The sequence below is a fragment of the Abrus precatorius genome, unplaced genomic scaffold, assembly GCF_003935025.1.
Source record: "Abrus precatorius isolate BTA unplaced genomic scaffold, Abrus_2018 Scaffold8, whole genome shotgun sequence".
NCBI lineage: Eukaryota > Viridiplantae > Streptophyta > Magnoliopsida > Fabales > Fabaceae > Abrus > Abrus precatorius.
This window is the reverse complement of record NW_020874428.1, coordinates 2174490-2245809: the sequence shown is the minus strand read 5'-3', so window position 1 is coordinate 2245809 and position 71320 is coordinate 2174490. Positions and strand designations below refer to the sequence as shown.

Genomic DNA, 71320 nt, shown 5'->3' with positions numbered 1-71320 from the left:
TAAAACTGATGGTAAATGGACACTTATACTGCTTTCTAATATCAATACAATATACACTATTGTGACTGTTAGAATGTATAAAAATATTAGATAATATATATCTTGTTTATATTTTAAAATATAGTTTATAACTAGTCTTTTTTTAATTCATTGGTTTTCTTATATTCTTATCACTTTATAATGTATTTTTATTTAATTAGTATTGTCAATATAAATAAAAGATTGAAGCTTCTGTTTCATCATCAGACATGTATATTTCATAATAATATATTTCAGTTAATGTCAATTTAAAGATCCATTCTTTTTTACAATCTCGTCTTCCTTTACGTAAAAAAATTTCATTATTTCAACATAGTATCAAAGTTTATGATAAATAAATAAAAATTAAATTACATCCAAGACAAATCATGCTGCATTTAGAGACATTTAAAAAAAATAATCATAAAAAATAATTTCAGATATTTTAAAGGATTTTAACAAAGAAAAATGGTTTTTATAATCATTAAGAGAAGATACCTTTAGATATTTTAATTTTAAAAATATATAATAAAAATTAAAAAATAAATTTAACAATATTATAAATGATGTTAAATTTTAATATTTTAAATAATTAATGATTTGATTAATCCCTGTGTATTTTAATTTTGTTCACGAATTGGCGGAGCAACTAGTGGAAAACCACAAACCGCGTCCCAGCCAACGGTTACTTTAATCTTTGACTTTTTTTGTTTGGTCTGCACTCTACACAGACGTTGACCTGACAGGTAAATTCTCAATAACATATTGGCCAGGCACAGACCCAATTTAACGTAAAATCAAAATTGAATTGAAACTTAAAGAATTAAATAATTCAAAATTATCAAATATTTAAAATTGAAATTTTTTTATGAAATTGATAATTTTTACTATATATATATACATATCAATTTATTTATTAAATTGCCATCGTTAAAAAATTTAATGTTATTTTGAATGATAATTTATAATTTAGATTCATGGTTTATCATCTATAGGAAACAATTCTTTGTACTATAATTTTTTTTACATACATATTTATGAATTTAGAAAGTTCATAAATATTTTTAATATTTTTTTACCTTATAAATGTAAATAAAAAATAAAAAATGCATAGTGATTATTTTTTATTTTTTTCATCGGTACCTTTAATGTACATAGTTAATATTTTTCATCGGTACCTTTCATGAATTGGAATTAGATATTTAACTTGAGATAAATGTTATATATAATAATATTAATAACACACTTTTTATAAGACTATTTATTGAAAATTACTTGCATGCAAAACTAAACTAAACTAAACAAGAAAAGCAGTGGTTGGTAATGAATAAATGGGAAGATGCAGTTACTATCTACATTTACTCATTTTCTTTATTATTGTGGAAATCAAATATGCAAGTCTTTCTCTGTGCCCTTTCATGCAAAAGTCAACTCTTTTAGTTTATTGCATTATTTGTTTTACACATTAATTAAGTTGGTGCCCTACCATGGACTCAAGCTTTCCTCAATCCTTAATAAATTCTCTCCATTGTATACGTATTGTTAAGTTGAAATAAATAATATATTATATCGTAAATTATTTTTAAATTTGACAAATTAAAAAAATATATGTATTACATGATAAGATTAAAATAAATAAATAAATAATGATAATTCAAAATTTAAACTCAATTAAATTTAAATAAGTATTTATTAAAATAATAATGATCTTACAAATTCAATTTATCTAAACAGAGATGTGTTTATTTTGATATAATTCATCCGTATTTAAAATTTATTTTTTAATATTAAATTAAAATAAATAAAATATATTTAAAAACAAAAAAATTTAAATACTCAATATATGAGAATTCATGAGACGTAATAAAGGTGAAAAATACATTTAACATTTTTTTTTAATTTATAAACAAAGTTACTCTTAAAGGGTGTTTGAATGGAAAAGTTTTTAATTTTTGTGGGAGTGTAAAATTTTGTGTGTTAAAATACTTTCTTCGGGAATACTTTTAAGAAATTTAAAATATTAAAAATTTATATAATTTAAAATTTAAAAATTACAAATTCTATTAAAAGAATAAAAAATTATTAATATATATATATATATTATTACTTTTATTCTTTTTCACTTTTTTTAACTTCTTTATTTTTAATTCAATCCTCTCTTCATTTTTTTAAGAGTCAAAGGTGATAATATTTGCAAACTTATAGTCAGAGATAAAAATAAAAAATTTTCAATAACTCAATCCAAATAAATATATTTTAGAAGAATAAAATTTTAAATGATATAATTTAAATGTCTCAAAATTATTTTTTATTTTTAATTGAATAACAAATTCAAAAAAAATTGTATCAAAAAGTAATTCTTTCAAGATAATGTTAAATTTAATTTTTTTATAAAATAAATCAAGTTTATAAAGCTTTATATAATTCAAAAATTAATTAATACTTCATCATTTTGTAATATTTAAACATATAATATTTTATTTAAAATATAAACAAATAACTATAAATAAAAGTATCATTTTATGACATTTAATAATTAGTGTCAGTTAATCTTGACTATACTCACATTATTATTTGTTTCTATAAATAATATGATGTATTATTATAATATTTGATGTTTTAATTGGTATAGTATATGGTTTTATAGTGTAAATTTAAAATATTTATATTAATAATTTAATTTTTGTTAAATAAAAGTTATATCACCAAAAATCGATTAAAATAAACTAATTTAAAATCCAATCGTTAAAATATGACTTTTTTATAGTGATTATTGGCGACAATTTTATACAAAACGAAGAACAGCCACACACATCGAACTATTTCCGAAGGAAGTGAGAAACCCAACAACATTTGTACTTGTGCTCGTGACTTGATCCTAAATATGTGGCTGTTGTTCTCTGTTTTCCTTTTGCAAGACAATGGGACAGGCCTCGAAATATTAATGAACTCATTGTCATTATTAATTAGTCCACAAAAAGAATATATAACTTTTTTCTGTTTTTTTAAAGAGAAATATTAATAATGGATATTCTTTTAAATATTTTTATTATTAATTAAAAATTATTTGAGTTTTGCTATTAATTAATAAAGTTAATATATTTTAATTAAAATTTAAATTATGTTAACATTTTTTAACTAATACAAGTAAATAAAAAATATTAAGATAAAACAGTCACACAGCATCAACGATTGCTAAAAACTGTTTAAAGTGATATATATATATATATATATATATATATGTATATATATATAATTTTAAAATCTTTTAAACAACATTATTAAAAAATTTTAATTAATAAAATTAATAAAATTTAATTTTTTTACTCGTGTAAGTTATATAACCAACTTTTCACAGAATAAATATTTATTGTTGCTGTATAAATGTATTCATTTTCTAAAGTATCTCACCTCTAAAAATTGGGAAATTGATGCGCGTAGAGTACGGTTAGATGTTAACCAGATCACTTTTTTTCATGCACAGAATAATTATATAAATTTTTATGTGACTAGTTTCATATTTAAAAAATATAAAATAATGTATTATTTTATGTATACTTTAATTTACATAGCACCATTACTTTGTTGCAACTCTTGGGTACAACAAGGTGGATTTGTATAAAAGATTGGTTAGTTAAAATGAAAGTTGAACTTAGATTATCATGTTTATCTCTTTATTTTTTTCTTTTATATACAATGTGTTACAATATTGTTTGAGTCCCCATTTGGTGAAGTGTTGGGTAGCTGCAGAAACATTCTAATGCCTTGTGAATTCGTATAGTAGAATGGTCCATACCTAGGTATATTGGTTATTGCCCTTTTGTAGGTCATGCGTTTGTTGTTATTTCTTATTCAATGGCTTCTCAATTTGTGAGTGAAATGGCCCAAGGATCAAGGAATCTTGTTTATTCTTAGACATGACAATTATGGCTTCTCAATTGTTGCTTTCGGTCGTGATGGCTTCTTAATTGATGAGACCATTGTGGAGTTGTTGGGCTTGTGTGTGGTGTTGGACCAATCCCATTGAGGGTTTTCTTGTAAATACGATCAATTATACACATGCGTGTTTTCTTGTAAATATGATCAAATATATTTTTATTTGGCCCAATTAATATTATTAATTGGGTTTAATTTTTATATTCTAGTTGAATTTTATCCGGTTGAGTCAATTAGATTTTATTGCAAAACGTAATTTATTTTTGAATTATAATATACTTTGACTTTTCTAATTTTTCGTTTAGGGCACACTTATTGGATTGGGTTTTTTTCAATCTTTATTATTATCATCGTTGTTGTTTTCTCTCCTAAAGAATCTCGTATGATTAATAATTTCAAATATATATTTCAACATAACTATTAGTTTAATCAGTTTTTAACACTGATATTTTATTACTTACTTTTTAATTCTTTCATAAAGTTATTTTCATTAGTATGTTTAGTAAAATAATTCACCCTTTACTATAAAAGTAAATAAAGGTTTATCTTACATTATACTAAGCAAGAAGATATTTATTTACGACGATATATGGTTATAAAAATTTGAAATACATTAATTTAAAAGGTTCAAACTACAAAAGTTTTGGAAACATCTACTAGAAAATACCATGTGACAATTCTAATTAAAAAAGTTTAGTATTATATGCTGATTATTTCAAACAAATTATTATAGATACGTTAAAAACTTATTTTTCAAAAGTAAAATTGTTACCAAACATTAATTACTTTATCCATGTAAACATTATTGGCTAAAGTGTTTATGGTAGATATATTTCCAACCAATGTCATTCTTTTAGTGAGGGTAACTTCTTAACAATTAATACCACAATGCATTATATACATAATCAAATGAAGAAGGTCAAATATATGCTGGCCAATCTTGTAAATGACAATGCTTTTCTATATTAGAAGCAAGCAAGCAAGGGTAGCTTTTTAACAATTAGTATCAGAATGTAATTTACATGACCAACCAAACAAGATAAACCATACGTTGGCCAACTACAAATACAAACACCAATAAGGTATGATATATAACAAAAAGTAAATATTCTATTTTAATTATTTTAGCTTATAAAATCCCCACTAGATAGAGGGTCTTCATGTCACCATTTGAAGTTTCATTTTTCCTTAAACACTAATAGCTTGTTTCATCACAAGTAACATGTCCTTAATAGCAGAAGCACCTGATTTTCTTCAAGTTTACTCTGATGGTTCAGTGAAACGCTTTAACCCTGAAATTACCTTGGCCTCTTTAGAATCATCCAATGGATACAAGTCCAAGGATGTGATTATTGACCCATCAAAACCCATCACTGGAAGACTCTTTATTCCAAATTCTTCCTTAGAGAAACTTCCTCTATTGGTTTATTTCCACGGTGGTGGTTTTTGCATTGGCTCCACAACATGGCTTGGTTACCATAACTTTCTTGGTGACTTTTCTGTCACATCACAATCCATTGTTCTTTCAGTTGATTATCGTTTGGCTCCAGAACATCGCCTTCCTATTGCTTATGAAGATTGTTACACTTCACTTGAATGGCTTGGTGATCAAGTAAGCAATGAACCCTTATTGAAACAAGCAGACACATCACGAGTTTTTCTTTCTGGGGATAGTGCTGGGGGTAATATTGCACACCATGTTGCTATTAAGGCTATTCAAAATAATGGGTGCCCTTTGAAAATTAAAGGGTTAATGCCGATACACCCTTACTTTGGTAGTGAAAAAAGGACTAAAAAAGAGATGGATGATGAAAGTATAGAGGATGTGACTATGAATGATATGTTTTGGAGACTAAGCATTCCTGAAGGATTAAATCGGGACTATTTTGGTTGTAATTTTGAGAAAGCCAACTTGTCTACAAGTGTTTGGTCTAAATTTCCCGCAGTTGAGGTTTATGTTGCTGGTAAGGATTTTTTGATGGAAAGAGGAGTTATGTATGCGGAATTTTTAAAGAAGAAAGGGGTGAAAGAGGTGAAGCTTGTGGAGGCCAAGGAAGAGCCACATATATTTCATGTATTCTATCCTGAATCTAGTGCAACTCGGTTACTCCAGAGCCAAATGAGTCAGTTCATGGGAAAATATTAGTATCAAACTATGGATATAACATGAATATATTTCTTAAATATCAATAAAAGTTTCATATTAAGATAGTTTGAAATTGTTTTAAGCGTGTATTAGAATGCTTTTTATAATCTTGAGATAATAAATATTTTTCTTCTTGGGAGATTCAAGGGATCTGCATCCAGCACTGATTTCGTTTTTGATTAAATTGGCCAAGCTGGAAGATTCGTCCCCTAAGCCCTTGCAATCACATTAGTTTCAACAAATGTTGTTGTTATGAAACTTGATTTTTCTTTTATTTTCTTGTCACTATTTATTTGATGTTGGACACTGCCGTAAAGCTAGAAAGCAGCCACAATAGTGCTGTGGTGTAATGGAAATTACTTATAACGCCATAAAAGATTCACGGCATGGTGGATCAACGATGGTGGTGCCTTGGCAAATGGTTACCTCTTTTAAAATTATTTTGGAAGATTCAATTCTTAAATTGTTTTGAAATTGAATTCAGCCTTAAAAATTGTTTGAGAGGAAAGAGAAGATGGTAAAATTTTGTTTTAAAATTTAATATATAATTTAAAATAAATAAATAAATAAAGTATATTTTCTAATTCAGTTGTTTAGAAAATCGAAGTAAAAAATATTTTTTACATTAGTTTTAAAAACAAGAGATATAGAAAATACTTTTCACATCAGTTATTTTTAAAATCAATATAAAGTCAATTTAAAATCAAATATTTTAAAGATGTTTGTTAGTGAAATAACATAATTTAGAGACGATGAATATAGCACTACGTCAGAATAGAGATCTAAAAGCGGTTTTATTTTAAATTAGAGAGTATTTAGAACTACTCAAAAATCTTACGTTATCTGATGTCTTATATTTAAGAGAGCGGTTAAACAATCCTCTCAAAAGTGAAGATTGGAGAGCAGTTTCACGCAGAACCGCTCTCCAAAATATGTGTAAGATTAGAGAGCGGTTTCACATGAAACTGCTCTCCAAAGTATAAATGCACATTGCGAATCCGAAATTTGAAATTGATTTCTTTTTGAGTTTTCGATTTGTTGTAAAGTAAAATTAATTTATTATTATGTTTAAATTAAAATCTAGAATTGATTTCTTTATAAGTTTTCTTCATTTTTATCACAAATCAAAATTGAATCTTGAGTTTATACATTTGATTTTAACTAAAAATAATCCATATAAGCATGAACAAATAAAAAAAAAAGGAACAAATTAGTAAGATGATTTTTAACGTTAATAGGGAGAAAAAAAGAAAAAAAAAAGAATGAATGATTCACTGTTAACAAAGAGAAGAAGAAAGAAAGAGAGAATGAAGAAGTACCTACAAATGTGGAAAAAAAAATATGTTAGCGCAGAAATATGAAGAGAATAATAGAGAATGAAGAGGTAATTACAGATATGGAAAAAAAACTAATTGTTAACACAAAGAAGATGAAGAAGTACCTACAGATGTGAAAAAAAAAATCAACTTGTTACTGAGAGAAGACAAAGAGAGCAGGCTAACAGGAAAAATGAAAAGAACATAAGAGAGCAAAGAAGACAAATAGAACTTACAGTAAACGAGACAAACTTTGTTAGGTAAGAAGAAGAAATGCGTTGAGCGTGTTTCATTTATAAACGACTTTAATGACTTTAGAGAGCGATTCTTTATTAATCGCTCTCCAAGAATGACTTTAGAGAGCAGTTAATAGAGAACTGCTCTCAAAAGTATAGATTTGAGAGTGGTTCTTTGTTAACCGCTCTCAGAAATATAGATTTGAGAGCAGTTAATAGAGAATCGCTCTCTAAATATATAATTACAAAGCGATTTTTATTAACTGCTGTCTAAGTTAGCGCTTCAAAAACTCATTTTTGGCATAGTGTAGACTTTTATTTACATTTTCAAGTTTGTGGTCACAATGATTTTATCTTATTTCATTTTTTATTTTCTTTTTAATTAACCTATTGTACATGAAATTGACAAATATTGCATGTTTTTCATTTATAGACTCAACAAAGATTGGTGATGTGATGAACACTATATATTGATGAATATTAACAATGAATACTATATTTTTTTTTATTAATGACACAATGAAGACTAAACCATGAGTGAATATTAATGAACATTGACACTATTAAAAAATTGTTAGTTATTAATAAATAAGAATATTTTATAGGTTGATACTATTAATGAACAAGAATACTTTCTAATTCAATTATTCATAAATGACATACAAAGTTAGAATGTTTTACATTGAATATACAACTGATTTACAAAGTACTTTTTACATCAACTATAATTGATGTTAAATATCATTTTTAATGAATGTTAAAAACTTGTTTTTGTATTAGGGGTTGGAGGCTTATTGTTAGAAATTGATATTTTTTTAAATACTTTGGATCTTATTAGATATTTTGTTTTTTTATTCATCCTTTTATATATATTTTATATTACTCATAGTAATGAAATTGAGATTAATTTATTTTCCTTCATTTAATCACCTATATCAGAAAACTCACTCCTCTATTTAGGTTTATGTTTTTAGTCACATATTTATTGGTTTTATATCATTTATGATGATAAGAATGGGTTTTTCAGATAAATAGAGGGAATGGATGTTAGAATGTATACATACTTTTATCATTTATATCTTGGTAAATGGAAGTCCAATAGAGGAGCTTGATATTGATAGAGTTTTAGGCTAGGGAGATCCATTGTCTCTTTTCTTATTCCTTATTATTGTAAAAGGTATGAAGAGCGAGTATTGGGTTTGTTCAAGGAGATTGAAAAAGGAATGAGTAATTTAATGATTCATCATCTTCAATATGCATTGAATATGCATATGATACTTTAATTTTTAAGAGGTAGTGTCGTCAAACTTGTTGGTTTTAAAGGTATTGCTGCAACTATTAGAATTGGTTTCAAGTTTTGAAAGTGAATTTTTATAAAAGTTAGATCATATGTTTAAATGTAGAGCCACATTGATTACGAATAGCAACATTGTTTTGAAAATTTCTGATTGAGAATTTCTCAATTAATTATCTTAGGACTTCTATTGGGAAAAATTATAGGAGGATATCAACTTGGTAGACAATGATTGATAAAATTGAGAATTTAGGATGGTAAGGAATTTAATTTGGGAGGGTTATGTGTTAGGGGGATAAATAATTTAATTTGGCATTGTACAGGAATCGAAGATTCTTAAGGAAAGAAAGATGTGTAATTTAGAAAGGATACATTATATAAATGCAAAAAGTTTTAGATAGGAATGGCAAAACAAGTCAACCCACTTTGTTTCGCATGACCCCATCTTAGATTCAACTTGCCCTATATCTCAAGTGACTAAAAATAAGACCTATCTTACTTTTGAGATGCGTTGATAGATTGACATATTTAAGGAAAAAAAACTAATATAATAAAAATAAAATAGGTATAATTAAATTTTAATCTAAATAATTTATTAATTTTATTAATATTAACAAAATTGACTTTTTATATTTATTAAATTTAAATATATAAAAATAAAATATATAAGAAAAATTGTAATTTTTTTTTAAAGAAAAATGTATGGAGTATATTTTTTTTTATGTCCAAAAGCTGTTTTGATTTGAAATAGTACTTTTAAATGGTTTGATTATAATTTTGTCATAACAAATATAAGTAAAAATCATTGCTTGCAATTTGCAAGTTTACCCAACATGTCCAACTCAGGAATGAACAATGCAACATGTAATACCTTCTTTTTTATTATTTATCAAATTATATTTATTTGATATTAAGTAGTGCTAGAATGCTTTTTAGAAGTGACTATAGAGAGATTTTAGAAGGATTTTGGTGCAGGAAGTCTCGCTCAGATGAGGCAAATATTGCTCAACCGAGACTGAGCACCCAGAAATATGATGTTTCAGGGCAATTTCGCTTAAGCGAGATGATTTTTGTTCAAGCGAGATAGGATAAAATTAGTTCAACTGTCACCTCGCTTAGGCAAGAGTGATTTCACTTAGGCAAAATGAGATCTCGCTTAGGCAAAATAAGATCTCGCTGAGTCACTCAGGGAGGACTCATAGGAGAAATATCTTGCTCTCTAGACGTCATCTCGCTCAAGCGAGATGGAGATTCAAGTGAGCATATCAGAAAATGTAGAGCATGACTGATAAGTCTGTAATTAGACCATATTTTACAGTTCATATATTCATATTTGACCTTTATTTTATTTGGTGATCACACTAATTTATATATTAATTATACAGTTTGGTATAAAGATATCGCAAGTATACTTTGGGTGTATTTTGGGCCAAAATTGATAGAAGATTAGAACTTTGCAACAGTCAGCACGCCCAGACCCTTTCAACAAGCACGAAGGTGCTTCGAACCCATGCATGGTCATGCTTAAGGCCTTGCACGGCCGTACTTATCTGCAAGAAGCCCAATTATCAAGAGTCTATACGATTTTCAAACCCTATTAAAAGGAGATTTTAGGCATCGTAAAGGAAAAACATTTTTACATCTAGTCTTTGACTTTCGGATACACCTCTCATCTCGTCCCTCTTGCACGAGATCCTTGACACATGCTTGGCGAGACTTGGAGTTTCAAGCGATTTGAAGACCGAGAACATATCTCATACTCTAGTTTGTTATTTCTTTTGATTATGGCTTTGTTTATAATTATTTTAGTTTTTTTCTTTAGCATGAGTAATTAAGTCCATAGTTAGGGTTATAAGAACTATTGTTTATGAATTTATGAAATTTTGATATTTGAATCTAAATTTGATTTTCGTTTTGTGATTAGATTTTATCCTATTGCGCTTTTTTCTTAATCCTAATTAATTATATTGTCAGGCGACTGTATTTCGGTTAATTAGTAGATCCATAGGGTAAAATGAGACAAAGGAGTAGGTGGATCAAACCAATATTTATCTTCTAATCGTTATTAAATTAACAAGTTCATATGTTCCTTAAGCTTTCTCAAATTGATGTCTTGCATGATCATTGAGGATGTTAATTTAGAGAAAAGAATATTAATATTACATGACCATTGGGTATTAATAGTATTCGTATGAATGATTGGTAATCACAAGAAAATTGGATTTAGAGTTAAACAGTAAAATAACATAAAGGATTGAACGAGAAAACTCATATGCCCTAGGTTCCTCTCTGATAAGTTTAACCAAAATGTGCATTGTATTCCTTGCTCTTAGTTTTATAATTGATTTTATAAATTCTTGTTTTTAATTAATCTCGTATCTTTAAAGCTTAAACAATTGAATTAAGAAATTTTTAGTAATTAGAAATCAATCCTTGTGGGATGATATTTCAAAAACTTAATTTAAGAACTCTTTATTACTTTTCGATAGGTACACTTGCTCTCCAAATAGTGACCACTGTCTGCATATCTCGGTCAGACGAGATATCCGTCGTTCAAGTGAGCTATTCCTTACTCAAGCAAAAGTGCGCAGGGGAGTGGGGTATTTAAGCAATTTCTAGCATAGAAATTTTATTTCATTTCAAACTAACGTTCCTCTCTTAGTTTTCTCTGAACTATGTCTCCTTTTCCTTAGATAAAAGTCTCAGAAACTCCAGTTACTCTTCATTTTCAAGTTTGGATGTTGAATCTGAACGATTTCTAGTAAGTTTCTTCCGATCAAACTTTATTTTTTCCAATCATTTCTTGTATTTTTCGCTTCTTATGGATATCTCTTGGTATTTAGGAGAACTTCTATAGTTGATCTCCAATCTTCTTCAATATCTCTTCGTAAACTTGTCTTGAGGTAAAGAGGACTCTATTTTATCATTATATTACAATATTTATTTTGTACTTATTAGAGCACTATTATATGAACATTTCATGAAAATATGTGGTTGAAATACCTGTTGTGTGAATGATAGCTAAAAATATACTTATTTGATTGTTTGAACTGATTAGTTGCGATATATTGGTATGTATTATATGATGAGTACTCGATGTGAAATATTGATGAATGTGCTGAGTAATCATTGTGTGATTTTATGGAATATGTTTGGATGAAATGATATGGTAAAATGTAATACTGATCTGAAGGATTTAGTAATTGTAACTACATTAAAAGAGGTATGAGTGGAATGAATTTAGTCTGAAAGTGCTTTACTAAGCACGATCTTATGAATGAGAGAAAGGATAACTCTGAGAATGACACTAAGTGTCGAAGATAGATTGGATCTAGTGTGAATAGTTACATAGATACACTTGAGGTATAGAGTTCGGAGACGATAAAAATCTAGAGGAAACGTAGGGTGGTGAACGACATTCGCGTATGTGTACACACTCTATCTAAGAGCAAATGTGTCACATGGCCTCACACTCGTTTCCTGACTAAAATCCTGATTATATCTTTACTAAGGGGCCCGATTATTGTATACGTTTTATCCGTGTGCATGGACTAACTAGCAACTATTTACCTAGTTGAGTAAGACTTCAAGAAATGCTGAAGGCATCAAGATCTGTGATCACAATGCACTGAAAGTGCGTATTGGAATGAGAAAATGGATAATGTATAGTAAATTATTGAGTGGTGTATGTGTGAGTATGTTTGAAATATGAATAAGTGTGAAAATAAACATATTGTAATTATACTATAAAATATGATTATGTGATGTAATGTTTTGTAAGTGATAGAATAGATGCTCATTCTTACTAATATTTTCAGAAAAACAAGATGACGGAGCCTCAAGAAAGAGTTAGATAGCTCAGTACATAATAGACTAAATTATGTATTTAATGAATATTAGAGATTGTGTTATTTTAAGTTTGCTGTTCTTGTTGAAAATGAACCTATGACTTTTGTGATGTTAGAAATGGATTACTTTTATAGTATTCCTTTTGATTATTCTAGTAATAGAATATATCAGACCTTATGTATCTACATGTATAGTGATATTATTAGAACTCCAACTGCCAACACATACTTATTTACATACCACGACTATGATCATCTCAGGAGACTATCTAGGTGGACTTTTAAGCGTGTTACTGTTATGGAGGTCACAGCTGATTCAGGCGATCGTTACCTTGAATCAGATGATGATCTTGATTCTGAAGATCTGAACGAGATAGAGAGCTAGCATGGAATGGTTTAGTATCGGGCCTGCAAGGTTGGGATGTGCTTTGAAGACTGCACTGGGACTTAAAATTTGTGTATGTAATGAAACTATTTTGATTATGTAAATATTATTTTAAGTTTATAGATTCTGATAAACAGTTGTAAACTCTTATATCGAATAGATATAATGCATTTTTAGGTTGTCCACTGAGAATACTTAGTTTTGGATTGTGATATATATTTATTTTTTTTCTTAAATTATTAATATTATCCCATTAGTATTGCAAGTTTTGAAAATTTTGTATAAATAAATTTATATTAATGGAATATTCATTAATTTGTTATAATAATTTTTAGTATACATAAGAATTGGTATTTTATTTCAACTTTTTAAAAATAAGTAATATATTTTTCGAAATTAAAATTTTAGGGGTTATACAACACAATCAAATTGTCTAAATACATATGCATCGTGATGTTATTAAAGGCTTGTGATCAAGTATTTTCTTAATCTTTACATAAATGAATATATTATTAATCAATGGATTATCTTTTTCGTTTTATGGAGGCTTGCAGATCGTCTACCCATTACTTTTGTCCTTTTTCTTTAAATATTACTAGTGCTTCATAATTTTTGCCATAAAAAAAATAGAAAGATTATTATTAAAATAAAATATATCAAAATAAAACATTGAAGGACGCCATAAATATTTTATTATGAACCATACTTATCATCTTATTTAATAATTAAAATTCTTGTTTTTAATAGTATTACTCTCAACATTAAATGTAATATAATTAATAAATGTAACATTTAACAGTATAATTTATTAAAATGTTATTTTAATTAATATTTAAGTAATACTTATATTTAATTTTTTATTAAAATAGAAAGATAATAAAAAATTCAATGCATACTAATATCAAATATTATAAATTAGATATTAATATTACTTTTACCTTATATTATTAGACACACGTTAAAAAGATTATATTTAAAATATTATAGTATTTAATATTTAATCGGTCAACTTTAATTTTTCTGTTGTAAAATAAAAGTAAAATTGATTGATTGTCTTGGTGTAGTTTTTTTAATATAATTATAATATGTAATACTTAAATGTACGTAGGAATGAAATTTTTAATATATTTTATAATGTATAATTTCTGAAATGTTAAATGGAAGAATTTAAACACTTTAAATATAATGTTTTATAAGTTATTTATCGTTAGAATCAAATTATAAATTCTTCATTTACCAAATCGTCTTTTGACTATGAGTAGAGTAAATACAATTTACAAATTTTTAACATCTATGAAAATTTTAATTTTGTAAAATATTTAATTTTGGGCTTTTAATTTTTTTTATTGATTGAAAATATTAAAAGTGAACACATTTATTAAATGTCAATAGTTCCATCTTTATCAAGAGAATAGATTAGTAAAGTGATTTATTACAAATCTCTATCATTATGGATTCCTTTTTAGTTTGAACCCATTTTCAAGGTGACTCTGAAAGCCTCTACATGTATATATATAGGATGCATAAGCAAGTCTAAAGCACATAAACACTAGTTTTGGCATACCCTTCATCTTTGCAAATACATATATACTATGGTTAGTGAAAATAATAGTTGTGTGCATATTCGATTTTCATATTTTAATGCTTATTATAATAATTCGTGTGTATCTTTTGTTACAGGACTTGCTTGTAATTGGTCTTTTGATATTTTCTATTGTATCGTGCAACTCTTGGGTTGGACATAGCCAGAATGTCATTAACGTGCTTCAATTTGGTGCCAAAGGAGATGGCGTCACCGATGATACTCAAGTACATTTAGAATTTCGATTTTGTTTTTATTTTTCTTCTTCACTTAAGAATAAAGAATCAAATATTAATATGCTTTTTTGTATAGGCTTTTGTGAAGGCATGGAAAGCTGCGTGCGGAGAAACTAACGGCAGTGCAAGGCTTGTGGTCCCACCTATGCATACGTTTTTTGTGAGTCAAACGAGATTCAAAGGTCCCTGTCGTTCAGATAAAATCGATATTATGGTAAAATTTCTCTACTGCCATTTTAAAAATGCATTTTTTTATTGTTACTTTCAGTTATATTAATATACTTTTATTTAATTTACACATTTGTTTCTTAAAACATTGAACAAATTAAAATGGTTGAGGATGCAGATTGGGGGGCAGTTAATTGCACCTACGAGAAAAGAATGGGGAACATGTTCAAAACGGTGGCTTCATTTCTATGGCGTGCGTGGTTTGACACTGCGTGGATCAGGAGTAATCAACGGTCGTGGAAAGGATTGGTGGGGCAATGTAAGAACATTTACATTCATCTGCATTAAATAATTTACTGTATGTTTTATTATTTTGAAGATGAATCTTCTAACATTGCAACATGTTTAAATTACTTGCAGCTGAATGCAACTAGCGGATGCAGGGGAAACCCTACGGTTAGAAACTCTTGGAATTGTACTCTGATTTTAACATTGAAAACTCTTGGAATTGTACCCTAAACATTAAAAATTTGCAGGCTCTTCTTTTTGAGAGATGCGATGGCCTGCAAATAAGTGGACTCACTCACATGAACGGGCCATCGTCACATATCTATGTTGTCCATAGCCAAGACGTAACCATCTCAAATGTTCATATTTATTCACCCCTCGGAAGTCACAACACCGATGGAATTGATGTTTCTAACTCTGTTCGGGTTAACATTCTTGACTCCGTAATTGGAACCGGTATTCATCTCTCTATTTACAAATAACATTTTCATTACTCTTGCCAGAACAGTATCTCACTCTAAGTTGACTCAGGTGACGATTGCATTGCTATTAAAGGTGGCACAGAATTCATCAATGTTAACCGAGTTACATGTGGACCCGGTCACGGCATCAGGTATTCCTCAAACAATTCTTTTTTATATTTTTTTTATCTCACAGAACATAAAGTTATTATTTGTCAAAAAACTCATGATGAAATGTAAATTATATATTTGTATGATCATTGATAAGTTTATAGGTCTTGTTCCAAAGACATGATACAATTTGTGAAGTTTTGATGCAGTGTGGGGAGTCTTGGAGGTGGTGGAGAAAGGGAATACTCACAACATGTGAACGTCAGCAATTGCATATTCAATGGAGCTGATAGTGCAGCTAGAATCAAGACATGGCCAGTAAGTAATCAATACATGAAATGAAAGAAATTATATATTTTAAATTTGAGAAAATATGATACAAATAATAATTTTAAAATTATTAAATCTTTATATTTTAATCTATTTATCATAAAGTTAAATACCTGTGCACGGACTACTAACTAATGATATCCATTTTGAAGGGTGGACAAGGATACGTCAACGATGTAACATATCATAATATCAGTGTCAATCAAATTTATAACCCAATTTTAATAGACCAACATTACATGCGCACTCCAGAAAAGGTTAATATTCCTTCTGATCTTTCCTTGTGTTGATTTGTTTATGAACAAATGCATCATTTTCGTTCCTATTTTGGTAGCAGAAGCAGGCACTGAAAGTGAGTAACGTTACATTTAGTACTATCTATGGGACAAGTAGCTCTGAGAATGCAGTTGTATTGGATTGTGCCGCTATAGGGTGTGACAATATTAACCTGAATCAAATCAACATTACCTCAGTTGATCCAAAGAAGCCAGCTTCAGCAACATGCAATTATGTTCATGGGACAGCCACTGATATTATTTCACCTGTTTTAACTTGTCTAAATCACTGAACACACGTCCAAATATTCTATCCTTAGTTTTTTCCTTATCGTAGGATGTACTTTAATTATTAAAAGAAATTTTATAAAAATGAATAAATAAATATAAAATTTATTACTGTTATTTTGACATATGAATCATAACACTCTTCTAAAAAAAGTTATATTATTTGAATTACTAAAAATCAATATCATATATAATACTGTATATAATTAATTTTATCTTTCTCTTATTATTTTACCTTTTTCTACAAACGTATCCTTAAAATACACTCTTCAAACAAAAAATAGACTTAAAGTATCTTTCTCAAAATATATTTAATAAAAACAAAAAACCTTTTCCATTGAGAAATGTTACTTTTACATAAAACTTTCTTATACATTCACATACTTCTAAGGGTTTAACTTTAATATACTATTGTCGAAAATGGATTCAGCACAAGATCAAAATCTTGAAGCTTGCAGGCTTCAAGAAATTGATACATAAAGTTTTTTATGCTTCTATTCAGTGTGTAATCGAAATTTTTGCTGGAGTACAAACCATTCTTAAAATGGGAAAAGGAATTGCTGTCTTTGACCACATTTTCTCGGTTATAATTTTTAGATATGAATTTTTATTTATTTTTTAATCTTTTTAAGAATTTTTAGTGTGTTTCATTACACTTTTGAAAAAAAAATGAGAATATGAAAAAATTATAATTTTTATTATTTTGAAAATCTATTTTAAATATATTTAAAAGAAAACTAATATTATAACCAATGTTATTAAACTCGTTGATAATCCGATCGATCAAATATGCAATAAATCGGTTTAACTCATAAAATTCAATAATTCAGGCCAAAATCGGTGACTTGGTGAATTTTTGTTTCAATCGGCAGGTGAATAATAAGTGAAATTGAAAAAAACAAAACAAAACAAAACAAAAAGACCAAAAAGATAGAGGCAAGAATCAAACTCTAAATATGTTGAGGGGAGATAAACGCATACTTGTTGGACCAAACTTCTTTTATATAAGATGTGTATAACATTTAATATTTATTATATACTATGTACTAGTTTAACTAGTGACTCATAAGTTTAATCTGTAACTCATTATTCTAGTGATTAGATCGTGGGAATAACCAGTCCAAGTTTTATAACATTGATTATAACTTCCTTTTAAAATAAATTTTATTTTGTATAATTATAATCAAACAAAAAATAATTTCTGAATTTATAAACTTTTAAAACTTAAATCATTTATTAATATATTTTTAAATTTTTTTATAGTTAATTATAAGCCTAAAAATAACATAGAGGAACTACATAAAAATTCTAGATAAATCAATCCTCAATGAGGGGGCCAAAAAAGGTGTTCGATCTAAAAAACAAACACTACTAGGAGCATCATGGGTGGGTTAAACCAAACAATAAAAACACTTGTTAGTTAATCTTAAAACATGGGGCAAACTAACATTTGTACACTCCTTTAACAAACAAATGGACTAAACTAAAGCTGAAATTTATCATTCTCAATCAAAATAGTTTTAACAACTAGCTTAGAATTTAGTTCAATACAAACATATTTGAGGTTTTTCACCTTATCCAACTGAACAAAAAGAATGGTCCAACATTCGAGATGATAGAAGTCCAATTTCTGCATCCCAACTATAAATTCTCCATTTGATCCCTTAAGCAGACCTCCTCCACAAGCAGCTAAAAGGTTAGTGAACAAACTCATCCACATTTATCTTAAGGTGACCTCTAGAAGGAGATTTCTAGGAGATTAGAATATCATCCTTGTCTGCCCCTTGCAGAATTGTACCGGTAGCAAGTGAAGATTGAGAATTACAATCAGCAGAGACTAAAATCTGAATTGTCAAAGCAGCATGAACAACAACTTTCGGTCCAAAAATAAAAGAGTTTCTTTCATATTAAAGCTTCCAAATAGTAACAGCACAAAGGGTGTTCCAGTTACTATAATTATTCATATTTCTACATTGCAAATTGTTAGATAACCAAGAACTAAGACTAGAGCTATGAAACCTACTCTATTTGGCTTGATTAATAAACTAATCCCAAATATTTGCAGCGAAATAACAATTCTTTAAAACATGAATAGTTGATTCAAGGATAGAAAGACATATAGGGCAAATATTAGAATCAATCATTCTTCTCTTTTTATTTCTTTGTCAATAATTAGTTTATCATATTAACTTTCTAAAGAAAAAAATAAAGTAATTTTAGACAGACCTTTCCATTTCTACAATAAGAAATCTATAGATCTTTTAACTCTAAGAACATCTTTGGATTATAGCAACAATTACAAGGCATTTGACATAGATGATATTTGTAGATGATATTGTAGGGTAGTAGAGTTTTTATTCTCAAAATTCATTATCTAAAAAATACTTTATGTGATATTATAATTAACACATTAAATTGATGATATTTATATTTTAGTAGAGAATTTTTATTCTTAAAATTTTAATGAGTAAGAAAGATTTTATCTAAAATAAGTTGTGTCATATATTAACAAAGGAAAAATAAAAAATAAAAAAATTATCACTTGATTGATGCATTAAATTTATGATATATGCATGTTGGTAGAGATTGTTATTCTCACGATTTCAATGAGAACAAAAGATATCATCTAAAATTTCAATTGAGACATTATATAATTGATACACCTTATCATCAAAGTTTTCAAGATATAACAACACTCTTTAACATTAATGATAGAGAAGATAAAAAATTATTGTTTAATTGATATATTGATTTGTCATGTTTTAACACTTTCAATCTCTATAGCAACAACAGAGAGAACCTTTTCAGTAATGGAAATTATTAAGACAAGACTTTAAAACAATATAGATGATGAGTTTGTTTTGTAAAATGCGTAGTTGTTAATATTTAAAAATACATTACTATTATTTTTAATATAGAGTCAATTATTGATTAATTTGATATTATAATTGAGCTTAACTTTTCTAAGTGACTATTAATAGTAAGTTTTTTTTTTTACTGTTTCACATTTTATATAAGTATTAATCATTCTAAATAATATAATTATAAATTAAGTTTAATATGTTAATTTTAAAAATATATAATTTTTTTATTTGACCCCGTAGCTTGAAACAAAAGAAGTAATATAACCTTTATCACAAAGATCACAGGCAGACTTTCACTCTTAGGAGGTGCTAGTGAAGTAGTTGGTTTTGAGGCAAGCATGCAGAACGATAAAAAAACAAAAATAAATAATTATATCATAATTTTCTGAATCATTTTCATTTAAATTTCAACTTGCTGATTTTTGTTGCACTTTTTAAATAATTTTTAATCTAATTTTGAATACAACTTTTGAATTATCTCATAAATTATATTAATCTTGCATCACATGTTAACTAAAATTAATTTACAACTTGAATATCGAAGAAAAAGATCCCTTTTGTTACATGAGGGTCATGTTGCCGTGTTTTTGTGTTACCGTGTTTAAGACCCTCGTGTTCGCGCGCAAACGTGAAAGGATCCCGTCCGTATATCGATGCACTAGACGACTCTATTTTATATCTCTAAAAGTTAAAGCCATAATTGTATCTGACTGTAATTACCTCTTTACTGAAAAAGCATGGGACCTTCATTCTCGCACACTCCGACCTCACACTCCCTAAGCTATCTTCAACACTAACAACATTTTATTATTTTCAACACAATTTTGCAAATCCAAACCCAAACCAGAACCAGAAAATGAGTATGACTCTCTCTGAGAGTCCCTTAGCTAGGCTAAATGAGATGCTGGATCAGGGTCGCGAGATTGCTACAGAGCTCCTTCGTTTGTTTCACAAGTCTAATGAGTCTAATCGGAAAGTGATTGAATCGATGCTGAGAATTGACAATGAGATTTTTTCTGTTCTGAATTATGTAGCTCCTGAAACTACCACCAACGACTTGCAGTCTCAAGATTCAACTCACAAAAGAACGAAATTATCGCCCATTAGAGAGGATCTAAGGTCTTTCTCTCAACTATTCTTGTGATATCATATGTGACGAGCAACAATGGCAACACCATATCTCACACATTTAGTTCAAATTTATTAAAAAATTATAAAAATACAAAAAAAAAATCAATTTTGAGTGAAATTGGAATTATTGTTCTATGTATTTAATTTGCAACACGTTATCACAGCAACAATGAAAGCTTGTCTGAAGGAGAAAATGATGAGATGAACAATCATGGACACGATAGCTCACATGAGCAATTCCGAGGCAAAGAGAAGATAAGTGACATTGAATTCCCGTGGCCCTCGTTAACAGAAAGTTCTGACTCAGGATCTGATACAACATCGACATCTTCACAAGAGTATTCTGGTCCCTCATGAATTTATCATGCATAGAATTTGAGTTAACAACATATTAAGTTAATGGAATGTGGTTTTCACTTCTATACGATCATGATAACTAAATATCAGGAGTTTAAATAATTTAATTAGAATGTTGCATCAGTTGGAAAAGAAGATTTTGTTGACATTTTCATCTCGTAGAGATGCATAATTATTTCTCAAGTATAATATGTCAAACAGTTTAATAATTTCTTCTTTAATTTTATCTTTTGTTTCAAATTTATTCACTAAATAATTTTGGTTCAATTTATAACTTTTTCACTTTTATTTTAGTCTGAGATAGTCATTCGATTATGACACTACTAAATTTTACCAAAATCCCGTCAGAAATTGAACATTTTAATGATTATTAAAATTGATTAATTGTTAAATATGGCTTATTACATTTAATTAGTATTTGATTACATTAACTGCTTGAGGATGCACAATTCAGGGTGTAACAATATTCCCCTGAAACAAATCAAAATTACTGGAATTGATCCAAAGAAGCCAGCTTCAGCAACATGAAATAATGTTCAAGGGACATCCAGTGATATTATTTCACATCTTGTACCTTGTCTCAATCACCGAACAGACATGTTTACCTTTTTTATATACAAAGGATGGCATCTCTTTCTTAATTTCTTTAGTTTTGTAGGATGTATTTTAATATATAAAGGAAGTTTATCAAAAATGAGAAATAAATATAAGAAAATTACTGCTGTTACTTTGAAATATGAATCATATTTTTAGTACAACGATAAATGTTATTAGTCGTTGTATATCTTTCCTCTAGTTAGTTTTCAAACAGGATTTAGCACATGATCAAAATCTTGAAGCTTTCATGCTTCAACAAATGAATAGAAAGTTTTTTATGCCTCTAATCAACGTACTACCAGAAATCTCCGCAGGAGCACAAGCCATTCTTGAAATGGTGGAAGCGATTGCGGTCCCTCACCACAATCTCTCGGTTATAAACCTTAGATATGAACTTAGTAGCAGAATGACAATCTTCACAAACGCGCAAGTTCTTCACAATTCTAATAGATGTGCCAGGGGGAGTACTCAAAAGAGCAAAAGCTATGGCAAGCTTTTCACTATGTCTATACAAAGCATCTTCTTTATCTTCTTCATCAATGTCAAGCAATACCTGAGATGTTGTAGGCACATACCCTGCCCTCTTTATTTCCCTTCCCATCTCATCCACCATTTCATATATCTCTTTGTGCTGATCATGTGACTTATCACCTGCAACAAACTCATACATTTCACTGTTTATCTCAATCATGGTACTCCCTGGAATCTTCTTCATCCCTTTAACATCCATCATCTCCCTAACCTTAGTCTTCTTCTCCCAGCGCAGCAATTTCGCATAAATGTTTGAAAGCAGCACATAGTTAGACTCATGCATTGGCTCCTTTTTTATTAGCTCCTTCGAGATGCTCTCACCCAGCTTGAGTTCGCCGCGAGCATGGCAAGCAACAATTATGCTTCTCCATATGATTTGGTTTGGCTCAACAGGCATCGTTCGAACAAACTCCAACGCCTCATTCACAAGCCCTGCTCTACTCAACATATCAACCACACATCCATAGTGTTCAATCTTAGGCACAATGCCAAAACTCTTCTCCATCAAATCGAAATAGTATCGCCCCTTATCAACTAATCCTGAGTGACTACAAGCAGATAGCACACCTATGAAGGAAACATCATCAGGCACCACCCCTTGCTCAACCATCTCATCAAACAACAAAACAGCCTCTAATCCACGACCGTGCATCGCCAAACCAATAATCACCGAAGTCCACGAAACAATGGTCCTCATTTCCATTTCTCTGAACAATTTCACAGCCCTATCAACATCACCACACTTTGCAAACATGTCAATCATTGCATTACAAAGCTCCACAGACTTTGTCACATTCTTCCTCTCAACATAAGACTCCAACCACTTCCCCAACTCAAGTGCACCCAAATCAGCACATGCAGTTAAAACTGAAACCATGGTGATCTCATCAGGACACACCCCCACAACCTGCATTTCCCTAAACAACCCAACGGCACGTGCAGAATCCCCCACACGTGCGTACCCTCCAATCATAGCAGTCCACGTCACCGAATCCGTCTTAGTACTTCCATCAAACACCTTCCTAGCAAATTCAACCCCCTCTTCACAACAACAATACATGTGAACCATGGTGTTCTGCACGTGAAGATCATCCTCAAAACCGAACTTTACCACCGACCCATGAACCGTTTTCCCTAACGGAGTATTCCCAAGGCCAGCACAGGCCTTGAGAACAAAAGGGTAAGTGAATTTATTAGGCAAAACGCCGTAACGGAGCATTGTTTTGTAGTAACGTAAAGCGTTTAACTTTGAGTCGTTGGTTTGAGCGAAGGCTCTGATGAGGGTGTTGAAGAGGACGGTGTCGTGGAAGGGGAGAGGGGTAGCTTGGTCATTTGGGAAGAGGAAGGTGGAAGCGTAGTGAATGGCGTGGAAGTGTGAGGAGGTGGAAGCGAACTTGGTGAGGACGAGAGGGTTGTTTTGGAGACCGAGTTTGAGAATGAGCGCGTGGATTTGGGTGAGATTGGTGAGATTGTTGCAGGAGTGAAGAAGAGCCAAGCATGTTTGTTCTGCCACACGTCGTTTCGTGGTGTCTGGAGGAAGTTGGAGCCATGGGATAGTGATTGCAGATGATAGCTTGGTTAATTGCATTGGTTCATTTCATGAGTTCTGAAGCCGCACTTCACTTCACGCTCCTCTTCCTTCCTTTTCTCTGTTCCTCTGCCTTTTTCTGTTGCGGTCAAATCCTAATATTTTTTGGTTTTATTTTAAACACAAAAGATTCAGACTAAAAGAGACAATGCATATAATATTTTTGTTTTTTTTAATATATATTCAATGAAACATTTTTTTCTTGTGTAACGATATCAAGGTCTTGCTTCAAGTCTTCTTATATATATATAAACTCATACTCAACTTATAACAATTAAGTCTTCTTATAAAATGTTCAATATAAAGTTCTTATTTTTATTCAATTTGTTTAAAATAATTTAAAATTTTCAATTCAAATTAAGTTTGAAAATAAATTAAGAATTTGTAATTTTTTATACATAAAAACTTGATAAAATTTTTAATTATAATAACTAAAAATATTAAAAGACAAAATCATATTTTAAAAAAGTTAGTAACATATTTTTTGTAATTATAATTTTTTAAAATTTAAAAATAATTAATTTATAAGACATGTATGTTAAGTTTTTAAAAAAAATAATGAATCATAAAAAATATATTAAAAATACATGGAAAAGAGCACTAGCTAACTATTTTTTAAGGAATAAAAGTGTAATTAAATAAAAAATTCAAAGAGAAAGGACAGTGCATTGAGAGCAATTCTAATGTGTCTTTTTTCATATAAATGAGAAAAAAATTACCAAAGTATGATATTTTAAAAAAATTACAAAAATATAATTTTCTCTCAAAATTCGTAAGAGTAATTTTTTATTATTATTTTTTTCAAAAAATCTTCAGCGGTGATTTTCAAATTTAAAATTTTTTATTATTTTTAAAAAAATTATCAGTAGCGATTTTTTATTTTTTAAATATTTGTTTTTTGAAAAAACAACCTTAAGCTAAAATTGCCTCTAATAATTTTTAAATTTTATATTTTCGTAATTATATATATATATATATATATATATATATATATATATATATAAAATATTTCTCCTAATGTGACATTGGCACGTGCGATTTTCAATTTTGTTTTATGGTGGTGGTGGGAGAAGCAGCCACGTCAGTGACCATCCATCAACCATCAGCCACCTCTGTTCTTATGAGTTACGGTTCAGGCAAATTAGAAATGCAACTGAAGTTCATTGAGGTTTGAAGAACCAAACAAATCGCAAATAAAAACATGAGAAGAAAATGGAATCTTCTCTTTAAATCTAAACAACTCACTGCATTTGCATTTGCAAGCCCAGCTTCTAATTTCCGCGTCAATGCGCTTCTTCGCTCTTATTGCGATCAATCCCGATCCCAACTTCGCCGTCAAAACCGTTCAGGTCGATCCTTTTCTGCACTCTTTTGTAATTTCAATTTCATTTCTGGATCGTGAAAATCCACGTTCTCTATTTTAATTTTAACAATTTAAACGTAGTTTTTCTTTATTTTTAAAATTTTTAAATTTTGTGGAAATTGTGGTGTTCCAGGGCCTCTTGTGCGGTACAGAAGTCTAGTTGATCAAGGGAGATTGCTGCAGGATCCTTACCAAGAGATTGTTGCTTCAGAGCTTGAGAATTTGCTTGCAAGGTTGGAGCAGTATGAGAAAGATATGGAGGAGTATCATGTAAAATTGGAATTGGATATTTTGTTAGTTATACATTTGTTGCACCAACTAACGTGTGTTTTAGCTATGGTTGCGCTGCTTTTATTGTTTTTGTGTTTGTGGTTTTTGAATTTGGCCATGCTCTTGGCAGGTAAATCTATCTAATTGGGAGAAGAAGCGGGAGAATGAGCGGCGAAGGATTCTCATGGAGGAAGTTGAGTTGCAGCAGAAGGATGAGGATTGGTGGAAGCGGTTGAACAATAAGCTTACTGAAAGATGGGCATCCCGGTAAATTTTGAGTTCATTTAACATGGTTTTGATTCAGCCATACTTAAACCAATGTGGTTTTACTGATTCTGAGGATTTTCACTGAAACTAACACTTGCAAAATAGGCTTGCAAATGTTGTTTCATGTATTTGCTGTCATGGTATTGAAGCTACATGTCTTTTTTAATGATTCAGGAAAAGACCAGAAAATATGGAACCAGGGGTAGGGAAATGGGTGTCATATCTTAAACGTGAGAAGAAGTTGGATTCACTAGTTGGTCCCCGTCCAACTGCTCCTCCGGCTCCTAAGGGACTTTACATATATGGCAATGTTGGCAGTGGTAGTTAACCTTCTTTGTGTTTTTCACTTTTTTTTTGGGTACTATTTATGTTTACATGTAATACAAACATATAAGTTATATCAGCTTGATTTGATTTCTCTGGTTGCTTCATTAATGTCACACGCCAAAGTAGATATAATTTACTTCCTTGGTTCTCTTTGTAAAATTATTTTGCCAGTTTCTTTTCTAAATATTTGCTTACTTTAATGCTGAAGGGAAGACCATGCTAATGGACATGTTTTATAGTGCCACGGAAGGAGTTGTTAAACATCGAAGAAGGTATCACTTTCATGAGGTGAGTCTTTTACTATGCTTTTGAGAACTTCTGGTTATATTGATGTAGAATTGTAGATCTCACCTATGTTGTTTTCTGGAATATATGCATCTTCTTATTTTATCTAGACCGTTGAAAAATTTTGTGATCATGGTGATGAAAGCAATAAAAATTAATTTCCTCCATCAATGTGCAGGCCATGCTTAGAATTAACGAACATATGCACAAGATATGGAAGAATCAAGTGGAAGAGAGGCCTTTCCAATCAGCCATTTCTGGTTGGATTATGAATCTTCCCTTTGACAATAAAGCAAAGGAGTGGCTGGCTGCTGAAGAAAGATACAAGCAAGAGGTACAGATGAAAAACATTCTTGCTGCTGTAGCAGATACGTTTTTCCTGGATCAAGAAGAAGGTGAAAAGGGAGCTAGCATTTTGTGTTTTGATGAGATACAGGTAAAGGAAAATTCTTGCATTGTGTTATAATAATTTCTTTCATGGGTAGAGTAAAATGGATTTAATGGATTATTTTATTATTTATTTAATCTGTTTAGGGTTTTGGTGAACATTGGGTGTGTCCTTCCCACTTGGAGTATTTTTTCATAATCCATTTGAAAGTATGGAGGATAAAGTTTATGTAGTTTTCTCCTTCCCTGGTCTAGTTTCTCATTTGTAATCTGTTTGTTTTTCTTGGTTAGGAATATTTTTCCTACCTATATGTTTTACATGTTCCAGATCATAGTGTCTAGTGAAAAGTCTATGTTGGCTTTGAAACACCACTGTTGTAGGATTGAGTTACATCTCTTATTTTTGTTCCTCCTGAACTCATTGTTATAATACTTTATTGCATAACTGGTTTTATTCATTATGTGGCTTGTAGTGTAGAATATTACTAAGTTTTGATGCTTTTTATTTCAGACTGTTGATGTATTTGCTATTGTGGCTTTATCTGGAATTCTTAGCAGATTGCTGAGTAGCGGAACTATTATTGTTGCTACCAGTAATCGAGCACCAAAGGACTTAAATGAGGTGTGTTCTTTACTAATCAATCTTTTGTAGTATGTGTTATCATTTTTACCTGTTATTCAATTACGTGGTAGGGGTTAATAGTTACACCAATGACATCCTCGGTAATTTTCTGGTTTGGAGGAATTGCATCCCTCTCATCCTAGACCAGTTAGAAACAAGGCTTCATTTGTTTCTCTGTATTTTCTTCAGAAATTGTTTTTTGTGCAGGCTGGAATGCAAAAAGAAATCTTCCAAAAACTTGTCTGCAGATTAGAGGAACATTGTGAGAAGATATTGATAGGAAGTGAAATTGACTACCGTCGTTTTATAGCACAGAGATCAGAAAATCAGGTGAGAATTCAAGTTATTTGTTATTTTCCAACCTGTCTCAACTATTGAAAAAGATCTCTATGTGTTGTCAATTGATTCCATAGTAGAAGAGTAGTAATCTGACAACAACGACATCAACTAAGCCTTTTTGGGTCGGCAACATGGATCAAATGGTGCCATATTGTTCTATCGTGAAACATATTAAAATTACAGACAAAGTACTACCTCTAAATCCTTTCCATTGTTTCACGTATAGATTTTTCTTGGTCCCCCTCTGCATCTAACAATTAGGCTACCCTCTATCAAATCTAATCTCCACACTTTGGCTTTTACATGTCTTCTCCAGACATACCCATGCCAACTAAGGCGAGTTTCTACAATTTTTGTTTTACCTTAGGTGTGTCACCCCAACTTCTTCTCCAATGCATTTTACAAGGAAATTTTATTCATAATCATATTTTGTCTACTATATGCACTTAACCAATTTTACATTCTCAATTTTGCTATAATAAGTATATGAAAAATGTTAACTAGTACCCATTAAGGAATCAAAAGAAGAATTTTTTATTGAAAATCATAATAATGCACTCAACCCCATGACATTGACTCTTGGACATGTATAATAACCACATCCACAACCAAGATAAAAAGATAAGGGCTCAAAGTTTAATGCAGTCCTAATGGTTATAGGAAGGTCTGCTATGGCCACATCTTTTGTTCTCATCCTAGTCAAAATTCCTACACATACTTGATTGCTCAAATTTATGCTATATAAACTCCTATCATTGTCTTTTCTAAATCAATAAAAATTATATAATTATCTTTTATTTCTTTGATACCTCTCCATCCAGTATCATAGTATTGTATGATGGTCAACTGTCAACCCACCCAACATGAAACCAAATCAAATTTTAATAAAATGGGTCTCTTGTCATAAATTCTACTAAATTACCTTCTCTCATAACTTCATGATTTATAAGATATATCCTCCTATATTTTGTGCAATTTTATACATCTCCCTTCTTATAAACAGGGATTATAGTATGACTCCACTCGTTTAGCATTTTCATAGATGACAACGTCATAATCTTCTTAAGTAACTTTGTGAGTCAACTAATACCTTCTCACCTAGAGCCTTCCACACCATAAGGGATATACCATCCATCTATTATAGTTTTTGCATCCTTACATGGCATATTCTTATAGCTATATGTTAACAATACATCATATTATGCCTATTGAAATTGGAATATATTGGAATTTCAACGGGCATAGATATGTAGGTACACTATTTCTGGCCTATTGAAAAGGAAGCCATCAAGGAATTTGAGAGAAAGTGGCATGATGTAACAGGCAGATTGGGAGGAAGAATTATCTCCAACACCATCTCAGTGATGTTTGGAAGGTGTTCTATTGATATTTAGTGCTGTCAAACAAGTGTTCATAATAAACATAAATCATATAATTTCTTTCTTTGACAGGACACTTGAGGTTCCTGAAAGCTGTCAAGGAGTTGCACGCTTCACATTTGAGTATCTCTGCGGTCGTCCGGTACATTCTTTTTGTTTGGTTGCTGAACAAAATGCTTTTCCAGCTAATCAAATTATTAAATAATTTTTTTTATATTATTTTATTTTTTACTAAATTGGCAAGTTGATATAATGTTTCATTAAAGTGTTCATGGCTCAAATGGCTAAGAACAACCTTGAAGAGTTAGTTTATAGATATGATGGAACATTTGATGGTTAAACTCTTTGCTCTCTGTGGTTTATTCTTGCTGTGGTGATCTCGTGGCAACTTTTCTTGCCTTGGAGTAGAGGGAAGGGAGCTCTTGAGGTAAAGATTTAGAAAATTGTAAAACCATTTTGCTAATAAGGTAGGAATGACCCTAAGGTGTTTTTAATTGCTTGAGAGTTGAGAGAATTCATATAACCCTTGTTGAATTATATTTGAAACAGTATAAAATCAATTTCCACAGTTTTAGGGACATCTTAAACTATAGAAATGCATGTATTAACAGCATATATTTCCTACTCTGATTAGATTACACCATACAATATTTGATTTTTACAGCAATCAACAGTAGGAATTATTCTATGATAGGAACTAATTGAGCTTCTAAGTTTAAGAATGTTTAGGCTGAATTATGAAAGGATGGACAGGACCTGGTTGAGTATAAATCTAGTGATAGAAAGGATACCAGAATACCATGTGTCTATATTTAGGTGGTTTCTTGTTAAGACCACAAGGATGGTACAAATGCTATGCATGTTTTTCCCTTGTTCTTTAAGCATTATTTGGCTTGCATTTACATCATCATGATTTTAAATTTTCTGTGTGATTGTGCACACTCAAGCAGGTGTACATGATATGTTCTATCTCGTTTTGGTTTTCAGTTGGGTGCAGCAGACTATATTGCAGTAGCTGAAAACTTTCACACTGTTTTCATATCTGATATTCCAGTGATGAGTATGCGCATCCGTGACAAGGTACTTATCAGAAAGATAAGTTGATTTTGCCTTAATCTAGTGATAAATGCCTAATTTTTTGCAATAGAAATTGTGCATTAATATCTTGCTTTCTGACTCTCAGCCTAATTTCATAAGTTATTCCTTAAATTCAATGCTTAAAATTTTTGTGCATCAGTCTTGGCCTTTCTATTTGGTACATTTGTTTCTGCATACCCCTATCCTATTTTGACCTAAAACTTGTTCCACTTTTCAGGCGCGGAGATTTATAACCCTTATTGATGAGTTATATAATCATCATTGCTGCCTGTGTTGTTTGGCATCCTCTTCAATTGATGAATTATTTCAAGGAACTGAGGAAGGCACACTTTTTGACTTGGAAAGGTAATTTTGTCTGTTTGTATGAATTATATCATGTGTGATGCTTTGTTTTACAAAGTATAATTGTGTTAAACCTTCCCTAATAGTGGATGATAATTCTGTTTACCATTCTTGTCACTTCACCTTCAATACATTATCCAGTAATTGATTCTGACGCTTGTTATGCCTGTAGTTAGGAACAGATGGGTTTGTATTGGAAACTTTTCTTTTGAATTCATGGGTATTCATTTTCTTAACTGATCATTTACAGTTATTGAATGAATCCCTGTAATTGTGCACCAATGTTATACACCAATGTTATACTTGACCAAACAAATAACCATATATTACATTTGCCATCATGTGGCATAAAAAAGTGAGACTAGGCAAGAAGGAAGGGTTTTGCTCACAGTTTATCCAAAATCTATGTTAAGTAATTGCTATTTTTGTGGTGTGGTAAGGTTACATAGAATCCAAAATAATTATAAAAGTGGTTTTACTGATAAAGTTGAGAAGTTGGGGACCATATACCCTGATTTGAAAGGTCCACTTCCCATGTATATCCTAACTTGGCATGGAAGGCAGGCAGAATTATAAATTATGAAATTGTTAAATTCCCTGTCTATTTAATTTTCTTGTGACAAATTGTAACTTTAATAATTAGTTACCGATTTTTATATGTTCTGTTAGTTGGGCCAGCATTCCTTTTGTTGTTAGAATTCTGAATAATGAATAAAATCATGATGACTCGTGGCCTATCTATCAGCTTTGATTTTTATAGTAATGGTTCTAATTAAATGATGCATTGTTAAGTGAAACTTCTCACTCTTGTTTGATTCCAGTTTCCAGTTTGAAACTGAGACTGAAGGTGGGAAACTTCGCTGCAATGTCTTGGCAGAAGGCAAGGTGGGCTCAGGAGGTGCCCCGGTTGGTATCACATCCATCCTGTCCGGTCAAGAAGAGATGTTTGCTTTTCACAGAGCTGTAAGTAGTGATTTCCCTGGTTTTAGTTGCAAGTTGCAACAAAATCATTATTTAGCACTATGATGAATGGTTCCGTGTATTATTTATTGTTCCTGACTACAAGCATTGTAGTGGCATTTCATGATAAAATTCTTTTTTGTATTCCCATAGATGTTTGCTTCCTGCTGATGAGTGTAACATACACTAGTTTCTCATATGTTGTGATAAAGGGTGCTAATGCTATACAGTGATTTTGTAAAACATTAAAGGAAACTTTGAAGTAACTCATGAAATACAATTCACTTTTATTTGTTTTCTGATGGAAATCTGAAAATGATTGAAAAAAATGTAGTTAACACAATTGATAGAGTGCAGTTTAAACTCATTCACACAGTCAGCAGACTTGCTAAATAATTAAGCATAATTTGTAGTCACAAGATTTCTTCAAGATATGATCTGCCTGCCTTAAGATTTGCAAAAGAACCATCTTCTTTCGGTATGTTTCAGATAGATTTGAAATTGTCAAGCTTACTATAGAGATTAATGATACTTGCACAAACTTTATCCTCACGAACACCTCAGGCCTCAGACTCTGGTAAACTCATTTGGGCCTTCCAAAACAGTTACCGTCGGATTGAGGTGTTATCCAATGGCTTTCTGGAGAGTTTGAAAAGGAAAAATTGTAGATATCATTACAATATTAGAACATATGCAGCTGCATAACTTGTCTGCCGTGAACTGCTTTGCCTGTAGACTCTATTGTTTTTCATCGTGTTGTTAAACTCTGACTAGTTACTCAGTGTTCAATGTTGCATGGTCGTATTTGCATACAACGATATAGCTGTCCCCTAAATTCTTTGCATTGCTCTTAAACATTGAAAGATCAACAAAGAAGAAAATAATAACATTGGGTCTTTCTTTGTAGGTCTCACGCCTGATTGAAATGCAAACGCCATTATACTTGGATGGAGCCAGTAATTTCCACCCTTATTTTCAGAGGCAACATAAAAAGTTCCAAAAAGATCGTGACAGCTTGCTATCTGAGTCATCAATCTGAAAGTAAATTTCTTTATTCTACATGAAGTAAAATTGTAACCTGATGCAAATTGACTTTTATACTCTTCTGTGGAGATAGATAATCGGTCCACATTAGTCAGTAATAAGGACCAACAGACTAGACGAGTGATCAAGTTACTGACAGTATTGATTTATTCCTTACAACTGTCTCTTAAAAAATGCATATTGCATAATGCATATAACGTGTAATTTTGAAGAGGTTCTAAACTTCTAATTGTATAAATGCTGAAGGATTAAATCCTATCTGCATATTTGTTAGCTGTAAAGATTGATCCAGTTCAATAATAAATCCTGTTACTTTGTCAAACTGTTGCGTGCGTAATTTGCTGATTTTGAATCTGCAAGCTCACCCTTTTCTGCGTTACAACTGTCAACTTCAACAGGCAAGCTGGGATAGCATACGAGGGTTACTGTGTAATCGTGAGAAGTTTATCTGAAAGACCAAAAATAAGTGACACGCGACTGATGTTGATGTCTCTGAATAGGCTAGAAATACCACTTTAACCATTTTAGTTTTGTTTCGAAGGTATATAGTATTATTATATTTACTATGCGAAATCATTTAAATAGACCTACTTTCATGATCAATAAATGTTTTCACGTATAAAGTTCACCGTTGACTTCATTGTAGTACAACTCTTTGCTTTTTGTGTGGACTCTGCGAGATGCAATGATTGGTTTGATAAGATAGTTTGAGAGAAATTTAATAATGGTGCATAACTATTATTAGAGAAATGAAACATTCTCTTATTCTGCCGCATTTGTTACAAATTTGCAACGATACATTAAGAATTAGAAACACCCACTTATAACTAATGACAATCGTAGAGTAATACACATAATATCCGAAATTTGATCCCCGTTTTTTTAAAGAAAAAAGAATTGCACTTCAATTCTTCCCAGCGTAATTCAACAATTTAAATTATTTGTACAAAATAGTAGAAATTTTGAATTACCAGAAAATTTTGAATTAACAGAAGAGAATGTCATGCAAATTCATGTTCATCGATTGGTGTGGTAGGGTACTGTGCTTCAGGTTAGTGCCGCTGCATGGTTTCTAATGTTGCATTGTTTTTCATATCCAATTCCTGTTTCATTTTGTATTGCAGTGAATCCAAGCCTATCTGAGATATTTTTCTCATGGGCATCAATTCAGAAGAACTTTCTTTGAAATCCCATGTAAAAATATCTGATAGATCAATGCTTTAGCTCCAAGAAACAAGAAGATACAAAAGTACAATAAAAATTTATTTCTCAGTAGAAATTTACTATTATTAAATATTTAAACATAGTTCTAAGGGTTAAGGTTAAAAAATTGATAATAAATTAATAAATAATAAATTTTTATAAATAATTATTGCATTTAATGTTACAATGCATTATATTTTGTAGTATCTTATAATTTTCAATAAAAATGTATAGGTCATGTTAACCAATGTCCTAAGAACATTCGTCAAAAAATTAATAAATAGTACTATTTCTAGTCTTGTTTATTAAAAGACAATTATCACCATTTTTTTTTCAAAATATAAGAAACAAAGATGCATTTTTAAATGTATTAATTGTTAAAAAGATTGATAACTTTATTTATTGTGAAATTTGTATTATTAAAAGCACTTGCCCATATAAAATAAATATATCTATTTATTTAATTTAAGAGTTACTAATTTGATCAGTTATTTAGAAGATATTTTTAAAATATACTATAAATTTATGATATATAATTAATTTTTATCGACCATAATAAATTAGTTATTTATTTCTTATAAAAAATGACCAGAAGAAACAAATTATTATTCTAAAATATAGTAAAATGCATTAAAATTTATAGGAGTGGGTGCGCTTTTGTGTTTTTCAATAGAAAAAATATACTATTTTTTTATTTCATAACCAGTACATTAATTTTTAAAAATTTATTAATTTTATTATTTCAAAATTTGACTTAAATATATTTTTGTTTCTTAAAATATTTTAATTTTGATTCTTATAAATTTATTAATTTTTGGTTTAGTCTCTATTTTAAAAAAAAGTATTGGTTTTGATCCTCATACTTATTTAATTTTACAAAAAAAGTAATACATAATATAAAAATTAACATGTGACAACGTATAAATTAGTCTCATCATCATTTAATAGATTAAAGACTAAATTAATAATTTTTTAAATATTTTTTAACGTGTATACACCTAATTAAAAATATAACATTTCATATTATTAATACATTAAATTTAATAATATCACATTATAGCAAAAAATTTAATATTATCATATAACTTTTAATTAAAAAAAATTACTATACACAAGTTTTATGGCGTGCTCTTGCGTACACATTAAAAAAAAGTTATTTTTTAAAATATAGGAACTAAAATGAAAAATTTATTAAGATAAAAATTTAGTATATTTAAAAAATAAAAAAAAACATATTTAACCTTAAAAATTTACTAAACATAATAAAAAAATTTAACATGAAAAAAAAAGAACTCTTAGTTTTATCTCTCCTCTCGAAATATATTAAAAATGTAATCTTTTAAATACATTTTACTCTATATTAAAATAATTATTTAGGTCATAAATTTAATAATTTTAAAACTTATTTTAACAGTTTTTAAAAAAGTAACTAATTATAATATACGAGTACTGCTAAATATACAGGACATACTATTTTAACACAAAATAGTACGAATATAGCGTAAAATAATTTTATTGACTAAATAATAAATTAGAAAATTAATTAAAAAAAGAGAATCACAGAAATTATAAATAGGTCATTAATATAATTATTTGTGAAAATTCGTTTAATACTATTTATAATATATATACATTGAAGAGTACATTTAAAAGTACATTGTTGACCATGTTCTTCTCAATAATGGCATTTGGCCGTAGTAACACCCACAAGTTTCATGTGCTGACGATTTTATGTAACATACTGCACGTGCTTAAATTTAGTAACATAACGGGTGTACAAACAGATGCATGTCGTGTTGGAAAACAACATGACCTACGCTTAACTATGACTGTGTGGGTTGTTGAAAATTTGACCAAGTCTTTGCTGAAAAATTTTTATTAGTTGAAAAACTTGTTTCTTGATATTTTTATTAATTTTACTTTAACTAATATCTTTTAAAATGTTATTTTTTAATTATTAACTAAAAATATTTTTTTTTAAATGACAAAAATTAGATATCATTTAAATAAAATTTTGAGTTTAAATTTTTATGATGCAAAAGATTTTTACAATATGTAGTTTGAGTTAGATCTAAATTAAAATTAAAAATTAAAAAAATTTAATAATTTATTATTTTATCTCTTTAACTTTTAAAATTTTACTACGTTTAACTTTTTAAATGATTTATTATTAAATTTTATTAAAATATACCTAAATAATTAAATATTTTAAATATAAATCATCATATAATTAATATAAGTTAATTTATATTATTTTATTCAATAAAAATATTTTAAATAAGAATAAAATTAAATTTTAATTAATTTTTATAATTACATAAATATATAATTACTAAATTTTAAATTATGGACTAAAAATTAATTATGTTCTTATATGTTACAACTAGTTTTTTTTTTTTAATTTGGTGACCAAAATCTTAATTATTTTAAAAATTTTACGGTGCTAGACTAAGAATGAAAATATATTGAAAAAATTGTTAAAATTAATTTATATTAATTTAATAAAAAATTTAATTTATATCGATTTATAGAGGACACTTAAATACTGGTATAGAGAAGTTGAGAATATAATGGACTTGTAGTGGTTACTGAATAAAACTTTGCATTAAAAAAATAATTAAAAATAAAAAATTCATGAAATGAATCAAAAGATGAATCTAATCCAACTTATTTGCCAAAATGTGGTTGCTCTCTAAGACATGTAATTTTAACTTTGAATCTCCAACTTTTTTCTTCTACACACATCATTTCTGAAGTCATTTATTTTCCCATTCAAAAAGCATAAAGGAAACATATACTTAAAGGAGAAAAACAATGTGCAAATTTTCTTCAGCATTGCAATCCTTGAGTTAAAAGTTGCTTACATAAATAGAATCTACTAAATGTATATAGCTAAACAAGTTTTGAAAATTGTGACAAAAGCACAAGTGATAAATTGATGAAGCAAACCCATAATACAAATTATAATTTTATTAGAAAGACTTATTAAACAATGAAAGCTTAACATGTAAATCTTTAAAAAGAAGGTTCAATGTTTCCTTAAAGTTATATTTCAGCAACTCATTAACTTATTAAGACTTTGAAGCAACACAATAGAGTAAATAGAGTCTCTTGATAGACAATTTTCTTTTGTTAGGTATGGCTTCTAATGTGTCAATTGTTTCAGATATCAAAATACAATAAAGACTATTGTTTTTTCATACATATAAATCATGAAATCAAACTTGAGATTTCATGATTTAAGTTATACTTATTCTGATACTATTTAATAATTTTTTAAATATTTTTAAAAATTAATTTTTATTCACTATCTTAATTTATTATATAATCTAATTGATATTTTAATTTTTTAAATTTTATTTTATTATTTTTTAATAAGAATTAGACAAAATTAATTATTTACATATATATAAATGTTTATAAAATTTTTATATATAAAATATGAATTTTTATTTTTAAAAGAAAATATTTTTATAAACTATCTTAAACGAGAATAGCTTGACAATTTTTTTATTATTATTATATCATATAATTCTTTTACCTTTTTGTGCAATTTATTTATTATAATAAAATATTTATTACTAGTAATTAAAAATATAAAAGCGGTTATATGATATGTTTTTATTTTAAGTTAATAATATTTACACAGTGCATAAAACATTTACTAATGAAAGGGAAAGAAGTGTTTTTTTCTTAGTCAATTTCATATGAATTTGATGCGATAATAACGTTAAAAATTGTAATACCGGACAACTCTCTCTGACACGTGTGCATACTATAATATATATTAGCACCACTCAGCTTTATATTGAGTGTATTAAGAAGAACGCAGACATTGATTCCTTTCACCTACTCTCTCTCTCTGCCGCCCCTTCATCTTCCTCTCGCATTCTCCGCCGTGGTTCAAATTTCTCTGATACCCCTTTTTGTTCTTTCACCTTCAAATCGATGAACCTTTTTATCTATGCTCATTCTTCTTAGTACGATATATTTGAATATTATGATTCATTAAGCCTCTATCATCACAAAAACCATAAAAGAGAGGGTTTTTACAAGGTTCTGATTGATGGGTAGGGGAGATATTAAGCTATTTGATGAGGAAAGAAATGGTCTTTTCTCAATTTCGAATTTTGGGTCCCTTCTCAATGAGGAAGGGAGTTACCCTTCTATGGGTTTGTTTGCAAGCATTGGTCAAATGGGAATGGGGTTTGGTGTAAAAGAACCGAACCCTTCTGGTTCTCAACAACACAACGGTGGCATGAGTATGAGGATTCCATGCACTGAGTTGTATGTGAGGTATGTGCAATCAGAGGGGAAGGTGAAGATTCTTGGGGTTCCTGAGGAAGAGGAAGAGGTGGTGGAAGGGGTTAAGAGAAAGAAAAAGGGTGTCTTTAAAGGGTTGAAGATTAAGGTTAAGAACCCTTCACTAAGGAGATTGATTAGTGGTGGTTTTGCTGGGGCAGTTTCACGTACCACTGTGGCACCTTTGGAGACTATAAGGACACATTTGATGGTTGGAAGCAGTGGCCATTCTACTGGTGAGGTGTTTAAGAATATCATGAAGACTGATGGGTGGAAGGGGCTGTTTCGGGGTAATTTTGTTAATGTAATTCGGGTTGCACCTAGCAAGGCCATTGAGGTAATTATGTGGGTGTGTACGCGGGTGTACATTTGTATGGCTCTGTTTTTCACAATTTTTTTCTATTTTGGAATGATTTTTGTGTTGGTTGATTTGCTTGTGTCAAGGTATTTTGTTGAATTCTTGATTGGTATGTGCGTTTCATTATGTCAACGGATTTGCCACTGTTGGGTGCATTTGCTTTTGGGAGGACTATTTATGTGTTGAATGAGTTAAATATGTTTGTGGTCCCTCAAAATATATTACATTTTGATTTTGGTCCATATAAAATTATTATTTTTTGTTTTTGTCCCTAATTTTTTTTTTTCAAAAAAAGTTGGTTTCTTCATTGTTAAATGATTATATGATTAACTTAGTTGTCTGACACTTGGCAACTTTTGTGTCACATGTTCCTTTTTCGTGAAATTATATAATTTAAAGAGATCAAAACCTATACTTTTAAAAAATGTGAGGAAAGAAACAAGAAAAATAATTATATAGGAATCAAAATCAAAATTTGGTGTATTTGGATGGACCAATAATATATTTAAGCCTTTTTAATGTAAAGAAAATGTTTTAGAGATTCTTGAGGCTATGCTCTATACTTAACCATCTAGGCTGATGATTTTTGCTATCACAATGGAAATATCTGGTTTGGTATTTAACTAGCTGCATTGCTGCCAGAATTTGTTTTATTTAAGTTTCAATTTATTTGTTGCATTTTGTCTGAGTGTTTCTTATTTCCTGTGTTCGTTTTATTTATGTTAGTAAACAACTTTGATTTCATTGTTCCAATTTTTATATTTTTTTTATGGGTGGTGAGCCTGGTAGGGATGTTAAATATATAAAACGATCCTTCAGTTAAGATCAATTTGCAACTTGCCTCTGATGAAATCTGTGCTCTTTTAACTTTGAAATTATCATATAATATGTCATGACAAAGTGCAACCAAACGAACTTCATTTTGTCTTCTCAAATGGTTTGTTTTCTTTGTTGATGTCTTTTAATTAGGTTACCTTTCCCTTTAGGACATTGGATGAGTTGTTTAACAGTTTATAAGTCACGTGCTTCCTGTGGACATGGATTTTGGTAACTGTCTTTTTTGTCTGTTCCTTCAATTTTTACTCAATGGGAACTTAATGATTCTTAAGTTTATCTAGAGTGATGTGCTTCCTTGATTTTATTTAGTGATATTCAATATTAAACCTCATGCATGATAATTTGATAACCCTTTTTTTGCATTGAAGGAGAGGTCTTTTCAGACTAGAAAAGCATAAAATTTCATACAAGATTTCACTTGGTTATCTTGCATTTTCTTCTCAGATTACTTTTTATGCAAAGAGGATATAGTCATTTACATTAATAGAGAGGCATTCTTCTGTTCTCATTAATGTTTTGTTGGACATTAATGCTTCAAATTTGGAACAGAACTATGTTATTTGTCAGAAAGTGATCAAATCGAGTCGTTTGTGATAATTTTTTTATGCATCTGAATATATTTCACTTGTTTCTGCAGCTATTTGCTTATGATACTGTTAACAAGAACCTCTCACCAAAGCCTGGGGAACAGCCTAAACTCCCTATTCCTCCATCATTGATTGCAGGTGCTTGTGCTGGAGTTAGTTCAACCATATGCACATACCCTCTGGAGTTACTCAAGACTCGATTAACTATCCAGGTGTGTACCTACATAAACAAGCAAGTATTTATAGATTAGCATCTACCAAAAAAATAAAAGCAAATTTTAAGCCAAATCAGTATTTTTGCAGAGAGGCGTTTATGACGGTCTACTTGATGCATTCTTGAAAATCGTTCGAGAAGAGGGTGCTGGAGAACTTTATAGAGGCCTTACTCCAAGTCTGATTGGAGTTATTCCATACTCTGCAACCAATTACTTTGCATATGACAGTCTAAGGAAAGCATACAGAAAAATTTTCAAAAAAGAAAAGATTGGCAACATTGAAACCCTTTTGATAGGATCAGCAGCTGGTGCTATTTCAAGTAGCGCCACTTTTCCTCTTGAAGTGGCTCGCAAGCATATGCAAGTGGGAGCCCTCAGTGGAAGACATGTTTACAAGAATGTGATTCATGCTCTTGCAAGCATCCTTGAACAAGAAGGGATTCAGGGATTGTATAGAGGGTTGGGACCTAGCTGCATGAAGTTGGTACCAGCTGCAGGAATCTCTTTCATGTGCTATGAAGCATGCAAGAGGATACTGGTAGAGGATGATGATGAAGAATAGGATGAGTCTACCCCTGAATGCTAATACTCTCCATTTGAGACTGAGGCACAACCTCATACTTCATTTTTTGCATATTTGGTTAAATTATTTTGGATTTTTTTTTGTCACTGGAATTTTTTTATCTCCTAATAACTTATGGTTAGCAATTGAGAATGGAATAATGGTTTTGGTTTTTCTCTGTCTCTTGCCTATTGGCACTTGTCAATCAGCCTAGGTTTTGTTGTGGCTTAACTGATGATCATTCATTGTCAAGGGTGAATACAGATCGTTATTTATTCTACTTCGGTACAAAACGTGCTCATCTTCTATTGAAGATAATTTCCATTCTATGAAAATTTTGATGACATCTTTCAGTGAAGATAGAAAAATGGAATTTCTTTTTAATTGGATTAACTTCAAACATTCGTGTAGATCCAAAAGTTTGGGTGGTTTTAGCTTCCAGGATCTACAAGCTTTTAATGACACTTTTTTAGGCAAACAAGTTTGGAGACTCATGTTGAATGAGAATTCATTGCTGTTCCAATGTTTAAAGGCTTAATATTTTCCAACACACTCTTAAACTTTAAGCTTTGTTTCTGCCCAGGTTATACGTGGCAAAAGTATCTGAGGTGCAAAAAATATTATTGTTGAAAGGTACAAAATGGATTATCGGTAATGGAGAACGAATTAGTTTTTGGAATGATAATTGCCACTTGGTGTGGGAAGGGGCGACATATTAACACCTCAAAATGAGCTCTCCACAAGTGCCAAAGTAGCAGATCTATGTTTGGCACACCGAAGGCAGTGGAATTGGGAGCTAATATATAGAGTTTTTCATCCACTAGATAAGGAGAAAATCAAGAATATATACCCTTGAGCTAGTTTCCAACTGAACACCGAGTTATATGGGCTCACAGGATCAAGACGGAAAGACATCAAGTTTTATTTTCATTTGGTTCCGGAGACACAACACATAATAATGAGTAGTTTGTCTCCTTACTAAACATAGGACAAGTTGAAATTGCAGAAAAGGTTAGTATAATTTGCTGGAGAATTTGGGATCCAGATCTAGTCCGGTTTAACTTTCTTCCTTCTTTCATATTCAAATTCTATGATTTTTTTTCAACTTTCTCTTTTCTCTTCTCCATGTCCAACTCCTCTCTTCTTCTTCCTACTCCCTCACCTAATTTTCATATTTTTAAATGCATAAAATTAGCTTAAATTAACATAATTTGCTTAAGTAAATTTGTAAAATTAGATTCATTTAAGTTAAAATGGACTTGTTTAAGCTAATTTTACATACAAAATTTTTGTTATTTTCTGTATTTTTGATAAAAATAAAACTGGATATCCAATTCACTTGTTATCCGAGAATTTGGTACATAAGAAACAAATTTATTTTCAACAAAATGAAACCAAACTTGTAGTAAAAGTATGTTTAATTTATCTTTTAAAAACAGTTTGTAGTTTTTAAAAATAAATATTTTATGCTAATTTTTTCGTTGTATAATAATTTCCTTTTTATTGATAAAAAAAACCTTTATTGAAGAATAAATAAATTCTAATAATATATTTTTTTGAATACATTTGTATAATTATTTAACTTTTTAAATATAAATTATTTTATAAATAATTAAATAATTAATTCCTAAAATGTAACATTTTATTTAAACAAATATATAATTTTAGTATCTCACGAGAGACTAAAGCTGTATATTTTTTAATCCTTCAAACATTACAATTGTATAAGAATTTAATTAAGAATTTTTAAATTATTTTAACTTTTTAAAATGTTAAAATACTCAAGTGAAGGCTGCATAAGAAAAAAAGAGTACTAATAAAATACATTTTAATATATTTATAGTTAATTAACGTTTATAAAAAAACTATATGAGCTTTACTTTTTTATTTTTAATTTAGCAGTTTTTTATTTCTATTTATAATAAATTTAATTAATAATTCAAAATATATGAAAAAAAATCACCACCTTACCTTTTTTCACTAATATTATTAAAAAACTTTAGTCAAGAAATTACCTTTTTCCAGTAAACTTCATTTCAATGTTTTTAAAATATATAATTTGATTAAAGTTAATTTTTAAATTTTAATCTTTAAAATTAATCATTATTAATTATGTTATTATTATTAAGAGACGTTAAATAACATACTGCAGTTAATTTTGAGCATAAATTAATATCTTTATATAATTTTTTAAAAATAATTTATTTTTATCTTTAATTTTTAATATTTTTAACATTAAAATTTATATTTTTTTATGATTTTTTCTTTTATTCAACTTAAAATTTTAAATTTTGATTTTTCTTTTAAAAATACAATTCAATAAATTTAAGTTTTCATCTGGCCAAAACTCGTGGCTTTTTTTCTATCAATTTTATTTAAAACTTTTATTAAGATCTTCATAGTTTGAAGTGATAAAATTGAACGACAAAGGAAACTCCAAGAAAAAATCGTATTATTTAAAATATTAAAAATTAATAATAAAAATAAACTATTTTAAAAAAGTCATTAAATATCATTTTATTTCTAGAATTATCTGCATGGCATATCATTATTCTTCTGGTATTGGATTTTAATGTCATTTAAGAAGAAGGATTGACTTAAATACGTTTTGGAACATAAAGGTTTCCTCTTTGTTTTTCACTGTTAATTGTAAAGGTTGGGGCGCTTCTTTACCAAAAAAAAAAAAAGAACTCAAAACCCCGACAGAGAGGATGCGAGATGTTGATGATATCCATGAGCACCTTAAGAATCTGGTGGAGGCCTCCACGATGAGGTGGACCTACGCTATTTTCTGGCGATGCTCGTCTCACCCGTCGGTGTTGGACTTCCACGTCGGCTACTACAAAGGCACGGCAAAGTGCAAAGCGTTTCGCATTTTCGGATCGTCCGTGACCGTCACGGAAGAGGTCACCGACGCAGAGTGGTTCTTCAAAATCTCCATGGCTCAGTCCTTCGCGAACACCGAAGACTTACCTGGATACGCGTTCTTCTGTTCGAATCCGGTGTGGGTGACCGCAGCAGATTCAGATGGTTCGAAGTGGGAAAGGACCAAGTGGGGCCACGAATTTGGAATTCAAACTTTGCTTTTCATACCGTTTTCGAAGAAGGGAGTGTTGGAGATTGGATCCTCCGAAATCGTACCTTACGATCTTGAAGTGATTCAAAAGATTGCAGTTCTCGTTCATCCCATTGGCCTTCCTCACTTCCCCGTCAAGCACTGGGCTCTGCTCAGACAATCTCGGTAACCCCAAATTACTTTCATATTTTTAGACTAATATAATTAATTATTAAAAAAAATACTATTTTAGTCTATGGCAGTTATTTAATTTTAAAATTATAATAATAAGAATTGAAATGGAATAAATAATCGTTTTAATTATTGTAAATGTTTTTCACTTTAAAAAAATTCTATTTTGTTAACTTCAGCTTATTTTAAGAATTGAAAACTACCTTGTTTAGGTCTCGTCGGTCACTTGTCGGCAATAGTTAACATTATGATAAAAAGTTAGTTTAACTGAAGTGAATTTAAAAATCTCTCAGGGTTCGATATCAGGATTAATTTAGGGGTTTACTCTTTTTTTTTTTAATCAGGGATTAAAGAATATAACGTGTATAATGTTTGGTAAAAGTGGTAATTTACTCAATTAAAATGACGGATGAATGATGGTTGGTAATTTTCAATTTTGGGATCCAAAATGACATTTATGTAAATAAACTCTTACTTTTTTACATTAAATTAACAGGTTGCATGTAGGCTTTAGAGCATTTTTTTTCTTTTTATATTCAATCTACCACACATGATCACAGGAACGATGAAAGCTTGCATGAAAGAGCAGATAAGGAGTTGCGGAATCATGGGATTGATAGCTTTTATAAGCAATTAAGAGGCAAAGAGAAGATAAGTGATACAAAATTCTCCTGGCCCTTGTTAACAGAAAGCTCTGACAGAGGCACTGATAGAACATTTTCGTATTCACACGAGTATTCTGGCCCCTCATGAATTTATCATGTATAGTTTCTGTTAATCAAAATAATTTTGGTTTTAGACTTGTATGCTCATGATCTGAACCTAAATTATCAATGAGAGGAAGATAACACTAGCTTATTATTGGGAATGTAAAGTATTTAAAAACAATGTTTTATCAGTAGAAAAGAAAATTTTGTTGACATTTTCTCCTGTAGATACTGGTGGAGTTAGAGGAGAAAAATTTAATCTATTTAGGAAAGCCATGCTTATGAAATAGAAGGTTTCTTCCCTTGACTTCTTACAATAAATTCAGTAGCCCAGCAGCTGAAGGCTGGGCTGGTTCACACATTGATTTGACCTGGATGTAAGACTGATCCTCCCTTTCCTTTTGTGACTGGGTTTCATTGACACAGCTTTATCTATTTTTTGGGTTTCTTGATATGTTTGGTGGGAATTTCATATGAAGCTGCAGTGTTGTCAATGCTTTGGAAGTTATAAAGTTCTAGCTACTCCATCTGGCCTACACTTATGCAATGTAACAGATAGGATATGATGCTGGTGCGTTGCTATCTATCTGTCAAATTTAATCCTAATACTGCTAATTTGATTATTAAAACTTTGACTATCCGTTAACTTCTTCATGTTTTATTACTGATAGCTTGTAATATTTTGCAGGGCCATCTATGCTGAAACTGGAGATAGGTAAGTGATCAATTGGTGGAAGGTCTAACCGAGCAACAAGACATGGGTTCCAGAGAGCAATTGGAAAGGGTCAAAATGTCACATTTGGCAGTTGGAGTGAAAGAGACACGGTTTTCTATATAGCAGAGCTTGTAATGGCAATGCATGCATACATCGTGGATGAAGAGGAGCTTATGCCAGGATGTTAAGGTATCACATTCAAATTGCCATTTTGCTTTAAATTTCTTGTTTTATTGTTTTAGACGTCACTTTTTCTGATCAGAGAAGGAGGTAAGTATTCTTTACCTCCTTTTGGGTTATGATACAAATTCATCATCATATTACTATTATACACTTTACAAGGTTTACAAGAAAAGTGGATCAGGTCCTAAAAAGGAACATGCGGTGCATCATTTAAAGAAGATTGTGCAGATGACGACCTTGTAGATTTTAATATTAACTCACAGACTTGGAAGCTTCAAAATACTGTCACTGGACTGTTTAATTGCTACATTCCTTTTAATTTGTCTTTGGCATATATCAGTTTTTTAATTAATCTACTTTTCTTGTTATGTGGTGCTTTATATTTAGTCGCTCACACAAGCTATGAAATGGTAATATCATCGTTTATTTTTTGTGATGCTAAATTGCTAACTCGTGTACTCTCTTCACTGATGAGTGATGACGCCCTGTATATCAATTACGAAGTATTTTGTGTATGTAGGCTTAGTCTTGTCATTTGTCAAGGATTTACAATGTACTATTTATTTCAAAATAATGTTACCAATTCTGAATTGGATAATTAAATAAAAAAATTATGTTGAGTTTTACTAACAGTTTTACTAAAATTTATCCAATAACACATAATAAAAACTTATGAATAGTAATTTTCTATTGGAAATAATAATGCACTGTAGAATTCAATGCATTATTAATAATAAAGATCTTAATTTTTAATAAAAAATCACTATTACTTCATTTATTAACATGTGTCTTTGAGCACATATTAAAAAAATTGACGCGTATAATTATTTTATTTTTCATTGTTGTTTGTATAAAAAAAATATCTAAAATAAATGTTATTTTGTAAAGTTAGGAATTAAAGTGAGGTTTTCTAAATATTACAGTAATCTATACTTATAATTTGAAGGAATAACAACATTAAATCATTAGTAAATCATAATTTTTATGTAACTGTTATTCATGTTTAGCTTTCCCAATTTTCTTTTACCTTTTTAAATTAAGTTTGTGGTATACGGAATATATTTGACATATGAAAAGATTTAGTAACCATACAGTTAATTATTATGAGATAATTTTATTTCATTTCTTTACAAATTAAATAGTGATTTTCTTATATATTGTATGAGTATTCTTAAATTAAAATAAATTTTTTAAATAAATAAATGTCTCATTATATTATGTTAAATAAAATTAAATAAAGTGAAAATTTTTTAAATTTAAAATTAAATTATGAAAATTTTAAATTTAAAGCTAAATTATGAAAAATTTAAATTATTTAATTAACAAAAAAATTCAATATAAAACTTCATTTAGTATAATAAGAAAGAAAACTAACTTTAAAATATATTCTATTTGAAAAAATTTGTAAAAATTACTCTCATTTAAGACTGAATATTCACAAATTATATATCAAAATTGGTATCTTTAAAAATATTTCATATTAATTTTTTTATTTTCTTTTACCAAATATATATATATATATATATATATATATATATTATTAAGAGAGAAATACAAAAACTTCTATTAGAGTATTAGTTAGCTTCTATTGCGTGCCAGCCAGCCATACTTCTTCCATCATTCTGAGTGTTAAAATTTTCAGTTTTTTTTAAGATTAGAAGATTTCAGTTATCCTTAGACAAGTTTCTAATTTGATGTAACAATAAACGTAACTCAAATTTTGAATTTGAATTATTCTTGTACATATTAACTCGCTTCAGTTTTTAATAATAATTATTAATTGATTATCTTCGTTGAGTCATTATCATATTAACACTACGGTGAAGATGAACATGATATCTCAACAAGCTCATCAAATTTGTTTTCTAAATTCGTTCCGTTTTAATTTTTGCCTCTCTAAAGTGATTAACGATTAGAGCAAAATACTGTTTGTTTTCTTATGTATTATGTGCCATTTGTAATGTGTTATATTTATTTTTCTTTATTATTTAAATTTACTAGTATTTAAATCTAATTATTTAACTAATTTAGATTGAGTCGATTAATATAAAAACATTTTTTTTAAGTTTTTAATTCAATTGTATTCTTAAAAAGTTACACTTAGGATTCTAAATCAAGGTATAATAACGTCTTATTAGCTAATTTATACCCTGATAAGGAGCTATATTCTTAACCTCACTGCAATGATGTTTGGTTATTTATAACTAATTTTTAATATGTAAATTTGCAAACAATTTTAATTTAGGGATTACAGTAAACGTTACTTAATACCATAATGATTTTTACTTTTTCAGTTTTTAACAATTGTCTAATTTAGTCATTACCTTATTATTTATCATGATGATATCGATATTTAAAATAAAACAGAATTATTTTTTTCTTTTTTATTATTTAATTAAAATAATAATAATAAATTTGCATAATTATTTTTACATGAGTCAAATTATTTTTAAAATATATTAAAATAATATATATTTTTTTTTGTAAAGAAGCTTAACAACCAAAATAAAAAAATTCTAAGTACAGAGTATTAAAGATTTCAAGAATCCAAACTGAAAAAAGGAACCAAGATGAAAGGGATGAGAGAAAATAAAGACTCATTTTCGCAAGAATATCTGCACATTGATTGCACAATCGATTGTTTGTTTAGAGATATAATTTAACTTAACAAATCTAATCTTTTTTTAAAAAAATTATTGCTACAGATCAAAATAAATAAAAGATAGATAATAGGTTAAATAGGTAAAACGAAATTAATAGCTTTCTTAGAGTCACTTTTAATTTGAATACATTACAAAACTAATAATTTTAAACTTAAAATTTTTTTATTTCATATATTTTGTGATTTAAAAATTTAAAATATTTTAAAAAATATGATTATTATGTAATTAAAAAATAAGTAATTTTTAAAATATCAAAAAAATTAAGAAACCATTTACATGAATTAATTACTAATGTTAATATTATATTAAATATATATAATAGATAATAAAATTTAATAATATACTTTTAAAAATATAAATACTTTTTAATTTTTAAAATATTAAAAAAATTACGTTAATTTTAAAAAAATATAAAATATTTTTTCATGTTCACTGTATTAAAAAAAAAAAAGCAGTAGAAGTAAAGATAACGAGTTAAAGGAGGGAGGCGACCCGACCCGACCAAAAGAAGAGAAGAAAGTGAATTCCCGCTCGCATTTTAAATGCCCGCCTTTGCACTTACCTATACGGCTATACCGTAGTCGCATCTCACGCGCTACCCATATCTTTTACTCTCTGAACCGATAACAAAAAATTAGATTCACAATAATAATAAAAACAAAAACAAAACCTTAATCTTGTGGTTGGCGACTTGCATTGTTGATCAGAGAAGATATTGATGCGTTGTGTAGGTTAAACAAGTTCTACAGAAGAAGAAGAAGATCTTGTGACGATGATGGATTCTCCAGAACCTTCTAAGAAGAATGTTAGTTCTTCTGCCTCCACTCTCAATGCCACTCCTTCATCTGAATCCCCTCAAGTTCAAGTAAGTCATTTACTTCACTTCCCTGATTCTCACTCTCTCTTTTTTCTTTTTCGCCGCGCTTTTCTTTCATCTTGTTCTCTTAAGATCGCTTTGATTAGGGCTTTGTAAGCCTTTGGAATTATGCCTATTTTGTTTATTTGTTTATTTTAAAACGGTTCCGTTTTGGTTCTTGGTTTATGGCGAGGGCTAATTCGAACTGGATTTAGGGGTTTGAGTGAGTTTTGATGAAGAATTGCTCTGGGTTTGGATTGTGATTATTTTTTACGAGTTGTTTTATTGCTTGCTGTGATGATTGATGAGACTTTTTTTTTTTTTCCAGTTTATTGTTTGCTGATCATGTAATTAGATGCTGAGGGTGTGTTTCGAATTTTAGGAGTTAGTTAGTTCAGTTCATTTAATAAACGAATTATTGTGAGAAACTTGTTTAGAGTGATATTTGTTTTAGACCTTACTTTAGTACAAGTTCTGTTGTACAGTGCATTAAAGCAAATCTTTTATTTTTCTTTTTGGGTCGAACGATTGAAATTCAATGGCATTGACTGGTTGGTTGTTTCTTAAAAATTGCTTTGGTGATGGTGCTCTACTCTCTAAAGTTTATAAACTCGGTGTCTTATTAATGCATGAAGTGAATGATGAAAAGAAATAAAATAACGTTGATTATGTGAGTATTAATAGGTTTTGGAGGATTTCTGCATGTATTCTGTGCACATTTTGATGCCACACGTTTTGATTATTGGTCCTCATTCTTGAACTCTCTTTTAATGTGCAGAGATGTTGAGAACATTAGTTAGCTTATTGTATTTTCAGTCTGTTTCATTTTATTTCAACTAGAATTTTAAGTGTCATGAACAATAAATGAATTTCATGTGTCACCTTCAATTTCAGGAATCCCCCTTTTTAAGATTTGTAAACACTTTGTCTCCAATAAAGCCCGTCAAGGCTAGCCATGTGGTTGGACAAAGTTTTCTAGGACTCAATTCTCCACCGCTTGTATTCAAGTCACCACGAGTTTGTTACCGTGAAACACATTTCATGGAAAGGTTTGTGACTTCAATTTTGTGTGTGTTTGTTTGGCTATCAACCCACTTGGCTGTTTGTTGAAAAATCTTTCCATACCAGGTCTCAAAGCACTCAGTTGCTCACTGGAGAAACATCTCAGAGTGAAAATGGAGGCACCAGTCTTGGGGAAGCTCCTGGTGATTCCAGCAAACCAGATTCTCAGCAGCCACGGCCAGAGAGATTTATAACTGACACTCGGGAGGTTTTTGACTCCAGGAATGGTGCAAATACTCAGAATTGCAGTCCTCCATCATCTGTTGATGAATATTTGGCTGATCCCAGGGATGTTGATCGAATGTATTTGGCCAACCAAGATGTGGAACACTCTACTGATGCAGCTGAAGCATCATCACTAAGTGACTTAACTCAGTCAAAGAAAAGTACATTAAAATTTGATAGGAAAGATTGTCCAGGTGATAAAGCAGAAGACATTTTGCCTTTGTCAGAGGAATCTGAAAAGGGTCATCAAGAAAAGCCAGCATATGGGGAAGAACCTGGAAAGATAGCAGGGGAGAAAAATGACGTTGAATGGGCTTCTCAAGAGCACAGAGAGTTAGAGTCCAATTCAGCTTCAGGTGTTTTTGAGAAACAATCTTGTCATGATTCACTTCCCCAGGTAAACCATAGGTTCTTGCGGTATATATCTATAATGTTGAATTAGGGCAGTCAGTATTTATAATTTTATGGATATGATTTCGTAGTGTAAAGTGTTTAGTGTGACTTACTTTTTTTCTCTCTCCTTTTAATCCAAAGACATTTTTTAAGCTTTGGTTTGTGGAATATAAAAGATGGGATCATAACAATTATACACCTAAGTTGATGCCTGATCCTCTGCAGGATTTTAATGGATGTGAAGATTACAATAAGATGGTATCAACTTCACATGTAACTTCAGAGAATCTCTCACAAGATGGTTCTGAGGTAATCAAACATGTCTTCTTCTCTTTCATTGTAATCTTCTGGAGGCAGGTTAACTTTTAGTTGATTTTTGTTGTCTTTTCATGCTTTTCTTCTGTCAGAAGTTTCATTGTCTCTGTCTGTGTATTTCCAATATTTTAAAGGTGAATATATTCCTTCAAGGACAATGATTCTAGACGTGAATATGCTTCTGTTTTTTCTATCATTTGGCTCCTATTATCATCAATTTAGATTCAAGAGAAGAGAACAATGTTTTGTACATTGTTGACAGAGTCAGTATTTAAATTTATTGCTTTGATGATCTAGTTTGTTTATGGAGCTTTGCATGCACCGTGGCAGGAATGTTTTTAAGGAAATTAGCAGCAGTGGTATACTCAATATCTCTGTGACAGATTGGTAACTGTAATCGGATGTCTCTAGTTATAAATTTTCCCTCATTTTTCTGCTTATTAATTTTCCTTCAGTTGAGCTTTTAAAATTTTGTGGACATGCAGTAATTGCATTTTCTGAGTCAATCAAGATTGTTAAAAATTGAATCCTGACGAGATATCACATCATAGGCCTCAGTTTAGGGCATCTTAGTATTTAAGGTAATTTTCATTTATGATTATGTCTTTGAACTCGGTAAATATTTTGAACTAGGACTTAGATATTGTTTGCCAAAAGGTTTTAGTCTTTTAAGATGAAATTAGTGTTCTAGTCGGATTATCTGCTAAGCAAAAATGACTATTCTATCAGAGAATTTACTTAGGATAATGGGTTGCAGTATGATTATTAGGAATTTGTTTTCTTATTTTAGTTTGTGAAGATTTACTTCGTGCAATATAGTAATTATTACAATTCTGTGAAGATTTTCTTTGTGCAATATGTTAATTATTACAATCACTGCAGGCTAGTCTAAAGTACCATGGCATTCGTAGACGCTGCCTACAATTTGAGGAAGGTGCTTCCGATGCTTTTGGAAGTAACAAGTCCAATGTGAAATTGAATGCGACTTCAAGCGAAATGAAAACGGTTAAGCCGTCCGAACATATTAGTTCCTCGTTTCCTCAGCGAGGTAGTGGAAACTTCCCTGTGACAGGTCCCAAGCCATCAGGTATTGGGTTGCATTTAAATAGCATAATAAATGCTATGCCAACTGGTCGTGCTACAACTACGAGTATGCGGTTATCAGATGGTTTACAGGGGATGAAACCCAAATCTTCAATAAGCTTATATAGAGTGGAGAACATGAAGAGATCCGTACTTACATCTAATGTGGATGGGCAATCATTAGTTGATATTAGAAATGAAAGCCATGACATTGCTGCTTCAGTAGCTACAAATTCTTTCATCTCTGGGTCTCCCGGCATGACAGAACAACCTATCCCCCTATATTCTGTAAGTATGCATGAGAAGAGGAAACAAAGCCCTACAGATGCCAGAAATTCTGAGGAGTTCAACCAACCTAGCCCCTCCAAGAAAAAGTAAGTTCTGATCTTTCTACAAATTCATCATTTTTACACTTTATATGCTTAGGTGCATCACCAAATATTGCATTGCTCTTCAGGAGGAAAACATCTAGCACTGCTGATGACAATGGCCCTAAACGGTGCAACTGTAAGAAAAGTAAATGTTTAAAACTGTAAGTAAATTTTTTATGTTCTGTTATCTCACTATATGATTATGCAATATCAATGTTTTTTGATTTGAGTGCTTCGCAGTTACTGTGACTGTTTTTCTGCTGGACCCTATTGTTCCGAGTCTTGTACTTGCCAAGGCTGCTTAAATAGACCAGAATATGCGGAGACAGTTACTGAGACTAAACAACAAATTGAATCCCGTAATCCACTTGCATTTGCTCCCAAGATTGTACAATCTACCACTGATATTTCATCTAATATGGTATAAGATCCTCATATATAAGATTTTTGTTTATCTTTTGGGTTTCAGAAATGAATTGATAGTGTTGTATGCCCTCTGCAGGAGGATATAAATCTGACGACACCATCATCGGCAAGGCACAAAAGAGGTTGCAATTGCAAAAGGTCAATGTGTCTGAAAAAATATTGTGAATGTTATCAGGTTGTGTAGATAATGTCCATTTCTTTATGCTCTAAACATTTCACCAGTTTAATCTCGTGTCTGCTAATCGCTGATTACATTTTTTTCCCAATGTATGGAAAAGGCTAATGTTGGATGTTCTAGTGGATGTCGATGTGAGGGATGTAAGAATATCTATGGCAAGAAAGAAGGTAAGACTATTTAATGAGTAGCTATCATAAATTCTTAATGCAACCCCAAATTTAATTTAAATTTTGTCTGATAAGTAGAAATGATATGAAATGATGTTGGGACGTTTTAGTTTACTTAATACTCATCCTTCTGAGGAGAAGTGTTGAGACCATAATCGTTTTGCATTTTTTAATGCTATATTTGGAATTGAATTGAATAAAGATCCTTTACCCAAACCCCAGCTCCCCCTAGGACAAGGTGGCTTGCTTTTTAATATGTTTTAGTCATGATGCTCCATACAGTTATAACTTCTTTGCTTTATGATGCCTGTAATAACCACGATTAGAGGGGGTGGGTTTATTGTGAAAGAACCTTGAATCTTACTAATTGGTTACCTGAAGAACTATTTTAAGTATAGCTGTGACATGCATCTAAGAACGTAGCTCAATGTTGTACACATTTTTTAAATTCAGATTATGTTGCATCAGAACACTCTTTAAGTAAAGAAAGGGTGGGCAGTAGTGTTGAGAAAGGAGGATCAGACAGCACATTTCCCAATAAACCGGAAGCGGTAGCAAGCAAGACACATTATGATTTACAAGGCCTCTCACCTATAACGCCATCATTGCAATGCTCTGAGTAAGATTGCTTTTACTATAAACCTACATTTGATAGAATAAGAAATTGTCTTCCTGAGTTTTTTTTGACAATTTGTGCTTTTATTCTTTGATTTCCCTTTCTCCAACCGTCCAGCCAAGGCAAGGAGGCCGCAAAATCCAGACTTCTTTCTGGAAACTTCCAACCATCCCCTGAATCTGATGTTAGTATGTTCTCATCTCAAGCAAGATACACTGAATCTTCTGAAAATTTGCACACCAGTCAAGCACTTCCGGAAACAAATGAGATGTTGGGAACTGCCCCCTATGATTCACAAATTGACTGCAGCAATATGAACACGGTGGATCAGTCATCACCAAATAATTCAGGTGTTATCTTACCTCAGCTTATTCCTGTGTCCAACCCGGAGTCAATGTCTTGTGCTTCATCGTCCTCATCTAGAACATTCGAGAGGACAAATATTCCACAATCGCTACTTTCCCAAGGAAGTTTTCGCCAGTTGCCTGGAGGCTCTCTTCGTTGGCGTAGTTCCCCGGTTACCCCAACGACTAGAGCGGGGGAAACTCAATATTTACAATGTCCTGAATCAGATAGCAGACTCTTTGACATTCTAGAAAATGACACCCCTGATATACTGAAGGAAGCTTCAACTCCCATAACATCTGTGAAAGTAAATTCCCCAACCCAAAAGCGAGTTTCTCCTCCCCAGAGTCATCATCATGGGATCGGATCAAACTCCTCTGGAGGCTTGAGAAGTGGCAGGAAATTTATATTGCAAGCTGTACCTCCTTTCCCACCGTTGACTCCTTGCGTTGATTCCAAAGGCAATAGCGATGAGGATTTGAATGAAAAAGCCAAGGACAAAAAAGACAACGAAGCTAAGGACAAACAATCTCAAAGCTAAAGAATACCTTCAATGTGAGTGTTATACAGACAGAAGATTATATAATCTGGAATAGACATCTTGTCTGGAACAGGTGTGTTGACAAAACTGTTTTCTTGGTATTCTGTTTCAGATGTTTTAGGATATTACCATTCTAGTAACACTTTCTTTTTGACAAACAGGTTCCCAGGTGACTTATTTGTGCAAACAGCCATTGCAAAATTGAAGTTATGACTGCATCTTTCTCCAATATGTAATTCATCATAGTTTTTGTTTAGTAGTTTTTTCTTGCAACAGATTTTACTGTTTATTTTTTTATTTTTTTTTCTTTTTCCTATTTGGGTATGAATGCTATGACACACTCTCAGATCGAGTCTTACCCTCTTCACGGTAGGTTGGGCATGTTAATTAGGTTAAATAAATAAAACCTCACACTGAGTACAAAATTCATAATATGTAATGCTGCTAATCGATAGCATCTTGGTTGTTGGGCTTCTACTTCGCTTTGGCTGTTTAGTTCGTAGGATAAGGTGCAGTATTATATATATATATATATATATATATATATAGAGAGAGAGAGAGAGAGAGAGAGAGAGAGAGAGAGAAGGAATAGGTTATGTTTATATATATTATTAAGAATAATGCTAGTATCGTATTCTTTGTAATACACTCATTATTTGATAAAATCACGTGCGTCTTAATTTTTTTATTTTTAAATTAATATTTGTTTAGTTTTTAATAAATTTTAACTAATAATAAAGAATATTAAAAAATATTTGAAAATATATTATTAACATTCTTTTAGTATTAATCATAAATAACTTTATCTATTTAGGTCAAGTTATTTGACATCTTTCCTTACCAATATAACATTATGATAATTTTAGAAACTTGAAGATATCTACGATATTACTATTAAATGTTATGTGCACAACACAACTTGTCGGTGGAAGATAACGAAAGCTGTAGTTCTTTTAAAATATAAAATCTTCCCTTCACCAAAATCCTAAAATTATTCAGATATTTACAAAACATATTATTTGGAAATGTCCAAAGATAATATAAACTTGGATATATATAACAAAAATATAAAATATGCATATTCTATTCCTATATATTTTACTAAATATTCTAAACATTTTTAATCTTTATTTTGTGAGATTTTTAGTTTAATCTTTGAAATTTTGTTTTGTTGTTTTTAATTCTTCACTTTTGATTTATAGTAATAATGTGACAATAACAAAAAATTTATAATGGCTACCTCGTAGTTAATCATGTCAATAAAAATATTAAACTTTAAAAAAATCAAGAATTTAAATTTAAATTTTATAAAACTGTAGACACCAAAATTATATTGAAGTCTTAATTAAAATTGTTAATCACATCATACCATTTTCTCAATGAGCAGCTTTACACCATTGTGGTTCATGGAAGCAATGGCCGCTTAGTTTACAACAGATGGTAGCAGAAAAACATAAATAAGGAGCCCTTTTTTATTCACCTGATATGGATGACTTTAGTCGAGTGATATTTGCTAGTTCACTGATTCAATTGGTCAAGCCCAACTTTTGGACACTGTATATATCATTATCCTTAAGTTTGTCGTAAAATAATACCTTTCTTCAAGAAATTTAATAATACATGAAAAATAAATTGATTTTGAATGGTTATCTTGAAATTTGAAAAGATGTGCATTATCAATTGTTTACATATTTATGGTTTATTGACTAAATGCTTGAGATTGACTACATTAATTATTGAGAATAGGTAGAGAAGTTCGAAAATGTGACATTAGGAAAGAGCATAGTGGAGTCATTTTATTTTATTTTTTATTTAACAACGGACATTTTCTCTCTTTTTTTTTACTTAATTTATTTATTATTTTAAAAATTGTTTTATCAACCCTTATATTTATATATTCAATTTGAGCCTTTATTTTCAATTTCCATGAAGATATTGAATAATACTTTCTCTCATATTGTAACGTGTGTTTTTCCATACCGGGAAGCATCATTAGTTTTCACATTAAATCATTTAAATTAAAAAATATTTTTCTTGAAACAACTATTCAATTAAATGATATTTTAAGTTTCTTTAATTTATTTTAAAAAATTCAAGTTAAAATTATATTAATTTAAAAAATATTAAAGTTACAAATTCTAAATTTTACACTTTTAATATTAAATTTACTTATGCTACAAAATGGGTAATTAGTTCACGTAGATTTGCTTGATTTTCATCAAGTAAAATTTCAGATTTAAACGTTACATACTCTCTAAAACTTTGGTTGAGTTAATTCCGCCATATCGTGAATGTTGCTAAATTGAGCATGATGTTAAAAGCAAAATACATTTGTAACTTTATTGTTATATTATTGCATACTTATATAGCAATATTGTATAGAAATTATATTATATATCATCTTGCAAATATTTTTATTGTTTAAAATTTATCTTCCAATGAAAATAAATTCGTGCAGTACATTTACAGTGAAAATTTGACACCTCTATTGCAAGCGAGATAGCTAAAATATACCAGATCGGGTAATGCTATGAAGTGTAGAAGTCATTACTTAAAACAACACAAAAGTCCTCTTAAAGTTGTGTTGCATAAAAGCAATGCTTTGCTTCACCATTCACACATCCTTTACATATCTTGATTATCTTGGTGAGACAATTTGCTTCAATTTGGACTATACTATTAGACCTAGTCTAAGAACAAAATGGGGACCCTGGAAAAATTACTTTCATTGTGAACCTCATCACGTTATGCCATTTTTATTGATAAACTTAAAAAATTACAGTAGGGGCAAATAAAAATACTACCATCAAATCATAAATACTTTAATCCTTCAAATTACAAGTGCATATCATTTTAACCCTTTACCAAAAACTCCACTTTAATCCTTGACTTATAAAACAACATTCAATTTAATCCTTTTTTTTTTAAATACAAAAGGACAATAAAAAAATAAAACAAAAAAGGCTAATGAATGACTTTTAAAAAATTAAGGACTAAATTAAAATTTTTGTATAGTTAAAAGTCTAAATTAATGGAAGTAAACAATTTAAGAGATTAAAATGGGTGATATAGAAGCAAAATCTAATTAAAATTTTAGGTCTGAACGTGATAGTATAATAATTCAACAGTCATAAGCTTGAACTCTGGTTTAATGTAGTCTTCAATTTACATGCACCTTTCTCATATCAATAATCACAACACTCAATCATTTATTAACCTAGTAGACAGACCAAATTTACAAATTTGACCACTATGATAGCTGCTGACCATGACCAAGTTTACAAGCGGCAGTAGTATGAGATAGTTAGAGTGAAAAGTTTTGTTTTGAGTAGATTAAAAAATATTTTCTTTTAGGCTTTAAGTAAAATTTTGATTCTATGATATCTTGATCACAGTAAACTAATCTAAACATAAGAATACGTGCCATTCAACCAAGATATACATAACAAATTGGCCCAAATGTCCTTATATAGAAATATTAACCAACAGTGTCACACCTGAATTAGCTCTAAACCGCAGAAGTTACGAAGGTTAGGTCAAAACTTCATAGTTCAACTCAAATGCAGTTACCGACGAAATAACTAGGGGGTGTTTTACACACCCGAGCTGTCTCGGATACACTGCAACAACTCGACATTTATAACTGGTAATAGTCTAATTCTAGCATTAATATCTTTCACCATGCCGTTTCAATTTAATAAAAAAGAAATAATTAGACCTTGGTTTATAAAGAAAAAATATGTAACATTCACGAATTCCAGCAAGCAAACAAAGCACAAGGTGAAGTGAAAAAATTAAAGCCCTCCAACTCACTAAAGATGATGGTTTCACTAGATACTCTAGATAGAGTATTTCACCTTAGGCTTGAATCAGGAGAACCATCTCCGTATGAGACCAGGCCTTTCTTTCCATCTGGGCTTCCGGATGATGACCTTTACCTGTTGTCTCTGCTTGTTCTTCGTGGAGATTGTGATTCCACTGAAGACCTGGTTCGTGATAGACTCCTGCTCCGGGATGAGAAGTGCCTCTTCACATGAGGTTGATAAGCATTAACAGGTGAACGACTGTGAACTGGGCTTAGGCTTAGGTTGTATCGTCGAGCTCAGTAATGAGGGCTGCGTGATGCAGATGGTGTCCTGCTCCTTCTACTTCGGTACTTACATATAGGTTTTCACACACTCCACTTAGCATGCATGGTGCTATCATTATTAATTAGTGGCATAGGGGAAAGGGAAAAAAAAAAAAAACTCAGCACCAGAAAAGAAAGTGTCTTAACAAATGAATCAAATCATGATGAGAAATAAAGCATGCCTCAAATACCAGATTAACTAAGAAATGTATATGTTAAAGGGTGTTTGGAGGGAACCTTGGTGGAGTTCTTCCACGTGGTGGTGGGCTCTTATTACGCCTAGGGGAGTACCTCCAGTAGTTTGAGTATCTGATTGCAGAAAGTGTAAAAAAAAATAAAAAAAATCTTATTCAATTCTCAGTTTTACCTTATTTTGATGACTAAAAATTATATACAACTTTACCAGTTTACTTATCACGGCCATTTCTTCCATTATAACGATACGACCTCACAAGAGATCTAAAGGAGTTCCTATACCTTCTAGTAAATTTTGTCAAGATGGAGATCTTACCTAAGATCAGGAGGTCAAAAATCAAAAATTGTAGGATCATAAAATAGATCATAATATACTATCATACATATAAAATTATACTTAAACATATATATATAAGCATAAAAAATAACATATATAAGAAAATTAATATCTAAATCACATAATTTAATTAAACATAACTTAAAAGTCATAGATTTTAGATCCAGTACAACATATAATTAGTCAAACTAGTACTAATCTATTACAATAAATTTTACAAGCTCCAATCAGGATAATCATCCTTTATATAGTCATCTTTATCAATATCATCTACATTAGGCTCATCATCATCAGCAGGTGGAAGGTCCAAATCATTTATAGGTGTACTTGCACTACCAACATCACTGCTTGCTTCTCCACCTTGAATCAAGTTCTCATCTAAATTCATATATGATATTAGCTCATTCTCCTCCTCTATAATGCAATCATCATCAGAAGCAACATCTACAATGTCAAAGTTAGACTCTTTTCCTCTTGATACTATTGCCTGATTTTGAGTTTGCCATGACATATACAACATCGTTCATCATTTTTTGCTTTAAACGATTTCTTTTCTTGGTGTGAACCTAAATATCAACATAATTAATTAATAATTTAACATAATAATTATAGTAATTCATTTGGTAATTTTAAGAAATAACTTACCATTTTAAAAATACTCCAATTACGTTCACAACCAGATGAGCTGCATGTCAAGGTCAATACACGAATGACAAATTTTTGTAACTGTCGATGTTCTCCACATAAGATTCTTACCATTGTGCTGGAGTTTTCACTTTCATTCCAGTAATTACTAATTTTGTACCAAAATATCTTTTTTAGCTTTGAAATATTCCAATTGACTATCAATCTTATTCATTTCATCCATATTTTCTACCATTCTTTCTAAACACTCATATAATCCATAATTAACTTCAAAATCAGCTTCAAAATTTGGAGCATAATGCAAAATTAGGTTAAGGTAATAGCCTGCAGCATGTAAAGGTCTATGTAGTTGGTTGTCTCATCTTTCATCAATTATCTCCTATAGTGGCATGAAACTAGAGATTAAAAAATGAAAAAAATATATTTTCAAACCAAAGCTATAAATTATCAAATTAAACTAAAGTCTAATATACCTTTTTTTTTAACATCATTGAAGTTTGTTTTAATTTTCTCTTTGGCTCAATCTATTTCCTCATAAATGAAATCCATGGCTGGCTTATCCTTTGAATCCACCAAGCGCAACACTCTAATTAAGGAATAAGCACCCCTTAAACAATTTAAAATATCTTTTCAAAACTCCTTATTTATGACTAGATTTTCTACAACTATTTCATTTTTCGTTTTGACAAATTTACTATCCTTCTATTCTTTGGATGTAAACATTCTTAATAATGATCCTTTATTATCATTCAAACATCCCAAAGTCAAGAAAGAAGTTGCAAAACGTGTAGCTGCAGGTCTAATTAAATTTGTACCTTGAGTAAATGTATGCAACAAAGATATAAGATCAGTTCTAGAATAGATTAAGTTCTGATTTTTTTTCCCGTTTGTAATAGTTTCTTTATGTAATGGTATCTTCTCAAAATCTTTCAACATAAGATCAATGCAATGTGCAGCAAAAGGTATCCAATAAAGCCTTTTCCTCTTCTCCATCAACATTTCTCCTGCTGCCTTATAATTTGCAACATTATCCGTACAATTTATACCACATTTTCTTTTCCAACTTCTTCAACAACATCATCTATCATCTTAAAAATTTTGTCAGCTATTTTGCATATGTCAGATGCATCAATAGACTTAAAAAATACAGTTCCTACTGGACTATTTACCAAAAAATTGAGTATAGTCCTTCTCCTTTTGTCAATCCATCCATCGATTATTATAGTGCATCTAGTTTTTTTTTCCATATAGCTTTATGCTCTTCTAAGATGCTATTGGTCTCCTCAACTTTTTGCTTCAAATATTTTACTCGAATCTCATAGTAGGATGGTGACTTTAATCCAATATCATATCGAGCAATTTCTTCACACATCTTTCTAAATTCTTTACTTTTCACAACATTGAAAGAAATTACATTATTATAAAAAAATGAAGCAATTTTTAAATATGCATCTTCTCTCAAACCGTGCTTAAAAATTGAATTAATTGTAGATTGGGTGGTCATTCCCCCTTTCCTGGAAAGAGTTGCTGGACTTTCAACATCACATTGTATTTTTCTTTTGCCCAAATTTTTAAATTCACTCACATCACTTTTTATTCCCTTTCTTTCAAGCTCTTACTGTGTATATTTTTTTTTTTATAAATTTTTCTTATAATTTAACAACAATGTCCCACATTTGTTTTCGAACATCATCAAGGACAGCCATGCAACCTCTAACATTTTGCTTTGTTCTTGCTAAATGATATTTGAAACGATAAACTCCTCTAGTATATTCATTCTCACAATACTGGCATTTGATGTGTCTAGCATCTCCAAAAATAGAAATGTCATGATTCCACGCCACGTCATTTCTTGTTCCAGTAGTGTTGTTTGATTTTGATCTTAAACTTCTACTTTCACCAACAATACCACTCCCTGTAGCTCCACTTAATTGAATTCATTTTTCTTTTCCACAGCCACCAACTTCCTTCCTTATATTATCCGCCATGCAGCAATAAAAATAACAAAAAAAGAGGAGAAATGTAGAACTGAGAACCCCATAAATCCATCCACACAGAACTGAGATAGCCTCACCCACTTAGAACTAGCCACCAAACAACACAAAATCGATGGGAAGAAGTAATCAGAACAGTAAATACCAACAAAAACCAACCAATCAAACCTGAAATCCACAGTATAGACGTTGCAAAATCAGAACCCAAATAGAGAGAAGATGAGAGATTGGGTGTCGAGAAGTTCTCTAATGGTGGCATGGTTAAATGTAGAGAGAATGAAATGATGGGTGTTGAGGAAGAAAGGCAAAATTGAAAGATGGATGTTGTGGAAGTGAGAGAAAATTGAAGGATGGGTGTCACAAAGAGAGAACTGGTCGCACGCGCATGAGAAGAAGAGAGATTGAGAAAAAATAATCTAGATAGATTTTTTGGTTAGAAAAACCTGACCCAGAAACCCAAATCCCCAAAAGCCCAACCCACAAAGCCCAATCCATAACTTACTCAAAAACCTACCACTGGGATTAGATCAGATCGGATCGCCGATCCTACGATCCTGCCAAAAATGATCAAGATTGCATCCAATCTTTCACATATTCGATCCTAAGTCTGATTAAGATCATCCAAGGGGTTTAGGATCGTAAAATCGTACAATCAAGCAATTTAAATTTCAATTTTAACAACATTGGTTCTAGCATATGAGTATCGTTCATCAAAACCTCTTCCCCTTCTGATATGTTTTGGTGAAGCATCAGGTGACACGCTCCTAGAGAAGCTCCTCCCACGAGGTGTCCTCAATACCTATCATTCAATTCTCTCTACATTTAACCATGCTACCATTGGAGAACTCCTTAACACCCAATCTCTCATCTTCTCTCTATTTGGGTTCTGATTTTGCAACGTCTACACTGTAGATTTCAGGTTTGATTTGTTAGTTTTTGTTGGTATTTGTTTTGATTTCTTCTTTCCATCGATTTTGTGTTGTTTAGTGACTGGTTCTAAGTGAGTGAGGCTATCTCAGTTCTGTGTGGGTGGATTTGTGGGGTTTTTGGTTCTACATTTCTCCTTTATTTTTGTTATTTTCATTGCTGCATTGTGGATAATATAAGGAAAAAAGTTAGTGACTATGGAAAAGGAAAAGGAATTCAATTAAGTGGAGTTACAAGGAATGGTATTGTTGGTAGAAGTGAAAGTTTAAGATCAAAATCAAACAACACTGCTGGAACAAGAAATAATGTGGTGTGGAATCATGACATTTCTATTTTTGGAGATACTAGACGCATCAAATGCAAGTATTGTGAGAATGAATATACTAGAAAAGTTTATCGTTTCAAACATAATTTGGCAGGAACAAAGCAAAATATTGGAGCTCGCATGACTGTCCCTGATGATGTTCGAAAACCAATGTTGGACATTGTTGTTAAATTACAAGAAAAATTTATAGAAAAAATAAATACACAGCAAGAGCTTGAAGGAAAGGGAATAGAAGATGATGTGGGTGAATTTGAAAATGTGGGCAAAAGAAAAATACATGGTGATGTTGAAAGTCTAGCAACTCTTTTCAAGAAAAGGGGAGTGACCACCCAATCTATAATTAATTTAATTTTTAAGTAAGGTTTGAGAGAAGATGCATGTTTAGAAATTGCTTCATTTTTTTTACAATAATGCAATTTCTTTCAATGTTGTGAAGAGTGGGGAATTTAGAAAGATGTGTGAAGGAATTGCTCGACATGGTATTAGATTTAAGCCACCATCCTACCATGAGATTTGTGTAAAATATTTGAAGCAAAAAGTTGAGGAGACCAATAGCATCTTAGAAGAGCACAAAGCTATATGAAAAAAAATCGGATGCACTATAATGGTCGATGGATGGACAGACAAAAGGAGGACTATACTTAATTTTTTGGTAAATAATCCAGCAGAAACTATGTTTTTGAAGTCTATTAATGCATCTGACATATGCAAAACAGTTGACAAAATTTTTAAGATGATAGATGATGTTGTTGAAGAAGTTGGAAAAGAAAATGTGGTACAAATTGTGACAGATAATGTTGTAAATTATAAGGCAGCAGGAGAAATGTTGATAGAGAAGAGGAAAAAGCTTTATTGGACACCTTATGTTGCACATTGCATTGATCTTATGTTGAAAGATTTTAAGATATCATTACATAAAGAAACTATTGCAAACAGGAAAAAAAATCAGAACTTAATCTATTTTAGAACTGGTCGTATATCTTTATTGCATGCCTTTACTCAAGGTACAAATTTAATTAGACCTGTAGCTACACGTTTTGCAACTTCTTACTTGACTTTGTGATGCTTGAATGATAATAAAGGATCATTATTAAAAATGTTTACATCCAAAGAATGGAAAGATAGTAAGTTTGTCAAAATGAAAGATGAAATAGTTGTAGAAATATAGTCATAAATAAGGAGTTTTGAAACGATATTTTGAATTGTTTAAGGGGTGCATATCCCTTAATTAGAGTGTTGTGCTTGGTGGATTCAAAGGACAATCAGCCATGAGTTTCATTTATGAGAAAATAGATCGAGCCAAGGAGAAAATTCAAACAAACTTCAATGATGTTAAAAAAAAGGTATATTAGACTTTAGTTTAATTTGATAATTTATAGCTTTGCTTTGAAAACTCTTTTTTTTTTCATTCTTTAATCTCTAGTTTCATGCCACTATGCCAGATAATTGATGAAAAATAGGACAACTAATTACATAGACCTTTGCATGCTGCAGGCTACTACCTTAACCCAATTTTGCATTATGCTATGGATTTTGAAGCTGATTTTGAAGTTAAGCATGAATTATATGAGTGTTTAGAAAGAATGGTAGAAAATATGGATGAAGCGAATAAGATTGATGGTCAATTGGAGTATTTCAAAGCTAAAAAAGGATATTTTGGTACAAAATTAGCAATTACTAAAATGAAAGTGAAAACTCCAGCACAATGGTGAGAATCTTATGGTGAAGAACATCGAGAGTTACAAAAATTTGTCATTCGTGTATTAAACTTGACATGAAGCTTATCTGATTGTGAACGTAATTAGAGTGTTTTTTTTAAATGGTAAGTTATTTCTTAAAATTACCAAATGGATTACTTTAATTATTGTGTTAAATTATTAATTAATTATGTTGATATTTAGGTTCATACCAAGAAAAAAATTGTTTAAAGCAAAAAATGATGAATGGTGTTTTATATGTAATGACAAATTCAAAATTAGGCAATAGTATCAAGAGGAGGAAAGAGCCTAACTTTGACATTAAGAATGTTGCTTCTAATGATGATTAGATTATAGAGGAGGAGAATGAAGTAATATCAGATATAGATTTAGATAAGAACTTGATTCAAGATGGAGAAGCAAGCAGTGGTGTTGATAGTTTAAATACATCTATAAATAATTTGGACCTTCTATCTGCTGATGATGATGAGTCTACTATGGATGATATTGATAAAGATGACTATATAAAAGATAATTATCCTGATTGGAACTTAAAAAATATATTATAATATATTATTACTAGTTTGACTAATTATGTGTTGTATTAGATTTAGAATCTATGACTTTTAAATTATGTTTAATTAAATAATGTGATTTAAATATTAATTTTCTTATGTATGTTATTTTTTATACTTATATATATATATATAATCTTAGATTTTTGACCCTCCTCCCGATCTTAAGTAAGATCCAGATCTTGACAATATTGTTTACCAGAACTTCGAAAAGATGATCTAAGTGGGCTCCTGCTTATGCTCTTTATTGACACTCTTACCGGACAGGACTTTTGCTGAGGGGGAAACAAGATCAATAATTAGGTCAAACATTACTGCATATAGCATTTAAAACGATATATATGTATATATATAAAGATAGAAAAAATACCTCAAAAACCATCCTTTCAACAGGATCCCCATCTATGGACACATCCATAAACACCAAAGGATTCTTCCTCTTTGCCATTGCACGTATTATTTGTCAAAACTTAAACTGATTTGGCAACTGATCTGATACAAATCATCATTACACAAACATTAATGAGAAGAGATAAATAGTGCAAATAAATTATACACAAATTTGCATGAAAGTGACGTGTAAGATTTTATGAAAACTAACATACACTCTCTCCACCGATGTATGGTTACCATCAATCTGATTGGTCAATACGAAATTCATGAGCTTTCGTGTAATTATTTTCGTACCAAATAGCTATGCTGAACATTATTATTCACCGACAGGAAGCTATAATTCATCAATAAGCAAACAAACACCAATCCTAGTAACTTAACGAAACTACCCTGCTGCACTTTCAAGCTTTCACAAGCTAAGTTTTCCAAAATCTACAAAATTCACATTAAGTTCATTAGTTATACAGTGAACCTTAATAAACAAAAATGTTACAAGGAAACAAATTCAGTGTGCATTGCATTTGTGGCAAAAATCAATATACCCTTATATACACCCAAATTTTCTTCCAATGCTAGAACACTAATACAGCTAAACTCAACCCGAAACAAAGCAAAAGGTGAGAAAGTAAGCAAAATAGAGATCACGTCAAACTCTTAGCAAATAATTTCCCACTTCCTAGCACCAAAGCAAAAACTGATTAGGCCAGACGAAGCAGGAAACCGCAACGAATTCCACTATAACCCTTTAATTGTGCGATGAAACCAAGATCAGGAAGAGGGCAAAGCAACCATTCACTATAAAATCAACTAAATTGAAATAAACAGCGTGAAAACACAGTAGATGTGTCGAATTTGAGCTGGAACTGAACATGAACAGAAAATGAAGTGCAGGGTGCATAGGGATGAACGACAGAGAGAATAGTGTTTGAAATTGAAGAGGCTTATTTAGCAGAGTTAGTGCAGAAATCAAATGAGAAACGACAAAGTAGTATGGAAGAGAAGCAGAGGGTTGAATCACCTGATTCACTGAAGAGATGAGAAAGATAATGAAACCTAGGCTTCAATGCATGAGCTCTCAGTCTGGTAGCTTACACTGAAGTGTGAAGTTACTGGATTATCCCTGCTCTTCGGCTTGCTGTTTTACTCACCTTATTTATTTACCTTTTATTTATTTATTTATTTATTTGAAGCTTATATTAAGGGTTGGTTAATTTTTTTGAATAAAGAAGAAAAGAAAAAGACTTATTAATTTCAATTAATTTAATTTAAATGAATTTATTTGATAAATTTAAAAATTTATTATTCATGTTTAATTAAAAAAACGCAAATTTCACTTCTTTAAAAAATTAATTTTCAATGAATTTGTTAGTCGTGGAATTAAATAAATTTAATTTAAATAGTGTAAATATTTTTAAAATATTCAAATAATTTCCCATGAATGTTTTTTGGAAAAAAAATAAAATACTATAACATACTTTTAATATAAAGTATATGAGGTGATGGGCACCAATTCACCTAAAATTAACGTAAAAAGTAAAAATTACAAAAAATGATAAAAATGTAAAGCTTTTCTAAAACTTTCGAATTATTTGAACGAATTGGCGAATTAAACTCTAATCTACAATCAGTTTCAGAAGATCTGCGTTACAATTGAAATTTTTTTTTTCATATAAACAATAATGATAAATAGTTGAAGTTAAGCTTCAATTTATAGCACAAGAGAAAGGTTATGAATAAACTATGTTTCTTTCACATCATTTATTCACGCAAAATACATGAAAGGATTTATAGAAACACGCCACTGTATACTATACGTCTATAGATAGTTGTTATACACACTTATTTTCATAATAAAATGAAAATCATACTCATTACCTCTCGCGTCTCTTAAAAAAAAAGAGAAAAAACATTCTTAATTATTATCCTAATAACTATATAAAATCAAAGGCTTAGAACCCATATATAAATATTTTGATTCATTAGCCTCTAACAGACCCAATCCCCTTATGGTTTACGTAGGCTTAGTAACTTGACATCATCAATGACAGGTCCACAGAGTGAAGAGAAATCATCACTTCTCATGGTGTAGAAGGTACTAAGGAACATGATGCGTGTTCTTGGGGTGGTAGCAACAAACTTGAGTGCCGCACGCTTAAACCCACCTTTGCCTTTGGACTCATAAGGCACTTTTATAGTGTCTTTGCCTGCATATGCTTCCACAATCATAGACCCTTCACATGAATTGCTAGCATCCCCAACTGAAAATGAGAGCACATAAGTTTTGCCAGGAATTGTTCTTGCTACTTGTGCAATGGCACTTTCTTTTCCTGCTAGTAACTCCACAGCTCTTTTGCCTTCAGGGACTGAGAAATGGGCTGAGTCTATGTACTTCACTGCCTTAAGGGACTCTACCATCCATCCTGGTAGGGGAGAGTGGTCATCCTCAATGTTGGGTGGGATAATCACACCCCATGATGAGTTGGGGAACACATAGGGTCCCTCTTCAAAACCACCATTCTTCAATAGGTTTTCTGTGGAGCGTGAGATGTGTTATTATACCATGTATAGAGAAAGGAAACCACTCATTTCAAGATATTCATGAATCAATTTAGAGGTTAAAAAAATACAATTAATATGTATGGTTCAGTATATCATATTATTTATCAACACATAAAAATCTAAATTTATCATATTTAATTTTATATCTCATTTTTCAGACATTCCGAAAAGCAGGCCACAAAAACAATTGAAACTTGAAAAAACTGAATTTGTGATTCCTAGATTTACGTAGTTTAAAAGTCATTAGTTATGAAAGAGAATAAAAATTTATGATGTTAAAACTAATTTAACTTACACAAATTACAGTTCCAGGAACACTGCATAATTTCCATTATTCGTGAATTGATGATATAACAAATTTTAATTTTTTTAAAGGATTGATTTGACTATTTGTTCGACAACTTAATATGGTGAAGTGGCTGTGAAATTCTGAATTGTTAATTATAAGGTACATTGTGCATAAATAGTCACCTAACTAGAGAAATAAAGTGGACAGTTAGTATTCATTGCTTGCCCTGGTCCCATAGGATTTAAAATTTCATGTGTATATATATTGACAAGCATTTAATTTTCTGTGGATTCTTTTTTCTACTTTTAAAGGGGACAGTGTTCTGTGAAATCAAAACTGTTTTCTTTCATATAGGTAAGTACCACAGTGACTTATTTCCATATCACATGCAATGAAATTATAAAAAATACAACCGTTCTATTCTAATGTCAGACTTAATATGAATTTGAATTTATGCAGACCCTTTTGTACTAGCTCTTAGAGGAGTTTTACAGAGAAAGAATGCATAATTGCGTTTCATAAATATGATCGTAACATCTTACCAACCTTACTCTATATAGCGAACTATTAATATAGGACCACAGCCAATGGTTTTCTTGCCTGACATCTATGTATAATCATGCCAATATATATTTAACCACTTTGATATTTTCATACCATACTTTTAATATTTTTTATTTATTTTTCTTTTAATTTATCTTTTCTTTTATTATAATATTATTCATTGTATATATATACTCTCTTCCTTAATGAGGCGTTTACATCTCAAAAGGGTGTGAAGCAATCATTTTCCTCTATTAAATTTGTTGCCTCTGTAGGTATTAATCCAGCTTCTTCTCTTGAGCTATTAATGTTTGTTCTTATATGCTGTCTTTGATTAGGCATTCTAATTAGCAGCTATGTTTGTAACGAGTTTAAGGAATATTACGTCAAATCAAACTGCACTGTCAATCTGCAGTCGCATGTGACTATTTGGTAACATGAAAATCTAATGAAAAGAGCAATCTAGCATTTTAGTCTACAAAAAAAATACAATACTCGGTCTTTTAAGTTAAAAATGAATGTGTCCTAATCGTTTTTAAATTCATTTTTACATTTGTCCTTTTGTAATTTATTGTAGGCGTTTCAAGACCTGCTATGTTCTGAAATTTCATCCTGATTCAAGGTAATTGGAGTTTGAATTTAGGCTAACCTGTCTTGTTTCGATGCCATATAATATTTTAAAATATTAGTGATAAATTATAAATATTTAAATTAATATTTTGTTTTAAAACATAAGTTATTAAGTTTTTCTTAATTGTAATTTTTAATTCTAAATGCCAAAAAGTATACATAATGTCTAAAAATTAAATTTGACCCTGTTTTGAACTGGTTATTAGTTGATTCATGACCTTACAGAATTTGAACTACAAAATGATCCAATTAATGAAATCTTTAGAGTAATAACTTTTTTTATATATATAAAAATATCTTTCAAGAAACTAACAAAAATAAATAATTATTTTTTTAACATAAATGAAACTAAACACGTATTAGAAATAGGTCTAGATTCAACTCATTTCCTTAAAAACACGAATATCTATTAGCAGGAGCAAACATAAAACAAATAACTTCCAACTCATTCCATAAACATTCCAAACAGAAACTAACAAAAAATGAAGGGATAATATTTAAGAAGTTTTGCTATATCTTTTACATGTTTTTTAATAATTTTTATTTTAAACAAAATAAATAATAAATATATATATATGTTATTTTAAATATAATCATATTATATTATTCTCGTAATTCTATATATCAAATTTTACATTATTTAAAAGTATATTATCTAAAATTTAATATCTCCTTATATTTTAAAAATATATTATACGTTAAAATAAAATATTATAATAAATAATTTATTAATTTTACTTTTATATGAAATTTTATAATATTAATTTACTTGCTGAATGAGTTAATTTAGCATTTTATAAAGTTGACATTTATTAATGTAAAATATTATTAACTCTAAATAAATAACTCTATCTTGGAAAAACTAATAAAGGTAAAATATTACATTAAAAATTATAATTTTTTACTAATCTTTTTATTAAAAAAATATTAATTAATGCACCTAAAATGAAACTATGTATGAGAAAAGTAACCTAGAGAAAGCCTTAGAATAAAGAGATTAAAGAGGCAAACTTACTGTTAGTGGGTTTGGGAGGGTAGAGAGTTCTGAGAGCAATGGAATCAATGAGAGGGCCACAAGCTGGATCCTCCTCCTTTCCAGGGTTATGTATTAGCATATCCACAACATCACTCATAGCTTTGAAGCCATAAGCAATGGGATCCCAACCACTGCTTGTGTACAGTGTTTGTATGGGAATGACACCCCAGTCAGGAGCCACAGATATATTGAGTCTCTCTTCTTGTGCACATGTGCGTGC

General features: G+C 30.2%; 8 protein-coding genes across 12 annotated transcripts in view; 6 read left to right on the top strand and 2 right to left on the bottom strand.

The window, feature by feature from the left end:
* The first annotated feature begins 5176 nt into the window (after positions 1-5176).
* LOC113848029 (probable carboxylesterase 6) lies at positions 5177-6100 on the top strand. The gene has a single exon (XM_027477384.1). The coding sequence runs from the start codon at positions 5177-5179 to the stop codon at positions 6098-6100; it is 924 nt and encodes a 307-aa protein (XP_027333185.1).
* A 7080-nt stretch (positions 6101-13180) lies between these two features.
* On the top strand, positions 13181-16923 carry LOC113848019 (probable polygalacturonase At3g15720). The gene is made up of 10 exons (XM_027477370.1): positions 13181-13252; positions 14860-14988; positions 15074-15211; positions 15344-15484; positions 15586-15621; positions 15702-15909; positions 15985-16066; positions 16235-16343; positions 16508-16612; positions 16693-16923. The coding sequence occupies exons 1-10, from the start codon at positions 13181-13183 to the stop codon at positions 16921-16923; spliced, it is 1251 nt and encodes a 416-aa protein (XP_027333171.1).
* Positions 16924-21986: 5063 nt separating this feature from the next.
* Positions 21987-23989, bottom strand: LOC113847684 (pentatricopeptide repeat-containing protein At4g21065-like). Its single transcript, XM_027476923.1, has one exon. The coding sequence runs from the start codon at positions 23984-23986 to the stop codon at positions 22163-22165; it is 1824 nt and encodes a 607-aa protein (XP_027332724.1). The 5' UTR covers positions 23987-23989; the 3' UTR covers positions 21987-22162.
* A 1146-nt stretch (positions 23990-25135) lies between these two features.
* Positions 25136-32987, top strand: LOC113846131 (AFG1-like ATPase). Of its 3 annotated transcripts, none has more exons than XM_027474067.1 (14): positions 25136-25335; positions 25483-25619; positions 25750-25886; positions 26061-26206; positions 26422-26501; positions 26677-26934; positions 27397-27507; positions 27715-27837; positions 29100-29221; positions 29298-29367; positions 30213-30305; positions 30541-30668; positions 31487-31628; positions 32533-32987. In XM_027474067.1, exons 1-14 carry the CDS (start codon positions 25188-25190, stop codon positions 32662-32664), a joined length of 1827 nt encoding a protein of 608 aa, XP_027329868.1. In that variant the 5' UTR covers positions 25136-25187; the 3' UTR covers positions 32665-32987. The 3 variants fall into 3 exon arrangements, with proteins under 3 accessions (XP_027329868.1, XP_027329869.1, XP_027329871.1); XM_027474068.1 differs by having other exon boundaries at positions 29100-29212; positions 32533-32909; XM_027474070.1 differs by having other exon boundaries at positions 25301-25335; positions 25483-25582; positions 32533-32909.
* A 4699-nt stretch (positions 32988-37686) lies between these two features.
* Positions 37687-40741, top strand: LOC113847745 (adenine nucleotide transporter BT1, chloroplastic/mitochondrial-like). Its single transcript, XM_027477007.1, has 3 exons — positions 37687-38511; positions 40007-40168; positions 40260-40741. The coding sequence occupies exons 1-3, from the start codon at positions 37939-37941 to the stop codon at positions 40731-40733; spliced, it is 1209 nt and encodes a 402-aa protein (XP_027332808.1). The 5' UTR covers positions 37687-37938; the 3' UTR covers positions 40734-40741.
* Positions 40742-43384: 2643 nt separating this feature from the next.
* Positions 43385-46023, top strand: LOC113848387 (transcription factor MYC2-like). Of its 2 annotated transcripts, XM_027477872.1 has the most exons (5): positions 43385-43974; positions 44541-45064; positions 45167-45258; positions 45376-45591; positions 45745-46023. In XM_027477872.1, the coding sequence occupies exons 1-2, from the start codon at positions 43445-43447 to the stop codon at positions 44731-44733; spliced, it is 723 nt and encodes a 240-aa protein (XP_027333673.1). In that variant the 5' UTR covers positions 43385-43444; the 3' UTR covers positions 44734-45064; positions 45167-45258; positions 45376-45591; positions 45745-46023. The 2 variants fall into 2 exon arrangements, 1 of the variants encoding a protein (XP_027333673.1); XR_003501817.1 differs by lacking the exons at positions 43385-43974; positions 44541-45064; positions 45745-46023 and having other exon boundaries at positions 45190-45258; positions 45359-45551.
* Positions 46024-49004: 2981 nt separating this feature from the next.
* On the top strand, positions 49005-54826 carry LOC113848002 (protein tesmin/TSO1-like CXC 2). Its single transcript, XM_027477348.1, has 12 exons — positions 49005-49113; positions 49999-50153; positions 50233-50788; positions 51010-51093; positions 51982-52430; positions 52515-52556; positions 52640-52714; positions 52794-52974; positions 53056-53154; positions 53258-53324; positions 53778-53943; positions 54058-54826. The coding sequence occupies exons 1-12, from the start codon at positions 49021-49023 to the stop codon at positions 54824-54826; spliced, it is 2736 nt and encodes a 911-aa protein (XP_027333149.1). The 5' UTR covers positions 49005-49020.
* A 12988-nt stretch (positions 54827-67814) lies between these two features.
* Positions 67815-71320, bottom strand: part of LOC113847290 — a 5028-nt gene continuing 1522 nt past the window's right edge. For both annotated transcript variants that reach the window (XM_027476291.1, XM_027476293.1), the window contains exons 2-3: positions 71080-71320; positions 67815-68574 (exon numbers count right to left, since the gene is read on the bottom strand). The exon at positions 71080-71320 is cut by the window's right edge. In XM_027476291.1, the coding sequence (XP_027332092.1) occupies positions 68048-68574; positions 71080-71320 (768 nt within the window). In that variant the 3' untranslated portion in view covers positions 67815-68047. The remainder of the gene's footprint in view (positions 68575-71079) is intronic.

What these genes read in the sequence shown, in the direction of transcription:
- LOC113848029 (XM_027477384.1), top strand. Translation starts at nt 5,177, where the DNA reads ATGTCCTTAATAGCAGAAGCACCTGATTTTCTTCAAGTTTACTCTGAT.
- LOC113848019 (XM_027477370.1), top strand. Translation starts at nt 13,181, where the DNA reads ATGGAATGGTTTAGTATCGGGCCTGCAAGGTTGGGATGTGCTTTGAAG. An exon ending in TGACTCCGTAATTGGAACCG is followed by an intron (nt 15,910 to 15,984) that starts GTATTCATCTCT and finishes AAGTTGACTCAG; the next exon opens with GTGACGATTGCATTGCTATT. An exon ending in ACATGCGCACTCCAGAAAAG is followed by an intron (nt 16,613 to 16,692) that starts GTTAATATTCCT and finishes TTTTGGTAGCAG; the next exon opens with AAGCAGGCACTGAAAGTGAG.
- LOC113847684 (XM_027476923.1), bottom strand. Translation starts at nt 23,986, where the DNA reads ATGCAATTAACCAAGCTATCATCTGCAATCACTATCCCATGGCTCCAA.
- LOC113846131 (XM_027474067.1), top strand. Translation starts at nt 25,188, where the DNA reads ATGAGAAGAAAATGGAATCTTCTCTTTAAATCTAAACAACTCACTGCA. An exon ending in GAAGGTATCACTTTCATGAG is followed by an intron (nt 26,502 to 26,676) that starts GTGAGTCTTTTA and finishes ATCAATGTGCAG; the next exon opens with GCCATGCTTAGAATTAACGA. An exon ending in TGTTTGCTTTTCACAGAGCT is followed by an intron (nt 31,629 to 32,532) that starts GTAAGTAGTGAT and finishes CTTTCTTTGTAG; the next exon opens with GTCTCACGCCTGATTGAAAT.
- LOC113847745 (XM_027477007.1), top strand. Translation starts at nt 37,939, where the DNA reads ATGGGTAGGGGAGATATTAAGCTATTTGATGAGGAAAGAAATGGTCTT. An exon ending in CACCTAGCAAGGCCATTGAG is followed by an intron (nt 38,512 to 40,006) that starts GTAATTATGTGG and finishes TTGTTTCTGCAG; the next exon opens with CTATTTGCTTATGATACTGT. An exon ending in AGACTCGATTAACTATCCAG is followed by an intron (nt 40,169 to 40,259) that starts GTGTGTACCTAC and finishes GTATTTTTGCAG; the next exon opens with AGAGGCGTTTATGACGGTCT.
- LOC113848387 (XM_027477872.1), top strand. Translation starts at nt 43,445, where the DNA reads ATGCGAGATGTTGATGATATCCATGAGCACCTTAAGAATCTGGTGGAG. An exon ending in GCTCTGCTCAGACAATCTCG is followed by an intron (nt 43,975 to 44,540) that starts GTAACCCCAAAT and finishes ACATGATCACAG; the next exon opens with GAACGATGAAAGCTTGCATG.
- LOC113848002 (XM_027477348.1), top strand. Translation starts at nt 49,021, where the DNA reads ATGATGGATTCTCCAGAACCTTCTAAGAAGAATGTTAGTTCTTCTGCC. An exon ending in CTGAATCCCCTCAAGTTCAA is followed by an intron (nt 49,114 to 49,998) that starts GTAAGTCATTTA and finishes CTTCAATTTCAG; the next exon opens with GAATCCCCCTTTTTAAGATT. An exon ending in TCTCACAAGATGGTTCTGAG is followed by an intron (nt 51,094 to 51,981) that starts GTAATCAAACAT and finishes CAATCACTGCAG; the next exon opens with GCTAGTCTAAAGTACCATGG.